The sequence below is a fragment of the Phragmites australis genome, chromosome 20 (genome assembly GCF_958298935.1).
Source record: "Phragmites australis chromosome 20, lpPhrAust1.1, whole genome shotgun sequence".
Taxonomy (NCBI): domain Eukaryota; kingdom Viridiplantae; phylum Streptophyta; class Magnoliopsida; order Poales; family Poaceae; genus Phragmites; species Phragmites australis.
In genome coordinates this window covers 3,137,503-3,197,046 of record NC_084940.1, presented here as the reverse complement: position 1 = coordinate 3,197,046, position 59,544 = coordinate 3,137,503, and the positions used below count along the sequence as shown (strand labels likewise).

At 45.1% G+C, this 59,544-nt stretch overlaps 7 protein-coding genes across 10 annotated transcripts; 5 read left to right on the top strand and 2 right to left on the bottom strand.

Moving 5' to 3' along the window:
• Nucleotides 1-7,298: 7,298 nt before the first annotated feature.
• Nucleotides 7,299-15,247, top strand: LOC133902112 (lysM domain receptor-like kinase 10). Of its 2 annotated transcripts, XM_062343694.1 has the most exons (11): nt 7,299-8,005; nt 9,395-9,427; nt 9,656-9,808; nt 12,864-13,015; nt 13,177-13,266; nt 13,391-13,484; nt 13,575-13,726; nt 13,795-13,892; nt 14,029-14,167; nt 14,688-14,786; nt 14,945-15,247. In XM_062343694.1, the coding sequence occupies exons 1-11, from the start codon at nt 7,366-7,368 to the stop codon at nt 15,095-15,097; spliced, it is 1,803 nt and encodes a 600-aa protein (XP_062199678.1). In that variant the 5' UTR covers nt 7,299-7,365; the 3' UTR covers nt 15,098-15,247. The 2 variants fall into 2 exon arrangements, with proteins under 2 accessions (XP_062199678.1, XP_062199679.1); XM_062343695.1 differs by lacking the exons at nt 14,688-14,786; nt 14,945-15,247 and having other exon boundaries at nt 13,785-14,161.
• Nucleotides 15,248-19,906: 4,659 nt separating this feature from the next.
• Nucleotides 19,907-21,253, top strand: LOC133902341 (uncharacterized). The gene is made up of 2 exons (XM_062343933.1): nt 19,907-20,015; nt 20,473-21,253. The coding sequence occupies exons 1-2, from the start codon at nt 19,907-19,909 to the stop codon at nt 21,087-21,089; spliced, it is 726 nt and encodes a 241-aa protein (XP_062199917.1). The 3' UTR covers nt 21,090-21,253.
• Nucleotides 21,254-29,060: 7,807 nt separating this feature from the next.
• LOC133902273 (uncharacterized) lies at nt 29,061-29,857 on the top strand. The gene has a single exon (XM_062343883.1). The coding sequence runs from the start codon at nt 29,297-29,299 to the stop codon at nt 29,738-29,740; it is 444 nt and encodes a 147-aa protein (XP_062199867.1). The 5' UTR covers nt 29,061-29,296; the 3' UTR covers nt 29,741-29,857.
• Nucleotides 29,858-35,490: 5,633 nt separating this feature from the next.
• Nucleotides 35,491-41,249, bottom strand: LOC133901643 (beta-glucosidase 31). Of its 2 annotated transcripts, none has more exons than XM_062343075.1 (12): nt 40,828-41,249; nt 38,241-38,304; nt 38,087-38,145; nt 37,916-37,991; nt 37,714-37,785; nt 37,527-37,614; nt 37,170-37,425; nt 36,958-37,073; nt 36,664-36,884; nt 36,442-36,582; nt 36,223-36,325; nt 35,491-36,125 (listed from the first exon to the last, which is right to left on the bottom strand). In XM_062343075.1, exons 1-12 carry the CDS (start codon nt 40,957-40,959, stop codon nt 35,909-35,911), a joined length of 1,545 nt encoding a protein of 514 aa, XP_062199059.1. In that variant the 5' UTR covers nt 40,960-41,249; the 3' UTR covers nt 35,491-35,908. The 2 variants fall into 2 exon arrangements, with proteins under 2 accessions (XP_062199059.1, XP_062199060.1); XM_062343076.1 differs by having other exon boundaries at nt 38,241-38,340; nt 40,828-40,965.
• Nucleotides 41,250-42,228: 979 nt separating this feature from the next.
• LOC133901642 (beta-glucosidase 32-like) lies at nt 42,229-45,706 on the bottom strand. Its single transcript, XM_062343074.1, has 13 exons — nt 45,419-45,706; nt 44,827-44,890; nt 44,665-44,723; nt 44,507-44,582; nt 44,342-44,413; nt 44,157-44,244; nt 43,761-44,016; nt 43,530-43,645; nt 43,233-43,447; nt 43,086-43,108; nt 42,907-43,000; nt 42,666-42,768; nt 42,229-42,588 (listed from the first exon to the last, which is right to left on the bottom strand). Exons 1-13 carry the CDS (start codon nt 45,593-45,595, stop codon nt 42,372-42,374), a joined length of 1,560 nt encoding a protein of 519 aa, XP_062199058.1. The 5' UTR covers nt 45,596-45,706; the 3' UTR covers nt 42,229-42,371.
• Nucleotides 45,707-49,016: 3,310 nt separating this feature from the next.
• On the top strand, nt 49,017-52,869 carry LOC133902159 (hsp70 nucleotide exchange factor FES1-like). 2 transcript variants are annotated; one of them, XR_009906838.1, is made up of 9 exons: nt 49,017-49,402; nt 49,636-49,727; nt 50,349-50,499; nt 50,962-51,089; nt 51,559-51,717; nt 51,791-51,973; nt 52,131-52,331; nt 52,411-52,586; nt 52,732-52,869. XR_009906838.1 is itself a non-coding variant. In XM_062343759.1 (8 exons), the coding sequence occupies exons 1-8, from the start codon at nt 49,102-49,104 to the stop codon at nt 52,429-52,431; spliced, it is 1,236 nt and encodes a 411-aa protein (XP_062199743.1). In that variant the 5' UTR covers nt 49,017-49,101; the 3' UTR covers nt 52,432-52,725. The 2 variants fall into 2 exon arrangements, 1 of the variants encoding a protein (XP_062199743.1); XM_062343759.1 differs by lacking the exon at nt 52,732-52,869 and having other exon boundaries at nt 52,411-52,725.
• Nucleotides 52,870-54,868: 1,999 nt separating this feature from the next.
• LOC133902125 (DNA repair RAD52-like protein 2, chloroplastic) lies at nt 54,869-58,314 on the top strand. The gene is made up of 4 exons (XM_062343714.1): nt 54,869-55,304; nt 56,965-57,002; nt 57,487-57,578; nt 57,840-58,314. The coding sequence occupies exons 1-4, from the start codon at nt 55,012-55,014 to the stop codon at nt 58,005-58,007; spliced, it is 591 nt and encodes a 196-aa protein (XP_062199698.1). The 5' UTR covers nt 54,869-55,011; the 3' UTR covers nt 58,008-58,314.
• The last annotated feature ends 1,230 nt before the right edge of the window (nt 58,315-59,544 follow it).

The window sequence follows — 59,544 nt, the reverse complement described above, 5'->3', positions numbered from 1 at the left end:
CGGCGAGCTCGCCAAGTAACATTGGTTGAGCACAACAACCTGATCGTCGTTCTAGGAATCGGACTGCCCCTTGGACCAATCTAACCGCCAGGTATCAAACTAATGCACTTATCAGGAGTCTGATCGCCCTTCGCCACAGTTAGACCATCACTCCCAGCGATCCGACCACGGTCAACTCAGACAAAAACCGTTTTAGTGCAATTTACTATTTTGCTAAAATTTATAAAAATTCATAACAAATTCTTTATAGCTCCAAAAATTGTGAAACAAATTTTATTGGTTTCATAATAATGTACTATACCTTTAAAAATATCCACACCCATGAAATAATTAATTTTTGTTCTGAGATAAATTAATTATATTAAATCTTCATTAATTCACCATTAATTCATTACAAGTCTAAAATTGGTGAAACCAATTTTGCTAGTCTTCTTATGATATGTGATAACTAGGAAAAATATTTTTATGACATGTCGCATTGCATATTGTTCATGATCATGTATCATGAAGTTTACTTTATATCATTTTATCATGTTTATTGCGATGCATTTTTCTCTTTAAGTGATTGACGAACCGGAGAGTGACGGGTTTTCTTTAGAATGTTTTGTGGCTTATATTGATTTGAAGCAGAGCACCAATACAAATATCTATCATATTTCTCTCATATTTTTATGAATTGTTGATCAATCTGTTAGATATTGCTATTTATCGTATATGTATGTTTAGCTACTCGATGTCGAGAATTGGGTAGAAATGCATATATCCCTATCTTGTTATTGTTGATTGCAATTCTTGTAGCATGGGGATAAATATGTTAATGTCTAACTTAAAATTTATTTGAAATACTTAGCAATGCATTGTTTACTGGTAAAAGTCGAGCGGTAGAACATTTCATCGTTCGTGAGCTATAGGCTTAATTACTTTGACGATAATAATGATGTTGCGATGAAGAGTTAATGAAAATGAGATAAGATATGGACGGTACTAGAGTTAAGTCGGGAGAGAAATCTAGATGGCATAAACCGCTTGCATACTCGTACATGCGAACAAAGGTTCATGTGGGTACATAAGCGGTTGTCACTGCCTTATTTGCTAATCTTGAGTTCTGAATGGACTTTCACAGCTCAAGTAGACTGCCCGAGCTCACTGCCCGCTGACCGAGTACCAGAGAAACGGACGCGTATCTTTTGACTTTGTTTCACAAAGTCACTGGAATGCACAGTGACATGAGTCTGGGTGAACAGTACCTGATATTATTTGGTGTAGTAAAAATACTGTATAGATTCTACTGTTCATAGAGGTACTGTAGCAGTAATCTGGTACGCCGTTCTGAATCTAATGGTCAATATTATGGCACTGTTCATCCTGATCGATTCCCGGAAAAACCGACCTTCATCGTCCTATAAATAGGACCTGCTCAGCCTACAACGAGCTAAGTGACTCGTGATGCTGTAGGTGGCTTGTACCGCTGATATAAAAAGATACCATTAGCTGAGAAGAAGTGCTAGTCAGAGAAGTAGAAATACTGCTAAAAGAAAGCAGTAAAATGATTATTTGTTGGATCATGCTAATTAAGGCAAACGGCGTATATGTTGTTGGTATATTTACATTCTGCATGTATTTTATTTTGATATTATTATATCGTCTCTATAAGCAAGAGATATATACTATTAATATATTGATATTCGGGCTTTATGTTTTATATTCCAAATTGTTGCGTTGACTATATTCTGCGTAAGTTTAATATTTAAGGTTATGGTGTTACTTAAATTCCATATGTGTTATAACTAAAGTTAATTGTGTTTTCACATTCTGCATACAATTTATATCTTATATTGGTATGATGTTTGTACCGTTGTGATGTTTACATTCAGCGTGTATTTTATATCAGACCTCATTATGTTGTCTCTGTGTTGTCCTTATGAACTGGTGTTATGACGATAATTATATTTTACCAGTCAAAGTTTAAGTATGAGGCTATCTGAGTTTTTCAATGGGGATGGCTCTTGTTCAGAACGGGGTGTTTGGTGATGGATTCGTAAGAGTAACCAAGTACTAGTATGTCAAGAGATGTGATTCCCGTAGAGGCCCAAAGAGCTCTGCTTTTCTATAATATGCATGGACGCATGGTGTTCTAATAGAGACTGTTGACATCAAAGTACCCCTCTATAGAGTGTTAAAGTGTGAAATTTCACTCACGCGACTCTCGGATTGCGAAGCTTGCGGTCACGTGTGATACCAATTTAATTATTGTTTGCTTATATTATTGATTGACTTATAGTATTATTTTAGCCTCAGCGTGTTATTTTAGTTTTGCTAATGTTATGTACCCATTTGCTGAGCGTGATTTATTATACTTATTCTTGCTTGTTGCTATCTTTTTGCAGACTGTAAAATATGGACTAAGCTTGGCGAGATGGGAATGACTAGGCGTAGCAAAGGCACCAGCTTAATTTATTTTTCAATAATGTTAAATGTCATCTTGAATATTGTAAATATTTCTAAAATAATAAATAAAGAAGAAGAATAGTTATAATCCACTTATCGTCTCTATTTAATTATAGCCTTACACGGTTATAAGTTAATTCTTATAACTGTGTGACGACTGTCATGTCTAGTCCCTAATTGGGGGTGTGCCATATGTGGTGCGTTGGGAAGTGACTAGTGAAAATTTATGTCGAGGAGAGTATGTTCATATGTCAGTTATGGTTATGTTCTTATGGTTAGGCTAGGACAATCCAAGAGTTAGATATGTATGTACTCACATATTTAGGTTGTAAATTAAATTGTCTTCTGCATAATTTAATTTAACCTTGCGATCTATTTCTTGCTAATTAATCTAAATGCATTATTCTTGAAATCAGGGATATATATATACTCATATATGTAAGTTTTGCGAGTATCTCTGTACTCATTGTGCTTTATTGATTGTGTTTGCAGCTGAAGTTAGGTGTGATGACGAGTAGTCACTATACTACTACTAACTCTGGTCGGTTGGCTTGTAGACAAGTGGTATCATCGGTCTTTGTTTTCTTTTATATGTTAATTCCGCTGCGATTTATGTATAGCTACGCTAGATAATACTTACCTTTTTTTTAATTTATTAATATGTAATCTTTTAAGCTTCTATATAATCATGATATTGTGATATACATATTGATAAAAATATACATGAATAATAACTCTCTTAAAAATTATTAAACACAAGTATCCAGACTGTCCGGATTTGATTCAAATTAATTATTGATGGTTACAATTATTATGATAAGATATGGGTTAGTATATGACGTGTCAAAAAGATAGATATGTACTAACACTTACTTTATTAAATAATCATTTTAATTATTAATTTGAATATAATTTGAACGGGGCACCCCCGCTCTTGGCTGTACTGGAGAAGCCGGATGTCCGTTTCTCTGCAAGAGTCCCGGTGAGGTTCACGGCGGAGAAGCAACTGCGGAGGCTGGTTCTGGGAACTGATTCGTGGAAGACCACCGACCCTGTCCGTGCCACACAGTTAAAAGCTTCGTGTTGCATTTGCAAGAAATCGACAGGCAAGTAGTTTAATTGCCTCTTTAGGTGTTCTTGCAGTAGTTACCAGCGAAATTCAAGAAGTACTCGTATTACCATAAACTAAGTGCAGATAATTAATTAGTTATGATTGATTTTAAGAGTCAAAATCCGGTTAGATTAGAGTGCTTAGTTTTTTTTCCCACTATTGAATTTCGCTGGAAGGGATATGTACCTGCAACATTCCAACAGGCAACAGCTGTTTTTTTTTTTTTTTTTTTTGCTGTTGGTTTGTTTGCGAAAGCTGCAGCCTGCAGAGATGATGACTGTTGTTTTATCCATGAGCATAATTCTATTACGTGTCCTTAGAGGATGATTGTTGTCTTTAGGTGAAAATTACTTTCTTATTTTGCTAAGTACTCACATAGTTCTATTACTTTGCTAAGTGCTTCTAACTTTTTAGATGAAAATTACTTTGCTAATTGCATCCCTGCTGAAATCCTGAAACCAGTTGTGTGATCTGCAACCTTGGCTCGCGAGCCAAGCCGAGCCGACAACGAGCCCAAGCCAAGCTAATGCTCGGTCACCTAACTGGCTCGGCTCGCCCACGGGCGTGGAAGTGTGGAACGGGGACCTCCTATGCGTCCTGCCCGTCCGAAATTTGCTTCGGCGTTCAGATAATCCATCGCACGGCCCAACTCGCGGAAGGTCAGCCAGCACACAGAAGAACGTCGGCCCAGTTTCATTTTCTTTTCCTTTCATTTTTCATCTAATCCTAGCAATCACTCATTGAGTCAACGTTTATTATTACTTGCTTTTCAACAACTTGAAAAACTTGATTCAATATTTTGATAAACCCAATTCAACAATTTCGTAACACATGTTCAACATTCTTGTGCAAAATTTTTGAAATAGAAAATTCAACTTGTTTTTTTAAATACGAAAAATATATTCATATTAGATCCCATTTTGTTACATTAATTTTAAACAACACTATGTTTCAAATGAATTTGAAAATGGATGTACGATCAAGAGAAAAAATCATATGAAATTTCAAACACAAATCACTTCTCATCCCACCTCATCCAATCCCACCATGACACGCGTCCTGCAGAAGTTCCCACCTGCGCCCGCATCTCCGCTCCGCGCTGGTACCCACTCCACACGCGTGATCACAACTGTAGATTTCGAGTTGCACGAATCTCAAACATCACGCTACCTATAAGCTGAAAACGATCGTGCTACTTATAGGATTTCCGGCACCACCAAAGCCCATGAGTCCCCTTACAAAGGCCCCCGGGTCTTATTAAAGTAGGCCCACATGCAGTGTTCCTCGCTCTACAACCGTAGCACGCCAAAGCTGTTGTGTCTTCTTTAGGTCTGAGGTCTTCTTAATTCAAATTATTATTATCCTGGGAAAGTGATTCTATTAGAAAAATAATTATACCATTAAAAATAGTTTTAAAGAAGAAAATAATTATGGTCCTATTTATTTCTGTTTATCAGTAACTTCTGCTTCTTAAAAAAACTGATAAACTGAAACAAACGCTAAACTTATTGTTACTTTATGACTTTTTTTATAAGCTAGTTTCCGGTGAAATGAATTAAAAGTTGATAAGCTGGTTGAGATCAGCTTTTCTAAAAAGATGGTATGTTAAGAGTTTAAAAATTAAACCCATAAGCTAACTATTTTTCTCGAGCAGTTTTGAAAAAACTCATACTCCCTCTGGTTACAAATGTAGATTATTTTAATCTCCTTAACTATTCTCTAAATATAAATCATTATCAAACTTCTATGTGTTTTTTCTCTTTTGTTCCCATCTTACCTTTGTTTAATAAATGCTACCACTCTCACAAATAAATGGGTTATCTTTTCCAATGCAGAATAAATGAAGGACAATAAGATCATTTGATCTACTTTCTTAATCCTTGTACACAAATCTAAAATGACCTATATTTGCAATCGAATGGAGTAAATTTTATCTATACCAAATAAAACCTCTATAGACAAAATAAATAAATAAACCAGTTTTTCAGCCCTTAGAATCCAATTCATTGAATCCGTCTGTGAGCTAAAAAGTGAGCTCCCTCGATTCCACTTTAGGCCACACCCAATAGCTTCCCTTCGTGGGCGAGATTTTTGTCGTGAAGGGATTCTCGTTCCCTTCAGCGTTCTAACGGTTTTCCTTTACGGTTCCCTTCACAACAAGATTTCTAGGTCATTGTCGGAGGATTAACTCCTATCGCAGGGATCCCGAGAGACCCATTTTTTAGAAATTCGGCCGGGGGATGATCCTGAATAAGTTCGTCGGAGAAGTAAATGAAAGTGGATGTAGATGCGACGGTCAGTGGTGGGGGATGATTGACCTAGTGCAAAGAGGAATAAATGCACCGGAGTTTAGACAGGTTCGGGCCGCACGGGGGCGTAATACCCTACTCCTGTATGTATGAATTAACTGTCCTGAGGGAGATCCCCCGAGGATGTATCTGGTTACAAGAATATCGTGTCTAACTAAAAGCTTGAGGCTCTTTGTTTCTCGGCAGAAACTCTACTCAGGCTAGCTCACAATGTCTTCGTTTGTTGGCTTGGTTCGTTGTGGGGTTCGTCTTCTCTGTTTTTCCTCTTCTCCGCCCTCCTCCTTGTCCCTCCGGTGTGTCGACTCTTTTATGCATTCGCCGGCTACGACATACCCCGAACGGGAAGGAATGGGCACAAGTTCCAAGACGCCACGACTGAGAAAGGCGTCATCATTTCCTCTGGGCGAAGTGATAGGGGCGGTGGAAAAAAGCGCGGCGCGCGTCTGGTCACTCGTCACTGTGGACGCCCTGTCAACGGGCGCCGTTGAGAGGGTCCACCGGGCAGCAACAGAGGCACCCGGCGTGCCCGTCCTGTCTTGTTCATCTGCCACGGCAAGGCGGTAGGCGGAACACCTTGATCTTGACAATGCTATCTCAGGACCCAACGGGAGATACGGGACGGGACCCGCGCAATTAATAGCCCCACGCCCCTCCGCCAAAGCATGGCAGGAGCTGACGCTGCGGCGGGAGCAGTTGGATATGTCAGGCCACGCGTGCCCATTTAATGCGGCCTTGGACTTCTGACGGGCAGACACTTCATCGGTGGGCCCCTCGGGGACCTCCCTGGATCGTCGGAGAACCGAGTGCTCGGGGGTACCGTTGACCTCCCCGAGCAATCTCTCCCGAGCACTCCCGCACTTACCTTAGGGGAACCGAGTGCTCGGGGGCTGCCACGTGCAACCCCGAGCACTCTCTCCCGAGCACTTTTGCACTGACCCTTCGGGGAACCGAGTGCTCGGGGGCTGCCACGTGCAGCCCCGAGCACTCTCTCCCGGAATCTAGCTCTTCTGATCGTCGGGGGACTAGGGTGCTCGGGGGCGACCGGGCACCTCCCCGAGCACTTTCTCCCCGGTACTTGGACTCTGCGGGTCATCGGGGAACTGGGGTGCTCGGAGACCAGAGGCTGTAGCCCCGAGCACCTTCTCCCGGAACTCAGATTTTCCTCATCCCGCAGGAGGGACCTCGCGGGATGGTGACGCGTGACGGACGGCTGGCCTGGTCTCGGGACTCAGGGACCCTCGGTTCCTGATACATCGACAGTCATTCTCTTCGGGATAGAATTTTCTCTCTTTTACTTTCACGATTCTTTTTAAAATAAAGTTGTTGGAGATAAGAGAAAATAAAAAGAATAAAAATGAGAATAGAAATTATGAAGGAAACGAAATGAGAGGAATATAGTTGAGAGGGCCTTAGAGCTTATTTGGGAGCTCCACGAAATACACCCCCCGTCTTCCCCGGTCTCCGCCTCCTGTCTCCCGCACGGGCACACCACCACCGATGCTCCCTCTCCTACTCCTCGTCGCCGGCGCCGCCTCGACAGCGGCGGCTTCTGGGGACGGTTGCCGCGTAGGCTGCCCACTGGCCCTCGCCGCGTACTACTTCTCGGCGGATTCCAACCTCACCTTCATCGCCTCCCTCTTTGGCTTCGACTACACAGCGCTGCTCCCCTACAACCCCGCCATCACAGACTCGAACTACATTGTCACCGGAGTCCGCGTCAGCGTCCCTTTCCGCTGCTCCTGCCTCGCGCTCCTCGCCGCGCCCGGCTCCACCACTTACCTCGCGGGTTCCCTCCCCCCTTACGCCGTCTCCCGCGGCGAGACCTACGACGACGTCGCCTCGGAATTCGCCAACCTCACTACCTCCGCGTGGCTGAAGGCCACCAACGCGGGCCCGTCAGATAAGGTACCCGGCGCTGGGACGGTCAATGTCACCGTGAACTGCTCGTGCGGCGACGAGAGGGTGTCGCCGCGGTACGGGCTGTTCATCACCTACCCTCTCTGGGACGGGGAGACTCTCGCCTCGGCGGCGGAGCTGTACGGGTTCTCGTCGCCGGCACAGATGGAGCTGCTCAGAAGGTATAACCCCGGGATGGACGGGGTCTCCGGGAAGGGGATTGTGTTTATCCCGGTGAAAGGTGAGGGCTGGATTCCGACTCTAGTTTTTTTTAATGGATTCCTAGTCCAATTGCTCCTGTGAAACTATGAATTGCAAAGGAGTTTGGGACTTTGGGTATCAAACAATTGGTTGTTGTAAGTAGTTGGGTTTCTGCTTGAACGTTATTTTGGTGGTATGGTCGTATGGTCTTTAATTTTATTTTGGATTAAAATGTAGCTAGCTAGCGTGTGTGCATGCGTCCAATTTATCTTGATTGCAGTTATGCTCTGTCAATGAAATGACTGAACTTTGATAGTTTGAGTGCAGTCCCTGCATATTTTCTCACACCTCTTCTTGGTCAGTTGCAACGTATTCAGTTGACCGCCATTAACAGCGGCGCGTTTGATTCCGGTGGGATTTCTCCATGTCTGGGCTTAGAGAGAAGTCATAGGGCAGCAGGCTGGCCTGTGGTGGTGGCTGGCGCAGGGGCAAGGTGGCAAGGCGGTGGGGATGCTGCTGGCCCCGGGTGGAGGAGGACCATATTAGAGTTAATCTTGTTTTTTTGGTAGGATTATTTTTGGCATGCACGAGTCCATGCCAAAATCGAAGTGGTGTCCTAATAGGAATTTAATACATATAGCGTCAGAGTAGAAGTAAGAGTCTGGGTAGGAATCTGATTAGATCGGAGTAGGATTCAGAGTCTAGTATTCGGCCAATATATAATGAAGGATGAGGGCACCCCACAACGTGCTTCGTTCTTTTGTGTATTTGTGTTCTTCGTGATTGTTTGATCCTGTTGAAAAGGCAACAATTGGTATCAAAGATGATTCAATCTGAGAAGATTTAGAAATTGATGCTATCTGGAGATCGGTGCTACGTCAAGGAGCGATGACACTAGCAACATGGTGTCATCGTGGTCGATGGCGGGAGGCTGCGACAACATCGATGTTATCGAAAAGATGGTAGTTGTTGGCGTGGTGTTGTGTAGTGCGAGAGTGGCTGCGGCAGTGCGTGCAGTGTGGAGTATGCGGTGAAGATGGCGAGTCGACGACATGTCGTGGTGGCGTGCACGGAGTAGATATGCTATATACATCTGCGTGGGTATGTCATTGTAGCACTGCCCTTATTTTATTGATATAGAACTAGTTTTTAGCGTCCAGTAACTTCAGCTATCCTGATTGCTGTTTTTTGATGGCTAGTTCCTAGCTACCGGATATAGCAAATCAATAAATCGATATATGGAAAATGAACGAAAAATTTCTGGAGCTCATATGTTCTATGATGTTTGATAACCTTGTTTACCGTATCGGTTTTCTTTTCAATCAAAAGACATAGCTACTTTTAACTACTTAAACAGTAACTGTTAACTACTTAATTTTCTTGCATTGATCTAATCATGATTATATGATCTACAATTGTATTTTTGCAGATCCTAATGGCAGTTACCACCCTCTAGAATCAGGTTAAGTATTGTTTCATTATCTGGTGAAGTTACAGCTATTATTTCTGTTATATTTTATTATGTCCTGATATAAACTCCTCATCTTGTTCAGTGCAGACACTGACCTTCACTTTTGTGAGCTATTATACTTCATGTTATGGTTATCAAACATTATAACAATAGACTGGAGTATTTGTTCAACTAACTTAAATGGTAATGTTTTAACTCACGTTCTACTATGTGGAGCAGGAAATAACCTTTCTGGAGGAGCAGTGGCAGGAATTGTGATAGCCTGTATTGTTGTTTTTGTCATGGTCATCTGGTTGTTTGCCTTTTTTTATAGGCAGCACAAATTCAGACAGCCTGTACTGCTTCCATCTCCGGATGAGCCTGTCCAACTTGGTATTGTCAAGCAACTTCCTTACTCTTAAGTTATAACACTCCTCTAGACGAATTGCGGCAAAACATTGAATATATTACAAGAGCATTTCTAACTCTTTATCAATGTGACACTCGAACCTTTTGTTTTTCACGGATACATGTGCACACCTAGATGCTTGCACACAATCTTGCGCTGGGGCGAAGCTAGGGTGTGGGACCCTGGCGTACTGACACCAGGGTAAATCAAAATGTTAGTATTAATTGTCTTATTTTGATCATATATGCACTATGGTAAGTTGAGCTATAGGACCAATATTTACTTTGGATTGTTATTTGGCAGCCTTGAACTTTGCTATGGCCTATGACCTGATAATAGCTAACACCTTCTTTAGAAAGAGACAATCCTATTTAGTGACCTTTAGTAGTGGCCACCACTCTAGCCAGATTGATTTTGTCCTTGCAAGAAGAGAGGATAAACATGCTTGCTTAGATTGTAAGGTGATACCTGGAGAGTGTGTTGTCCCTTAACATAAGCTTGTGGTGGTTGACTTTTGCTTCCGCATACGTGTTCGATGGGACAAGGGCGCCAAACTCGCAAGAACGAAGTGGTGGAAGCTCAAAGGAGGGGTGACATGGAATTTTAAGGAGAGGGTTATTAACAAGGGCCCTTGGAAGGAAGCTGAGAATGCAAACGACATGTGGATGAAGATGGACAACTTGCATTAGGAAAGTGGCTTCAGAGGTGTTTGGGGTGACCAAATGAAGCACGTGCGACGAGGATGTTCAGAAGGCTATCAAGGAGAAGAAAGAATGTTTCAGATGCTTACATTTTGATAGGATTGCGGACGGTATAGAGAAGTACAAAGTGGCAAAGAAGGACGCAAAGCAAGCTATGAGCGAAGCAAGGGGTCGGGCTTATGAGGACTTTTATCAGCTGTTGGGCACAAAGGGAGGAGAAAATGACATCTATAAGATGGCCAAGATCCGTGAAAGGAAGACGAGTGACGTCAACCAAGTTAAATGTATCAAGGATGGGACCAGTCGACTTCTGATGAGGGATGGTGAGATCAAGACTTGATGGCGAGAGTACTTCGACAAACTGTTCAACGGGGAGAATGAGACCTCTACCATTGAGCTAGACGAATCTTTCGATGATACTAACAGACGATTTGCACGAAGGATTCATAAAGCTGAAATCAAGGAAGCTTTAAAAAGAATGAAAGGAGGCAAGACGATAGGCCCTGATAGTATCCCAATGGAGGTGTGGAGATGTTTTGGAGGCATAGTGATAGCATGACTAACTAAGCTCTTCAACCTAATTTTTCGTTCAACAAGATGCCCGAAGGAGGTAGGAGAAGTATATTAGTATCAATCTTTAAGAATAAGAGAGATTCAAACTGTACTAATTACCGTAGAATTAAGTTGACCAGCCATACAATGAAGCTATAGGAGAGTTATTGACCATTGCCTAAGACGAATGACAGGCATTACCAAAAACCAATTTGTTTCATGCCTGGGGTCGACCATGGAAATGATTTTCTTGACAAGTGAATGTGTCACCGATGATTTTCCGCTTAAAATAGGACTACATCCAGGATTAGCTTTGAGTTCTTATTTATTTGCTTTGGTGATAGATGAGGTCACAAGGGACATTCAGGGAGATATCATTTGGTGTATGCTCTTTGCTGACGATGCGGTGCTAGTTGACGAGAGTAGGATATGGGTTAATATGAAATTAGAGTTGTGGAGATATATTTTAGACCAAGCCCAAGGGAGTCCCTTCACGGGCAGATTCCCGTCGTGAAGGGATTCCCGTTCCCTTCAGCGTTCCCAATGGTTTCCCTTCATGGTTCCCTTCACGACGGGATTCCCAGGGTCATTCCCTTCAGGACGGGATTCTCTTTCCGTTCCCTTCGCGATTCCCCTCGAAGGGAAACTGTTGGAGATGAGAGAAAATAAAGGGAATGGGAACGGGGAAGGGAATCGGGAAGGGAACAAAATGAAGGGAATATGGTTGGGGATAGTCTTAGAAACGAAAGGTTTTAGACTTAGTAGGACCAAAACCGAGTATATAAAGTGTGATATCGGTACTACTAGGTATGAGGGAGAAGATGTTTGTCTCGGTAGAGAGGTGGTTCCCAAAAAAGATACCTTTTGATATTTGGGATCGATGCTACAGAGGGATGGTGATATCGATGAAGTTGTTAGTCACAGAATCAAAGTCGGATGGATGAAATGGCGTTAAGCTTCTGGCATCACCTGTGACAAGAGGGTGCTACAAAAGATGAAAGATAAGTTCTATAGGACGACGATTTGACCCGTGATGTTGTATGGCGCCAAATGTTTGCTAACTAAAAGGTGAAATGTCCAACAGTTAAGTATAACATAGATGCGTATGTTGCAATGGATTTGTGGCCATACAAGAAAAGATTGGATCCGAAATAATGATATACGTGATAGGGTAGGGGTAGCGCCAATTGAGAAAAACTTGTCTAACATCGGTTGAGATAGTTTGGACATATCCAATGAAGATCTCCAGAATCACCTGTGCATAGCAGGATACTAAGGCACGTTGATAATGTGAAGAGAGGCAGTGGTCGATCAAACCTAACATGAGAGGAGTTTGAAAGAGAGACTTAAAGGAATGAAATATCCCCAAAGAACTATCCACAGATAAAAGCACGTGGAAGTTAGCAATCTACATGTCAGAACCCTAACTTATGCATCAGTCTCCTTGTACCGTAATTATTATTTTTTACTATTACTAGTATCTTTATTATCATTATTATTTTCTCATCATCCTTTTAGTTGAATCTTGTGGGTTTCATCTCTAGCCTATCTCAACTTGCTTGAGACAAAGACTGTTGTAGTAGTAGTAGTTGTTGTTATTGTGTATTTGGCACCACCATCAATTAAATTCTAACTTCCCCCCTGATCATGCGCACTCATTGCTTTTCTATTAGTACCATTATGTGGATATGTAACTGCTGTTATTTTCTCTCACACAAATTGCATTATATCTCCACGAATACAATATTATATTGTTTTTATGCCTTTCATTTACATGTCTTTCCAGGTAATGCTTCGCAAGCTGAGGGCATTAAGGTTGATAGATCCATTGTGTTCTCATATAAAGAACTTTTCAATGCCACTCAGGGCTTTAATATGGATCATAAAATCGGTCAAGGTGGTTTTGGCGCTGTTTATTATGCTGAGCTTCAAGGCGAGGTTAGTTCAACCTTTTATGGGTGTGTGACATGAATAACCAATGTAGCAGTTGAATTTGACACATATGATGTTCTTGCACATAAAAAAGAAAAGGATACAAAAGATCCATATGCGATCTGCTCAATTTAAAATGACTTGCCCTTTCTCTCTTTTGTATCCAGAAAGCTGCCATAAAGAAAATGGATACACAGGCAACTCAAGAATTCCTTGCTGAACTGAAGGTTTTGACGCACGTCCATCACTTGAATCTGGTCTGTGATCTTTAGATCTTTCTGAGAAAGAGCATATTTCTGAGAAGATTACATGTCTTCCATATGTAACCATCAGATATTTGCTGTCAGAATATTGTTTTTAATTACGCTTTGGTATCTGCAGGTGCGCTTGATTGGTTATTGTGTTGAGAATTGCCTGTTCCTTGTTTATGAATTTATTGAGAACGGAAACCTTAGCCAGCATCTGTGTGGGACTGGTAAAATGTTGCTATTTGAATGTATTACGCTGCCTGCAGTGCTGTATAAACTCTTCCCCTAAAGTATTCGGCACATATATTTCTATGTAGGTTATGAACCTCTCTCGTGGGCCACTAGAGTGCGAATCGCCCTTGATTCAGCAAGAGGCCTCGAGTATATTCATGAACACACTGTTCCAGCGTATGTTCATCGAGATATCAAGTCTGCAAATATCCTGATAGACAAGGACTTCCGAGCAAAGGTTGAAACTACTCATGAAAACGTCCATGTTTTAGTCATCTTATGTGCAATATCAATAGTGCCTTGCAGGTTGCAGATTTTGGACTAACAAAGCTTGCAGAAATTGGAGGTACATCACAGCCTCTTCCTACACGAGTTGTTGGTACATTTGGTTACATGCCTCCAGAGTAAGTCCTCAGAGTCTCAAATATCTTTGGGTTCAGTTTTCACTTGCGTGCACACTATTGGCAGTACATCATAGACTGCAATTTGCAATCCCATCTGCAACTGCATTTCAGTACCAAAAGGTCATCTGAGTTACAGGTATGCCCGATATGGTGAGGTTTCTCCTAAGGTGGATGTCTTTGCTTTTGGTGTTGTCCTTTATGAACTTATTTCAGCCAAAGAAGCTATTGTGAGATCAAGTGAATCTATCAGCAGCGCAAAAAGCCTGGTTTATTTGGTAACTTTCCCTGCTATCACTTTTTTTCTAGCACTGCAGAACATAGGAAGCACTAACGTGCTTGGCGCTTCCCACTGTTGATCAGAATGCATGCTCCTATTTCTGAAGTAGTTAATGAATTTGTTAACATTATATGCTTTTACGCCATTTGGATTCGGGAGTCGTCAACTCCATACCTAATTTTTCAAAAGTTAATTTAAATTTCTTTAAGTCTGCTCATCGAAACTTTCATGGTCATTACATGTGACATCATTATCGTAGTTGAAAATCTAGCTTGTGTCATCATAAGTGCACTTGCAGTATATATGATTTTGTAACACCCATACTATGGATCACAGCGACCATACAGTTTCCATGATGCATTGTAGTAAGCACTGCGCAAAATGCTGTAAAGAAAAATTAGAGATACTTTTCAATACTTGGATGTGGATATAATGCAGAAGTGTAGAGCAAGACTATTTGTGCATGCGAGCGATGTGTGCTTTGTTTAGTTCTCCAATGTATTTGCTGATTTTCACAGTTTGAGGAGACTCTGAGCACGCCAGACCCCAAGGAAGCTCTTCAGGAACTGATTGATCCAAATCTAGGAGGGGACTATCCTATTGACTCGGTTGTCAAGGTCAGTAATGGAGGCAAACCCAGCTCGACCATCTGTTTTTGTTCACTTGTTCAGCAACCTAGACATGATGCGTCAGGATAAATTTTTATACTTGCTCAACGCGAAAGCCGTTGCACTACTGCGCATCCGTTTTAGCTGACCTGTGTCCTCTGCACCAGATCGCGTACCTAGCGAAGTCATGCACTCATGAGGAACCCAGGATGAGGCCTACAATGAGATCTGTCGTGGTTGCTCTCATGGCGCTCTCATCCGAGGACCAAGAGCTAAGTCTGGAGCAGGAACTCTTTCCCAGAGAACCGAGATCTGGTTAGCATGATAGCATGGTACCGTGGGGATACCTTGATCGTTACATGGCGAACGTGCTTGTACTTATGTACTATATTTGTATATAGTACATTATATTTAGACTTACTTCTTCATCTAAAAAAGTTAGACTTACTTTCCAGAGGAAGATAATAAAAGTGAGCGTGTAGATAGACACTAAAAGTCTGACATTGCACAGGGCTCGATTTCATTGGTATTCGGCCGCATGTTTCGCATTTCATTTGTGGTCGAAAACTGTTTGAATTTCATTGAATTTTTTTTCGATTTTATCAAATTTCAATAAAGTTAAAGAAAAACCATAAAATAGTTTAACATTGTAAAATGGATAACTAATTCATCTAAGTTTTAAATCAAGTGAAATAAATTTTTGTTGTATTCTTGTAACATAATCTACATGATAAAAGTATTTATAATTGTAAAAAAGTTGAATATTTTCTGTGAGAAAATATATTTGCTAAATCTAGTTAAATGCACAGTTAATTCTTTGCTAATTCAAAAACTATGAAGCTAATTTTGTTAGTCTTTTTATATGATTCTATGTCTTTTAAAAATACATGAACTCATGAAATAGTTATTATAACATGCAAGATTGTGTAAATGTATTGTAAATAGATTAATTTATAACTAACTCATCGCACCTCCAAAATTAGTGAAATCTCTTTTATCAATTTATTTATACTATGTTTTATATAGAAAAAATGATGGTAGATATGAAAATATTAATTACAGTGCTATTTCTTAACATGTTCACTTTATGCTCATGAACTTAGTAAAAATCATAGAGAAATTAATATAGCTCTAAATAAAGTGAAACTAATTTTATAGATCATCTTAAGGTACATACTACACACAAAAAATATGTATTTGGGTTTTAATATTTTTCTTAACATGAACCCTACTAAATGAGCTGCACATTTTTTCTTTTTCTTTTCTTCCAAACTTCCTCTTCATGAAATATGATACAAATGATATTATTTTTGAATTTTTTTTCAAAAGGTCTTAAAATTGTCTCTAGTATTTTTAGATTTTTTTTGTGATTTTTTTTATTTTTTGAATTCAAATTCAAAAACCGGTTAAATTCAAAATTTGGTGCGGACCGAATTATCCGGTTTTTATGAATATTGACCGGTTTTTGATGCATTGAACTCTTCCTAGTGTGATGCTTTCCCCTCTGTTGTCTTGATGGCATAAACGTTGACGGAAACGAAAATCCTGTCGTGAAGGGATTCTGGATCCTGAAGGAAAACCGTTAGAGATGGTCTAAGACCATCCTCAACCATATTTCCTTCATTTCATTCCCTTCTCGATTCACTTCCCCGTTTCTATTCCCTTTCTCTTTATTTTTTCTCATCTCCAACAGCTTCCCTTCGAGAGGAATCGCAAAGTGAAAAAATAGAGAATCCCGTTCTGAAGGGAATGACCCTGTGAATTCCGTCATAAAGGAAACCGTGAAGGAAAACCGTTGGAGCGCTGAAGGAAACGAAAATCCTTTCACGACGGGAATTTCGTCCGTAAGAGGAATCCCTTGGGCGTGGTATAAGGGAGAGGTTTGCTTTTGTGGTGTTTTTTCGATGGCTCTGAACCTAAGGTGTTGCTGTCTGATCTTGTTCCCAACAAAGACAACGTGCTGTTCATGTCTCGACCTTATTCATTTATATTTTATTATTGTAATCTATAAAAATAATAATATTTTTTACGTTAAAAATACTTATAAAAATTCTATATATATCATATTTACTACGACCAAAAATCACAAATACTTATATGTCAAAAATAATATACATTTAACACCTCAAGGATACTATCGATAATTTAAAAAAACTCTCATTTCTAGATCTGGAACCGTCCTACTAGCCAAACATCTCACTTACAATTTTAGCTTCATAACAAATTTGCTCCACCGTAAATTTTTAGAGCAGAACTAAAAAAACCTTTGTAACTATACCAAAACACGACCCTAGCACTGTCACCGGTTCCTGCCTGGCTGCATGCACCTCTCGAAATCTCGTGGCCGCGACTCACTGACTCGTGCCCGCCGCGCTTTTCGTTCGTTAGTTTGTCCACGGGCACCGTTTCAATGGTGATCGTCCAGGCGTCTAAACCAGCGCGCCACCTGATATCCACCACCACCACGACGGCACTCATTGGATCGCGCAGTCATTGTGCTCTATGGTCAACGCCGACGCACGTGGCCCTCAGTAAGGCTATGTTTGGTTGCTTGAACGGGATCATAAGCTTGTACAGTTTCAAAGGACGTGAGTGTTTAGTTGTTTTAACTGGACCAACTCATACGAGATGAGCTCGTTTAGATTCTTAAAATATACTTGATAGATGTTTAACGAATCTATCCTGAAAATCGATCTAACGAGATCGTTCAGGACCGAACAGTAAAAACGATGAACAGTATCCGAAATTTTCAAAAATCAAATCAGTGGTCTTATGTTGCTTAAAAAATTCTAAACTTATTTACGTGTTCCTTAATATGATGGAGTAATTTCTAAAATTAATTTTATCTCTAAGTTATATATTGAAAAAGTAAATTTCTTCATAATATTTTATTTATATGGTTTTTATTATTTCTCGTGATAATAACAATAAAAAAATTATTATTTCTATAAAATAATTAAGTTATACATAAATATAATACATAACTTTTAATAATTAAATACATTCTCGTACCATCTCATATCCAATCAAACACATTCCTATAACATCGGATATATCTAACCAAACAAACTAATACTCCCTCTGATTGCAAATGTAGGTCGTTTTAGTCTCCTCAACTATTATCTAAATATAAGTTATTCTCAAACTTCTATGTACTTTTTTCTCTTTTATTTCTTTCTTACCTTTTTTAATAAATGCTATCGCTCTCGCAAATGAATGAGTTATTTTTTCCAATACAGAATAAATAAAGGAAAATAAAGTTATTTGATCTACTTTCTTAATTTTTATATATAAATAAAAAACAATCGATATTTGCAATGGAAGAGAGTATATCAACTCAACTCATACTATCGCATCCAAAATCATCGCGGACCATCCATCCCGGACCGGCAGCCGGTCCCGGCCCGTCCGCCTCATCACGCAACCATCTCCGCGCGCTCACGCGCTGCTCGTCTGTTCCACCGTCAGCCTGTCTCGGCGCGCGTGGCCGTCTCGCGCCGCGGCCCGCGGAGGCATCACGCCCACGCACTCGGTCACCTGGTCTCGCCGGAGACAGTGGATCTCTTCCAGCGACAGGTGTCCACTCCACAGTCAGCAACTCCACAGTCAGCAACCGGGCGATTTCCCGGTGGAGGGTCGAACCCCAGGTTCAAAAGCTCGACCACCCAAGAAAGGTGAACGATCGCTCGTGTTTCCCGAAAGCTGCTACACTCTACAGCTGGAAATATCTTTCTGGCCTCACTTCTCCGTCTCTAATTGCAGCCGTGAAACGCATGCTTCACGCTGCATAATTTGCGACGGTCGCTTTAATCATATTCCAACCCATGTTTTCCCGGCAATAATTTAGTTCAGTTTTTTTCCTGAAAGAACGACATCAGTGATATCAATATTACTAAAAAAGAAGAGAGATAATTTAGTTTATGAGGAAAATTAGATTAAAAAATCTTAACAACGCACGGCAATAATGGAATTCAGTTTTGCATGGATTATTGTTTTCCGTTAATAATTCAGGCCCCATGATCGATGAAGTCACGAGCAAGAACGCGAACGGTGGGCATGTGCGATTCTAGAAAAATCCCACTGACCTGTCCACGTCAACACAAGTGGTAGAGATTAAAATTTTGTCGAAATTTCGGTAAAATTTTAAGAATTTTAAGGGAATGAAATATTTAATTCTAATTTTTTTTCACTGACATGTAGGACACGCAGATCAAAGGATAAAAAAGCTCAAGTTTTAATAAAATTTCATGAATTTTGATCTTTTTTGCCAGCAAACCAAAAAAATTAAAATAGAATTGAAATCCCTGAGTGCAAGGGCAAGAAGCTTTTTTCGTGTTGACGAGCAGCGAAGCGCGCACAAAGAGGCGCCTACAGACCACACTACCACACGGCACTGCAAAGCGTAAAGCAACAGAGAGAAAGGCAAGGGCACTGCAAGCCACGGGAACACACGATTGGGGCGTGCCGGAACTTTCAAGCCTTCAGCCTGCCCCATTGCGCATGAATTGAGTCACACGGAAGCGGCCATGGAAATGCGTCCCCGGCTGGCGCCTTTGTGCGTTTTGGTTGAGAGATCTCTTTGGCTAATGGTGGGGACAGCCATCACCGGCTACTAACGCATAATCAACGAAGATATTGGGATCCCAAGGAGCCAATCTTCACCCTGGGATAGGTGTACTTTTTTTACCTGATTGGAATACTTTCTCCATATCCTTCCTCTAGCTTTCCTCGTCATTGGCCTTTTGTTAGTTTGCTTCCACTCTCAACATTCTCAAATATGAGAAATATGATTTGTTTGTCGACAGATTTCTTGACAAAAAATATGTTGAATTTCTTACCTTCTGGTTTGCTTGGAGATTCGTGCACGCCCTTCTTCTCCGGTGAGCCTCTTATCATCTTCGGCGAGGAATTCTTCTTAGGCGAGCTCCCTTCGGGTTACGGGGCGGCGAGGAGGCAGGGGCACCGCCGGCCGCGGGTGGCGGAGGACCAACGGTTGGGTGAGGATGGGGGTGGGCGTCGAGGTAGGAGGGGTTAGTGGTGGTGGCGGTCGAGGGTGGTGAATTCGGCGACGGGGGCATCGCTGGAGCCGAGCGGGGAGGCAGTGGCAGCGGGGGAGCACGGGGAGGAGAATGGGAAGCGAAGATGGACGGGCCGCGCTGGAGCCAAAGCCAGGCACGACGTCGGTGAGGCGGTGGGGAGCTGACACACGGGGCGGGTGCAGCGTGTGTAGCAGCAACGGTGGGAGTCGGGCAAGCGAGGTGGGGTGGAAGAGCGGATGAGACCAGGCGGAGTGGATAAGGCTCAGGAGGGAGGAGTTAAAGAGCATAGGATGGCTCGGACGTCCAATCTAGATCTAACTGTCCACAATTTGATAGATTTTATCTTCTAAGATCTGTCAACAGATAAATAGACACTCCTCTCAAATATATAGTGTTTACTCCACATGTCTATTGTTTTCTTCAAATGTTTCTTTCATGCTTTGAGCTACCAAAAGATTTTCATTATTTTAAACAAAAGCTACCAAAAGTTTGATCTTGACACAAGCAAAGTTGCAACTTGCACAGTTCAGTGCTAAGTTGCTAACCTAGCTACTGGCTATAAATACCCTCATGGGGCTTCAAGACAAGGCCCATGCTCCTCTCAAACCTACAATCTAGCTTAGCTCACTGACCTACTCGCTAATGCCAAGCTTGAGGCACAAGCGACTCCTTAATAATCGTCCTTGACGAGCAGCTTCATCAACTGTCCACATCAAAGATGAAGCTCAGCAAGGCCCCCGAGCTCCTGAAGAAGGCGGTGACGGCGTTCAAGAGCAAGACCGACGCTCTGCGCACGAAGCTCATCATCCTGGCCTCTTTGCGCCGCAGGATGGCGATGGTCGGCGCGATGTCTCGCAGGATCCACGCGCTTGTGTCGTCGGACCAGGAGAAGCAGGCCAGGGTGGAGTACAGCGACAAGGCTCTCGTGCTGCGCAAGGCGATGGCGGCTAGCAAGGAGCCAGCTGGTGATCATGATGGAAAGATTGATCTTAATCTCTTTAAGGTGGCAATGTTTGACGAAGATGATCATGGCTACCCGGACTGGACTCGTTCCCTCTTTGACGACGACAATTGCTACAACGAGGATGACGAGGTGGACGATCATGAAAATCACGATGTTCTTGATGCCGCGCTCGACGAGCCCTCGGTCATCGAGATCATCAGGAGCAACCGGGAGGTTGAAGGTTTGGAGTTCAACATGGACGATGAGATTGACGAGGCTTGTGATATGTTCATAAGGAGATTCCGCAACCGGATGAACCGGAGCTTTTAGCTGTCTCGTTTTGTTTACGTGAATGATGTAATGATGCAGAGAGTAGTACTGATAAATTAAGTAACAATATGTACTTGAGAGTTGAGATATAGTAGTGATTAACTAGGGACGACAGGAAACGGAATGAACTTGTTTTGATGAATGAATAAGCATAACTTTTTGTCTGTTTTGTTGTTATTTCCCCTAGTTTTGAAACCACAGAGTTTCTCAACGCAACGAAAAATTTATCGATAACAAATATTTATCGGATGTTAATGATAAACAGAATTATCGGATTTATCGATAACAAAAATTTATCGGTGATAGATAAAAATATTTTAGACAAAATTTGAAAAAATCTTAATTTATCTAGAAAATCATATAGATTGAATCCAAATCATTTGACATAAAAAATAACAAATAAATAAAGTATGATTAGAGGGGGTGGTCTGTCGGCCTGCGGCTTGCGGGCCTACGTTTTGTTACTCCACGTGTTGGATACGAGAATCAAAAGACGCCAAATTCAAAAATTATCAAAAAATTTCGCCGATAAGTAAATTTACCGGCCCCATCGATAAACAGGATTATCGGATTTATCAATTTTTTTTAGGACGATAATTTTTTCAGTCTCAACGTCACCGGCCATCGCCGGCGCCAGTTCCTGCCGAGCTGCACCTGCGCTGCCCCTCTCGTCACTGTCGTCTGGCTGGCCCTGGCTGCCGGTTTCCAAGCCGTCGCATTGCCGAACACCGGGCCGCTACTCACCGACTCCTGCCACCGCGCCGCTCGTCTGACACCTCCGTTCCATCCAACCCGGCGCGCCAACCAACCTCCACGCCGCGGCCGCGTGTCCCACCACCATGCATCGCGACCATGCCGCCGTTCATTGCTCCGTGGCCAATTGGCTAAGCGCCCAGTCGGCGCGCCCTGCCTGCGCCCATGCACCGCGCGTGACACACATGCCGGCCTTCGCCGCGCGGGAGGCCGTCGTACGCGTCACACTAACCGGCGGCCTCGGTCTGACTGCCCGCGTCATCACACTTCACACCACCCTCTCCGTGCGCGCGTTCGAGCGCATCCACCGCTCGAGGGCTCACGATCTTCTCGTCTGCTCCACACACTTCCACCCCCGCACGCACGGCGGCGCGTGCAGCCGCTCGCGCTGCGCGCACTAGGTCACCTGATCTTGCCGGAAGGGGAACCAGATCCTTTGACTTGAAGGGAAGTCACCGTGAACAGTATTTTCTGTGAGGTGTGAACAGTGCTATGACTTACCGTAGCAGATATATTGCACATGAAAATACTGTAGCGATTGTCACATAGCACGATACTGTATCAGAACTGAATCTCGTTCCTTTATTTCCGATCCGACGGTTCACAAGGTAAAATTATAGATACTGTTCATCCGTGACTTCCTCAGGTCAGAGTATCTCGGTCCACCGGAAGCAGCCGATCTCTTGGTGTGACAGTACAACAGAAAAGAAAAAACAAAAGCAACAATGCGTCCTTGGCAGAAAAAAAAAAGAGGAAAGGATGACCTAACAAAAATCTTCTCCATTTTTACAGCCGTGGAACACCTATTCTACTGCAGATGTACGAATCTTCCGATAAATTATTAACGCGCACCAATTTAAGTTTGTATGCGCATTTCTCGTGAAAAACATGCTTCACACTCCATCGGTGATCGACGGCCGACTTACGACTTAATTACTATATCTTAACCCCTTCTTTCCCGCCAATAATGGAGTTCTCGACCAGTGATTATTTTCGTTCGCCAGACAGGCAGGCTATGATTGTTCACTAACAACGACTCCCAAAGCCTCTACATTGCAATTTGCAAATGCAAGGGCAGGACCGCAGGAAGCAACGACGTGACGACGCCCAGGCCCAGCTGCAAGCCATGGAAAGACGAAAAAGCTCCCATGCATCTCCCACGCGATTCGATTATCTTTTCGTGTTGACGAGCAGCAAAGCTCGCGCACACAGAGAAGCACCCACAGACCACGATAGTATACTGTAAAGCAGCAGAAAGCTAAGGGCGCTTGGGGCCTGCCGCTTTGGGCATGAATCACACGGAAGCGCTCAAGAAAAGCGGCCCCGGGCTCGGCGCCTTCGGAGCGTTTCGGTGAATGGTGGGAACGGCCATCACCGGCCGGCTACTAGCGCATAATCAACTAGGGGTGTGTTATCTGTGCGGTGGCTCGTATAGCTGCATGTATATTCTGTATGAGGGAAAGCAGGTCGAAAGGAGCTGTATTTTAGAAAAGAAAAATGTTTGGTTGGTTGGATCTACGGATATAGGTTAAATTTGAGTTTGTATTTGGTAGGTTGAATCTGAGACTGTATGAGGGATTCACTGTTGCTGACAAGTGGGCCTAGCCCATCCTTCGTTGCATCCCGCCAGCCTGCACAAGAGCTACGGCCGATTTGGGTGCATGAGCCGATGCAGTGTCTGAGCGTCTTCGTGCACGAGCGGATGCAAGCTGGAACCAATGGTCACGGCAACCAAACGCCCATCTACTTGAGGGTATACGCGGATGCAAGCACCAGCTGATGCAGCGATCCAAAAAGACTCTAAGGATTTGGAACTCGGGATCCGGGGGAGCCAATCTTCACCCTCTCGGGAAGGTGCCCTTTATTGCCTGATTGGGATTTTCTTCAGAGAAATTACCTAACTGGAGTACTTTCGCCATATCCTTTTCCAGCTTTTCTTGCCATGCATGAGCCTTTTCATTTACTTCCACTCTCAAGATTTTGTTCTTTATTGTAGTGCCTACTCTGTTAGATAATCTTGTTGTTTTAGTTTATTTACCCGTTTTTCCTTTCTATTACTGAGTCTGTAATCCTAGGCGGAGCTCTCGGCGAGTTTGTTAGAGCCGTGACCGAGCTCCTGGTTGAGCATGCCTCCACGCTGCATCGTGCGAGCGACATGTGCGTGGCGGACGTCGTGCGCGGACCCCCCGCTGGTGCCACGGAATGGCCGGGCCATGACTCGTTCGTAGAAGAATAAAAGGAAGAGGAATAGATCAGAAAAGGCTGCTGGTTCTTTTGGGCAGCACCAAAAACTTCGTGTGTTCTTGAGTGCGTGCGTGAGTCCTAGCCAACATTTGGTATTCAGAGCGGAGGTTCGACCGAGGGAGAAGCAATGGCGTCACAAACGCCGCCTCGCCACGGCAGCGCGCCCCCAAGCCGACGACGGTCGCCGTCACCATCGTCGCGGCGCGGGCGCGGGCGTGGACACGGGCGTGCACAATGGGAGCCTTCCATCGTCGTTCACCGCACGGTGAAAGAAACATCGGGGTCCGTCCAGTACCCCCTGCTCACCAAGACCAACTACCCGGAGTGGGTGGTGATGATGAGGATCAATCTGCAGGCCCAAAACCTCTGGGCAGCCGTTGATCCGGGCGGCGTCGAGTACAGCGACGATCGGCTTGCACTGGCGGCGATCGCGCGCTCGGTTCCGCAGGACATGATCAACATGATCGGAAGGAAGGAGACTGCGAGGGAGGCTTGGGAGGCGATCAAGGTGATGCGCATGGGCGTCGAGCGCGTGCGCGTGTCGAACGCCCAGAAGCTCCGGCGCGACTTCAACAACATCGCCTTCAAGGAAGGCGAGGGCGTCGACGACTTCTCCATGCGCATCTCCAACCTCGCCAACAACCTGCGGCTCCTCGGCGACGAAATCGACGACACGGAGGTCGTGGAGAAGATGCTCCAAGTTGTTCCTGATCGTTTCATGCAGGTGGCGATTTCGATTGAAACGCTACTCGACATCGGCGACCTGTCCGTGGAAGAGGTCACGGGGCGGCTCCGGGCTGTGGAGCAGCGCCTTGAGGCGCGCGCACTGGCTGCGGAAGTAGGATCACGCCTCCTTCTCTCGACGAAGGAGGAGGATCTCATCCGGCGTCTCCGCAAGCAAGGCAAGGAAAGCGGACGCGGCGGCACCTCGAGCGGCAGCGGCACGAGCGCTGGCTCGGCTCCATCACGCCGCGGCACAAAGCCGCCCAAGCGCGGCAACGGCGACGCCAAGCCCATCGACAAGAACAAGTGCAAATACTGCGGCAAGGACGGCCACTGGGCGCGGGAGTGCCGCAAGCGTCAGCAGGACATGGCGGCCAATGCGGCGCTACTGGCGGAAGAAGCGGGAGATGACGACAACGATCCATCCCTGCTCATGGCGCGCGTCGTCTCGGCCTCACCGACACCTGAGGTGATCTCACGCCGCGTCGCACCAGTACACGTCGGCGGCCAAGTCTTCCTCAACGAAGAACGTGCCACGGTGCACCTAGGCGACTCGGGCGTCAACTGCGACGACCACGACTCCGGCGTCTGGTACCTTGACACGGGCGCCTCGAACCACATGACGGGCGATAGCGCAGTCTTCTCCGAGCTAGACCGTGACATCACCGGCACTGTCAAGTTCGGCGATGGGTCAGTCGTCGAGATTGTCGGCCGCGGCTCCATCATCTTCGCGGCGCGGGAAGGGCGTCATCGCGTTCTGACGGATGTGTACTACATCCCTCGACTCCGTAGTAACATCATCAGCCTCGGCCAACTCGACGAGTTCGGTTGCCAAGTGCTGATTGAGGATGGCGTGCTGCGGGTACGTGATCCTCAGAGGGAGCTTCTCGCCAAGGTACGCAGGTCACCTAATCGCCTGTACAAGATCGTGCTCACCATCGCGCAGCCCGTCTCACTGCTGGCGAACTCCGGGGACGATGCATGGCGCTGGCACGAGCGGTTCGGCCACCTCGGCTTCGACGGGCTGAAGAAGCTGGCGCGTGGCGGGATGGCACGCGGGCTGCCGCAGCTGGACCACGCCGACCAGCTGTGCGACGCGTGCCTCGTCGGCAAGCAACGGCGAGCCCCGTTCCCCCAGGAGGCCAAGCATCGTGCAAAGGGTCGCCTTGACCTGGTGCATGGCGATCTGTGCGGACCTGTCTCACCCGCGACGCACGGCGGCCGGCGCTACTTCCTACTGCTCGTCGACGATGCCAGCCGCTACATGTGGCTGGTGCTGCTGTCAACCAAGGACGAGGCGGCCGGAGCGATCAGGAAGTTCCAGGCCGGCGTCGAGGTGGAGACCGGCAGAAAGCTGCGCGCACTCCGCACCGATCGCGGCGGCGAGTTCACGTCGGTGACGTTCGGCGAGTACTGCGCCGAGAAGGGAGTTCATCGACAGCTCACGGCGCCGTATTCTCCGCAGCAAAACGGCGTTGTGGAACGCCGGAACCAGACCATCATGGCCATGGCCCGGTGCCTTCTCAAGGCAAAGGGAATGCCAAGCACGTTCTGGGGGGAGGCGGTGTCCACTGCCGTCTACGTACTCAACCGCTCGCCGACGAAGAGCGTCCCCGACATGACTCCCTATGAAGCTTGGCATGGTGAGAAACCCACTGTGCATTACCTTCGCACCTTCGGATGCATCGCGCACGCCAAGATCACGCGTCCTCACGCCAGCAAGCTCGACGATCGGAGCGTGAAGACGGTGTTCGTGGGCTACGAACCTGGGTCAAAAGCGTATCGGGTCTATGACCCGGTGCGGAAGCGCCTGCACATCACCAGGGACGTGGTGTTCGACGAGGCTGCTGGGTGGAATTGGGCGGAGATCGGCGGCGACGCGGCTGCTCCTGAGACGTTCACCGTCGAATACATGGTGGACGTGCTCTCGGGTGGCAGCGAGCCGAGCGCGCCTGTATTCCCAGCGGCCCCAACGCAGACACCTCAAGCTCAGGCCGCGGAGGAGCCCAGAACACCGGTGGCAGCTGCGGGCAGCCAGAGCAGCGCAGACGTCGAGTTTGCGGCTCCACCGACGAACATCCCATCCGACATCGACCTGGACGCCGAGGGCGCGCCACGCCGGTACCGCATGGTGGATGACTGCATCAACGCAGCAGCACCCAGGGAGCTAGATCTCGATGACCTTCTTCTTGCTGCATCCGAGGAGCCCACTTCATTTGCTGAGGCAAATCTTGATCCGGCGTGGCGAGCAGCCATGGAGGAGGAGATGAACGCCATCATCGAGAACGGCACTTGGGAAGCCGTCGACCTGCCGGCCGGACACCGTCCCATCGGACTCAAGTGGGTGTTTAAGCTCAAGAAGGATGCGCAGGGCAAGGTGATCCGCCACAAAGCTCGTCTCGTGGCAAAGGGATACGTGCAGCGCGCCGGCGTGGACTTCGACGAGGTGTTCGCGCCGGTGGCTCGTCTCGACTCGGTGCGCGCTCTCCTGGCCGTCGCTGCTCACGAGGGGTGGTCTGTGCATCACCTAGATGTGAAGTCAGCGTTTCTCAACGGCGAGCTCTCAAAGGAAGTCTACGTCGCGCAACCTCCGGGCTTCGCCATCGCCGGCCGGGAACGCCAAGTGCTCAAGCTGCACAAGGCCCTCTACGGACTCCGTCAAGCTCCTCGTGCGTGGAACGCCAAGCTCGATTGCACACTTGCCACGCTCGGGTTCACGCGCTGCTCCGAGGAACATGGAGTGTACACGCGCGGCACGGGGCGAGAACGTCTACTCTTGGGCGTGTACGTGGACGACTTGATCATCACCGGCGCCGACCTAGGTGAGATCGAGACGTTCAAGAAGGAGATGAAGAGCTCATTCAAGATGAGCGACCTCGGCTGCCTCAGCTACTACTTGGGCATCGAGGTGAAGCAGGAACGCGGGCGCATCACGATGAGTCAAGCAGCGTATGCGACGAAGCTACTCGAGAAGGCAGGGATGAGCGACTGCAACAGTGCGCTCGTGCCCATGGAGACACGCCTGAAACTGAGTAAGAACAGCTCTAATCCGCCCGTCAATCCTACTTTATATCGGAGTATTGTTGGGAGTTTGCGCTACTTGGTGCACACTCGGCCGGACATCAGTTTCGCGGTCGGGTATGTGAGCCGTTTTATGGCGAGTCCGACGACGGAGCACATGAGCGCCGTCAAGCACCTTCTACGCTACGTCGCGGGCACACTGCATCATGGACTCATTTACACCAAGGATGGCAGCGACCTCAAGCTCCAAGGCTTCAGCGATGCGGACATGGCGGGAGACGTGGACGATCGCAAGAGCACCACCGGCGTGCTGTTCTGTCTTGGCCGAGCTCCAGTGACTTGGCAATCACAGAAGCAGTCCGTGGTGGCCCTCTCGTCGTGTGAGGCCGAGTACATCGCGGCCTCAACCGCGGCGTGCCAGGGCATCTGGCTCGGGCGCCTGCTGGGGAGCTTCTACGGGCGAGAAGCGAGCGGCGCCACTATCTTCGTCGACAACCAGTCGGCGATTCAACTCTGCAAGAACCCGGTTTTTCATGGCCGGAGCAAGCACATCGAGACGCGCTTCCACTTCATCAGGGAGTGCGTCGAGGGTGGCCATGTCGCCATCCAGAAGATCCACACCGACGATCAGCTGGCAGACATATTGACCAAACCACTTGGCCGGGTGCGATTCCTGCACTTGCGCTCGAAGATCGGCGTCGTCGACATCAGCAACAACTAGATTAGGGGGAGTTTGTTAGATAATCTTGTTGTTTTAGTTTATTTACCCGTTTTTCCTTTCTATTACTGAGTCTGTAATCCTAGGCGGAGCTCTCGGCGAGTTTGTTAGAGCCGTGACCGAGCTCCTGGTTGAGCATGCCTCCACGCTGCATCGTGCGAGCGACATGTGCGTGGCGGACGTCGTGCGCGGACCCCCCGCTGGTGCCACGGAATGGCCGGGCCATGACTCGTTCGTAGAAGAATAAAAGGAAGAGGAATAGATCAGAAAAGGCTGCTGGTTCTTTTGGGCAGCACCAAAAACTTCGTGTGTTCTTGAGTGCGTGCGTGAGTCCTAGCCAACATACTCCACATGCCCATTGTTTTGTTCAAGTGTTTCTTTCGTGCTTTAAGGTGCCAAAAGCTTGATCTTGACATGAGCCAAGTTGCACAGTTCGATTCTCGGTGCACACCTAGCTCCTGGCTATAAATACCCCCATGGGCCCATGCCACTGATGCCTGCTGTCTCATACTCTAATCTCTGCAGCTAGCTCACTGATCTACCTACACATGCCAAGCTTGAGCCACTGTAACTCCTTAGTATTATTAACGGTCCTTGATAAGCAGCTGCACCATCATCAGCTCTCTGCCATCTCCAATATGAGGATTTGCAGGGCCCCGAGCTGCCGAAGAAGGCGGTGACGGCGTTCAAGAGCAAGACCGACGATCTGCGCACTAAGCTCGCCATCCTCGCCTCGCTCCGCCGAAGGATGGCGATGATCGGTGCGATGTCTCGCAGGATCCACGCGCTCGTGTCGTCGGACCGGGAGAAGCAGGCCAGGTTGGAGTACGGCGATAAGGCTCTCGTACTGCACGAGGCGATGGCGGCGAGCCAGGAGCCAGCTGCTGCGGATCATGGACGTGATGGCATGGTTGATCTCTCTGAGGTGGCTATATTCGATGAAGATGACCATGGCTACCCTGGCTGGACTCACTCGCTGTTCGGCGACGACAATTGTTACAACTACGAGGATGATCATGACGAACATGATGATCACGGTCTTCTTGATGCGCTCGATGAGCCCTCGGTCATCGAGATCATCAGGAGCAACCGGGAGGTTGAAGGTTTGGAGTTCAACATGGATGATGAGATTGATCAGGCTTGTGACATGTTCATAAGGAGGTTCCGGAAGCGGATGAACAGTAGATTGTAGTGATCTTGTGTTTAATGCTCGATGTAAGGATGAAAGAGAGTGCTAAGTACTGACAACTTGAGTGACTATATAAAGTGGGTGAGATGTATACTAAAATATAGTAACACCTTGGGATGAGAGAACACGAACTTGTTTTGATGAATGCATATAAGCATCACCGTGTGGTGTGACAGTGTTTTTCTCTAATGACATTATAATATACATGCTTCTTCCATTGAAATTTATGCTTTCTACACTTGTACTACCTGAAATCCTTTTTTTCGTACCTGGAACAAGGTACTACCTGATATAAAACGCATAAACTGAATTAATTGAGCTGTTCAAGTCTCCTACCTGACTTGACTTTCTGCCTGACGTACCACTTGGAACCAGAAAAAAAATATATATGCAGACAAATGCGACCATTTCATAATTATAGTTATATTCTTCATTAAGGACTAAGGATGTATTTTAGTCTACATAACGATGTGCAGTCCATCTACCTTCCTTCTTCAGTGAGCATTGCTTCAATATTTTACAATGCCATGAAATCTGCAGCGATGTATTTTCTTCAGTTCTTTGATGTTCCATATCTGTGGATTACCCACAGGATCAGCTCTTTGTGCATCAATTTGGCAAGGACGACACTTAAACCCGACAGGCGCAAGACCTTAGTCAAATCTATGCTCACATCACAGCTCATTTATTTCTTGACTGCGTTGAAGGCCCCGGCAAAAGTCCTCGAAAATGGTCTAGCACTAACAGGATCGCAGGAGGAAAATGCAAAGTTAATTGGAGACGAGTTTGCCGCCCTACAAATCTTGGGGGGCTTGGCATCCTAAACCTGAGAAATTTCGCAAGAGCGCTCCGTCTTCGTTGGCTTTGGTACGAATGGACGGCAGATAACAGACCATGGATTGGGTTACCTACACCTTGTACTGACACAGACCGGGCTCTCTTTGTGGCGGCTACCACGATCTTCATCGGAAATGGGGAAAAGGCAAGCTTCTGACACTCGGTATGGATCCAAGGGGAATCTCCGAAGATGATAGCGCCGAACATCTTTGCGATTTCCAAAAGGACAAATTAGAAGGTGAGGGAAGCTATGCACAACAACTCTTAGGTGCAGCACACTAACTTCACTGCTATCTCTTCCGCCCAGACCCTAGTCGAATTTGTCCTCTTATGGACACACCTTCAGCGGATCCAACTAAATTAAAATGCCCCTGATATGATCACTTGGAACCTCACCCCTCATGGAGAGTATACTGCCGCCTCAACTTACTAAGCACAATTTTTAGGATCTACATCCTCGGATATGGAGTGACTGATCTGGGTTGTTTGGGTTTCACCAAAGTACAAGTTTTTCTCGTGGCTTGCATTCCATAATCGAATTTGGACTGCGGACATGCTCATAACGAGGGGATGGCTGAGCCAGAAGACTTGTCCTCTATGCAGAATTGCAGATGAGTCGGCGATCCATATTTTCGCACACTGCAGATTCTCCAGACGCGTATGAAGGACCATATACACTTGGTGTCTAGGAGGGTCAACTGCACAATGACATGGTATATCTTTGACACAGTAAAAAATGGTGTACTACAATAAGGTCTCTGCAAGGTGTACCATCTAAGAGTATTAGATCTCTCATCATCCTTACAATATGGAAGCTATGAAGCGAGAGAAATAAGTGTATCTTCTAGCAACGCGAGAATACGACGATCGCCCTGGTGGCGAAATTAAAGGAAGAGGCTCGGGCATGGTGCTTTGTGGGAGCTAAGAGCCTAGCATCTTTTATTTCGCATCTCTAGTTGATTATCTTTTTTCTTTTTAATCTCTTAAAGACTCTGTCTTTTCTCCTCCTTTATCAATATAGAATTGGCATAACTCCTACTGATTTTTTCCAAAAAAAAGGTAAACTAGCTTAGGCAAGAAAATAAGTCTTATGGGATAATTTTACTTTCAGCCGTCCGACATAATTCTGCGTGTACTTTTTCTGTCCGAAACGTATGGTTTTTTCCTACAGGTTCTTGAAAACTAATGTAAGTTCTTTTACTTGTACTTTAAAAGACTAATTTGACTACTTGGCCAGCTTTAGACTTCCTCAGTGACCCATGATGCTACTGCAGAGCTGCTGCAGAGTGCAGATCAGCCCCCAAGTAGGAAGTGCTTCACACATTACTTGTGTAGTGATAGGTAAGTTGCTCCAATCATTCACTTATTAAGTGCAAAAGGCTTATAAAGTCTGATAGTGAAGCAATACAGCATTACACCGACGATTAGTACTAAAAATAGGACCGAAAGTTATTCAACTGAGAGATCTAGGAGAAATTCAGGGGACCATGACGCAACGTCCCTCAAATACCCGTCAAAATCACAAATAAATCAAACAAATAGCTTTCGAATTTTCCAGATGCATTTTTGGAGATTTCATTATTTTGTCGCAATTCATCTTTGGGTCGGTCGACATCCAAAATTTAAATCATAGTAGAAAGGAGCCGGCATGTGAGTGCTCAGACCAAATCCTAGCAGTTCCTTGTGCCATCGAAATAGCCTATTTTTCGCAAGAAAATCTCAGTGTATGTTGTCAAAGAAAGTTTTATCGGACAAAAGAAGCAGCTGTCAAAGGATGTAGAAAATTTGTCGCTACTTCTCTAGTACCCAGTAGCAAGTTCCTCAGCTTAGCAGCTATACTGCACCGAAAGAACAGTGTGCCATCAGCCTTTTGTGCTATATAATTCAGGAATTAAAGCCCACTGTCATGCAGGATGAATGTCATACACATCCATAGTTCCAAACATCAAACTCAATCTGTTAGCTGTTCACTTTACGGTGGCTAGTTGCGCATGGCTTTGAGATACACTCACTGACTGCCACTGGCCGGATTTCCAATCTTCCAAGTTGCGATGCTATCGACATCAAAGTTCCACACGATCAGTCCATTGCGTTGCATGAATGCCACCTCAGAATTTCAGAAACTGCCAAGAGTGGAACCAACGAGTAGTACTCGGCAATGAAGTGCTAAGCACTAGAGCACCGGCGACCAGGTTCACTTTACCGGCTAAAAATCGACGGTAAATCCGATTTACCGGTTTTATCAGTGGGTATAGTAAAAAACAAACCGATTAAAAAAATTTGAATTAATTTGAGTTTAAAATATATAATAGTGAAGTCATAGAAGATTACATAAATTAACATCTAACATATTGGTAGAGTGCATCACTTATTTCCACAAGGTCCTAGTTCGAATCCCTCCATCCTCTTTTGGTTTTCTTCTTTTTTTTAATCTTAAGGTTGTAAATCTAAAATTTGAATTTAAAGCTATATCTCATGAACGTCTCTACATTCTAAAAAGATTAGACCACAGTAAAAAAATCACTTATCAGTAATATTTGAATTTTGTTTATTTAAATTTTATTTAAATTTGTTTGAATTTATCCGTAAAACTCTGGTAAATCCGATATCTGACTCCGATAAATTTTATTTATCGGTAAGATTTTTCCTACCGGCGACGCGAGGTCACTAGCGACAGAGAGCGCGAAAGCGGCCGTATCGAGGCCTCCTTCCTACCTCATGTACTACGACTACCAGTTGCAAAGATGCATTCCTTCCGGCCGGCCGCGGCCCGCCGGTTGGGATTTGGGAGGCGCGCGTGACGCCGTGACGCCCGCGCGCCGGCGGCAGGCCTGCAGCTGCGTGGGCATGCGCCGCGTGCGTATACATGGTAGCCTACGTACCCGCGTTTGTGCGTAGCGCGCGCTTGCAGGCCACCGCATCCACGGCGTGGTGGTGTCCATGTAGCACCGGCGTACGGTTGCAGTGGTGAGCGTGCATGGCGCGGCCGTGGTGGCGGAATGCATGCCCTGGCCAGCGCGACACGCGTTGGCAGTGCACTGGAGTACTGGACCATGACATGGTGCATGTAGGAATAGCTGGCTTCACCGTTTCACGTTCTGTTAGCCGAGTCCTATTCTTCCGCAGCCTCCCTGATCTCTAGTGCACGATAACTAGCATGTAGGGTTTCGGTTGCTCACATTGAGCTGCTGTAAACTTGTATAAATACCGTCTGAGATGATCAGTGCAATTTGCGTTGCATCTCAAACTCTTTCAGTGCATGCCCAAGTCTTGCGTGCCTAGCCTTGGCCGAAACCCAAGTTAGGTGTTCTCTCTGTTCTCAGTCTCCATTGATAGGCAGTCTCTGTTCTGTCTGTCACACTTTTACCATGGAGATTCCTGAGGCAGGAGATGACCACCTGCTTACAACATCAGCAGTTCAGCACCTAGCTTTCCCTTCCCTTCCCTTCTGTTGTTGTGCTGCTGCACTGCACATCCTGACCACACCAAATCGCCTCCCTGCGATCCAATAACCACCAAAAAATTCTGCCAAGAACCGTAGAGACGGGGATTACTGTGCCGCACCACCCTGCAAAATTTAAAACTCAAATGAATTCGGGAGAGGGAGGATAGAAAAACAGAAATGCCCAGGGGGTCGTCGTTGTTTGAAATACCGGCCACCCCCTCCCTGGTTCCAAACCTCTTCCCTACGGCTACGACCTCAAATTCTACAAATTTTTTGCTACAAAGCGGTATTAAAGTCTCGAAGAGCCACACAGAATTTCAGATGCAAATGAATTCAGTAGAGGGAAACAATTCAACATCTCATTCTCGGTTGTGTGTACAGTCGGGAAGTCTAGTTTTATCTTCTGAGACCGGCAAACCTCCATCGTTTCACTCCGTGCGCCGATATGGAGCTTGTGGATTGGTGGCTCCTGAATCGCAAGCGCCGCCTTAAGGAAACTAGGCATGGATTTGACTCACTCGTCATTCTTGGCAGCTGGTGCATCTGGAAGGAGTGAAATCGACGAGTCTTGAACCAAACGGCAACCTTGCCGGGTGCCTTATGCAGGTTGATTATGGACAAGGGCCATTGCTAGGCGCGCGCCGGCAATAGACATCTGTTGGAGCTCCTACAGTCTTAGTCTCGTTTTCTGTTGGTCATGCTTCTTGCTTCATGTAATTGCCAAGTGTTTCTATCGGCCACGCCGGATGGCTTGTCCGCCGCTCTGTTGTACCTTATACTCGGTCTCGTTCTAGCTTTCCTCTTAATGAAATAACGTGCTAAGGCGTGTTCTAAAAAAAAATCGGTAGAGGGAGGACAAGAAAGACAAAGTTTATTGGGGGTGGTCGTTATTTGAAATACGGACCACCCCTGACTCTATTGCGCTTCAAATAACGATCCAAATGTCCACCACAAATCCTAAAAAGATAGTTAGAGACGGGGATTAAGATTCCAAGTTATCATGCAAAATCTAAAGATCAAATAAAATGAGCGAAGGGAGAATTTAAAAAGAGAAATGCTCATGTGGGGTGATCATCATATGAAACACCGACCACCCCACTATGTCCTCGCTCTGAAAGGATACCTCCATTCCTATGAATACTATTATTTCACTATTGTGTAGGTCTGTGAAACTCTTTCCTCTATAATGAGAAGGCAGAACCACTACCATTTTCCCTCATAGATGAATATGAATTCTATGTTCCATCAAAATCAACCGTCTGTGCGAATCCTGGCCGGAGGAGGGGACGTCAGAGAGAGGAAACTGGCGTCGGACATTGTCGACGGTTAGATGGCTCTAATGCCACTTGTTGGAGCTGCACCGTGCCGATCCACTACTCGCCTCACGCGTTTCTGCTGAAGCCTGACGAAAATCAACAGAGTTTCAGGCGATGAACAGTAGAATCAGCGAGTTCAGAACTTTGCGCTGGGATTTTTCGAGGGGTCATAAACTGATCCCCTCTTTTTGGATTTTTTTTCTATTTATTAAGCACTTTGTCTTGTCCACTAATCACACGATTACACAAACGTGAACCGAATTCACCGGCCACAACGCACGCCATCTCCTCCTCTCTCGGTCTGCACAACTGAACTTCAGCTTTCCCTGCCTGCTGGAGCTCACCCACATGACCGAGATTGTCGGACACACGCACACATACTCAGCCACGAAGCCACGTACATGATCACACACACGCACAAATACACACCCGAGGGCATGGCTACACAACAAAACTATCCATGCTTACTCGTGATCTGTTTTTGTTGACCTGAAGTGTGCTGATCACTGGGAATTCTTCTCGAGTTGGAGCGTGCTGATCACTGGGAATTCTTCTCGAGCTGGAGCGTGCTGATCATTGCGAGTACGCCCTGTCAGGCAGAGCCATCGGCCTGAGCTCGCCACCCCGGAGGAAGCTGGAGTACCACTGCGCCGAGTGCCTCTGGTACCTCGTCCTCGCCGGCGAGCCGAACTCGACGCCGTAGATGCCGAACCGGAGGCGGTAGCCGAACAGGTACTCGAACACGTCCAAGAACGACCACACGAAGTAGCCCTGCACGTTTGATCCGTTCCTGCGTGCACAAAGAAGGTCAGATTTCAGAACAGATATTGCACCAGTTTCAAAGGCTTTCACTGTCTCTTTCAGTGCCATAAGCTGCAGTATGGTACCTGATGGACTGAAGCGTGGCGTCGATGTAATCCTGCAAGAACTGCGACCTGAACTCGTCGTCGTCGGTGTTCGCGCCCGATGGATCAGCCTGGCCAGCAGCTCCTGATGTGAACACAATGAACGTGACGAATGAGTATACTACAGAATGGTAAGCATTTGCAGTAAAACGTCGCATATTCTTGGGACAGTATTTCAGGGTAGCATTATTGCCAAGTTACCGTTCTCATGGATCATCACTGCAGGGTTCTTGTATTTCACTCGGAGATGCTTCAGCAATTTCTTCAGAGCCCAGGGGGTCGACGACATAAAATCGTTTGTCAACCCAAATGGGAACTGGTTACTTGACTTCAGGAATGGCACTGAAAAATTGAATTTAGGTTATCCATTGTTCCTACTGTACTTTGAAACATTATAGAAGTATATGCTCTTAGGGCTCTTACTGTCGTATTTCACAGCTGCATCACCCATGTAATCTCTCAGTTTCTGATCCAACCGGCTAAGATCAGCTTTCACATAGATGGCAATGTAGTGGTTAAATCCGACAAAATCAAATGACCCTTTTACTTTTTTTTTCTCTTCATCAGTGAAAGATGGTAGCCTGGACCCAACATTCTTCCGCATCACTGGAGGGTAGTCTCCATACACCATAGGATGCATGAACCTGTTATGAACACATGTTTTAGATGTAGTCACACAAGATGGTTGTTTGTATGAGACTTAAGTGTGGAACAAACCATCCAATGTGAAAATCATTCATCCTTGCAGCTGCTGCTATATCTTCAGGAGTCTGTGTCGCTGGCTCGTACCACCAACCGAGTAACGTGAGTCCAATTCGTCCTCCTTGCTCGGCCTGATCAGTGAGAAACAAAACAAAATATGGTATCTGCGAAAATATTCATCCTGAAATGGCAGTTCTTCTCTGGAAAGAGATGACAATAGCTCAAACCTGGTACTTCTCTCTATAGAGGGACACTGCCGAGGCATGCGCAAGCAGGAGGTGGTGTGCTACTATGTATGGCTCTGTGGTGGAGTTGCCTCCGTCACAAGCTAAGCCGAAGGGGAATGAGCATCGCCGAGGCGGTAGAATTCCTTGGTCGTATCCGCCAATCGGTTCGATGTTGGGCTCATTAACAGTGCTCCAGTATTTCACTCTGTCGCCAAAGTTCTTGAAGCATACATCTGCATACGCTGTGAAGTCCTCTCTGCATCAAGGCACAAGATGCAACAGCCAGTGACCAGTGTTACTTCATCTCTTATGGTTGTGCTTGCAAAGGGTAAGGGTTAGGAGGCAATGAGAAAGTACATGACTCTAGGACTAAGCAGTCCGTTGTATTCATCTTTAAGAGCCTGAGGAAAATCGAAATGATAGATCGTTACGTGAGGTTGTATTCCTACATAAATAGACAAAAATGCATCAATACATACTTGCACAGCTGTACGTTTAAAGCACAAAGCATATTGACATAATATTCGCAGAAAAGATTAAATACCGTAGCTCAGGAGTTCATCTATCAGATTATTGTAGTACTCCAATCCCTTCTGATTCACAGCTCCCCGGCCATCTAAATAGAGTAATAATGTTATACAAAGAGCCAAAGCGGTCAAACCATAGGCCAAATTTCTGAAACACACTAGCATATGTGTGCTTCAGTGGTTTTGTAACTTCTTTTGATACTGTATGTAAGGCCTTACCAGGAATAAGTCGGGGCCAGGCAATCGACAATCTGTATGCATCGACACCCATATCATGCAAAAGCTTTACATCCTCCTGTTATTAAATGTAAAATAATCTATTTCTGTAAGTTTGAGGCCATGATCTTGATCTGAAAAGTCTTTTAGCAGCACTGTTGCTCAAAAACTTACCTTGTACTTATGATACTGATCTGCAGTTATATCACCTGTCGCATTGTCAATAGAATAGCCTGTGAAATTCAACAAGTTCCTGTTAGAACTAAGAGATGAATTGCATTGTAGATATAGAATTACTGACAACCAAGGGCCCATGGACCAAACTAACCTTCATGTGTGAACGTGTCCCAGATGCTGGGCTTTCTGCCATCCTCTGCAACTGCACCTTCAACCTGCTCAAGTCAGCAGATGCTCGTCTCAGTAAAAAACTAGTTTTTTCAGGCAAAATAAAATAGTTCATTAGAAATTTTGTATGAGGTGACAATTGATTTTTGTGTCCTGATCATACTACTCTTCCAACCCTTGACATACCATGTACTCTAATAACCAAAGTTGTAACACAATCAGTAGTCTTCCCTCATAAAATAGAAGCACACGTCTCAAGAACAACACAATTGTAACAGAAAATATGAAAAAAATTCCCAACACCTTATTTAACTGCAAAATTGTGACTGGTGAGAAGTGAGAACCGCAAACGGCATAACTTTACTGCAGCGCACTCGGATTCAGACAGTTCAACAAAACTGACAAGGAGAATTTAGGAGTAGCCACAAGACTAACCACCAACCAATGTCATCTAGCTGAAAAAAGGAAGGAGAAAACAAGGGGAGAAAATGACATGGTCCGCAAAGTCCATGGACAAACATGCCCTTATTTCTCGATACACTCCAAAAACGTTTCTGCAGATGGAAAAGAAGATTCCCTATTGGAAGAGTAGCGATCACCAAGAGCCGTGGGCACTGTTTCTTGTGGGAGCACGGTTCTAGTGGCTAACTGCTGCTAGATGACAGAAGGAGTGCTGGTACCACCAACGTTGAGCAGAACAAAACATGTCATGGTCAGAAATTCAGAACGCAGATTCTAAATCTACGCTTCTAGAAGGAGCAAGGTCTTCTTGTTACACAGGAAGCACAAGTTGCAGTCGGCGCAGTTTATTAAGAGATGGAGTAAAAGAACTTGTGCTGCCGTACACAGAAATTCTGCTCTTCTCCATCTCTTAATAAACTGTGCTCTGATCTCTGGAAGCGAAGTGGTGCTTAACTAGCTAAGAGAAGAGCAGAATTTCTGTGGTTCACAGGTTCAGAGTGTCGTACTGGTTCAGAACACAAGTCATATTCGGGGTGCCCAGTTCAGGTCCACCACATGAGTGGAGATCAAGAAACTTCAGGTCCATGAAGATAACGACTTGTGAAATTCTGGCTTGTGAAATTTCCTTCTAAGGAAATTTCACTACGAACATACTAGTATGCTAGTTGTATCCTATAATGCGTAGACTTGATCCTTGTCTCCTTGATCTTTCTGAATTCTTCAACCACTACTTTATACGAAAGTATTTAGATTTGTCGCATGAGAGTGATTTTAGTTGTCACAGGTTCATAGTTTTATTACACCTTTTATACGCGCTAAGAAGCAAAAAAAAAAAAGGTCTAGGGTAAAGGGTGTGCATCAGCGACTCTATCCATGTCCTAAACGACATATAAATCTTACTGGAGTTAGTATATGGTTCAAATTATAAGTCCTAAACGACATATAAATCCATGTCCTAAACAACTTAAGAAGGAAGAATTTTCACATTGAAAGAAATGATTACAGTTGTGTCTTTTGTTCGCAGAATATTGATGAGACGACTTTTCACCTCTTTTTTGAATGTGCTTTTACCACAAGATGTTGACAATACCTTTAGGTGGTCTGAGATCACCCAAGCAAAGCAAGAATCTCATTTATCTTTTTTCATGGAGGCTTTCATAAGAACGGCTTGGGAAATAAAAGCAGAGAAATGGGCAAATCTTTTGGCATGAGTTGCCTTCATTTGTTAGGTGCAAGACCTATTTTAAAGATACTATCATGTTACATGTCTATAGAATGAGCCCGGTTATGAGTCTAGCTGTCTTCACTCCCTCTCCTAACGTCTGTTGTTGTTTCTCTTATACGGATTCGTTCTTTTCATTTTGTCATCTTTAATATATTAAAGTGATAGAGGATTCTTCTACTTTAAAAAGAGAATTTTTATGGTGCTCTATACCACCTGTAAGCAGGAGATAGTATGAACTTAATCTTACCGTCTATGTGATTGGACATTTTAATAATCATCATAATATTATTGATATTTACTCACCATGTCATTGAAGGGCACTATAGTTTTTTTACGTAATCCACGAAATACTCGGTTCCTTCATTCACACGAGAGCTGCGGCGACGCTCGTGAGAGCAGACTGTGGCACGCGCGAGGCAGCAGAGGCGCGCACGAGCTGCACAGAAGCACGCGAGCGGCAGGGGCGACGACAAGCTGGTATGCGCAGATGCTGTTCAACAAGAACCTCAAGCTTGGGCGGGCTTCCGAGCGCAACTACGGTTTATTCATACCCTTTTTTTCCAAAATACCTTTATATTTTCTATACTACTCACGTATACTCCATATACTACCTTTAAACAATGAGAAGTATTATAACCGATCTGTAACATTCGATCTAAAAAATAAATAACTCAAATTACTCTAAAACCACTGTAAAATTTCTCTTAAAAAAATTATACAACGGTATTATAATGTTAACAAGTAACTATCTGCAGAATTTCGGTTCACGCGCTCCAATCAATGGACTACGGAATCCTCACTGGATAACCTTATCCCAGATCGGGTGACACACGCATCCGCCATGGAAACTCTACGAGTACTTGGTCATCGGAGCCGCACGTACCTGGTAGGCAGAGGAGCCGACGCCGAAGACGAACCCCGGGGGGAAGTCAGCCCGGGTGACCGGCGACGCGAGCGCGGCCGGCTCGACGGCCAGGAGGAGGAGGACAACACAGCACGCGAGCGCCTTCTCCATCGTGCCAGAGCAAGTGCGTTCGCTCCGGCCTCCGCGGGTTTAACGACTCGGCCGGCCGTCTCGTTCAACTCCGCACGGTCGGCCGGCCGGCCCGCGCGCGGGGGTCTTTTATACGCGTGGGGGCGAGGCCGTTCTCGCCTTCTCGGTGGCAAATTGGCCAGCTCCCCCCGTGCCCGCGCGGCGCGGACGTCGTCGGTGACGTGCGGCGGAGAAGCTTCCGAGGCGCACTGCTCCGAGCCGAGCTGCCGTGCTCGGGTTCCCCCACGGGCGCGGCACGTGGCGCCAAGCGGCGTCGGCGCGTGGCCGTCGTCTCGTACTCTCTTGTGTGCGCGACCGGTGCTTGGCGCTCCGTGTCGCTTGTGGTGCGGCGTGGCAGGACGACAGGTCAGGGAGTGGTTGGCGCGGTGCGGCTTGCCGGCACGCTTGGATCATTAGTTCCGAGTGATTAGTGATACAAGAGGTATCTAATGAGTAGTTTTATGTTATTATTTAATTTTTTATTAACTTGGCTAGTTGGGAGCGGATCTTTAATTTTTTTAATTTTAGATCAACTGAATGACTTAAAAAATACAAAACTTGCATCTTTGATTGTGATGTCCAGTAGAAAAGAAAAAGGAAACATTGTATGAAGACGTGCATGATCTTAGATGGATGCTTAGATGATCTGTCATAATGTCTTTACCTAAGCACATTATTAAACAATTCTTACATCTGATGTGTTGAGAACGGGAAACATCTAGGGCATTTGCTTCTGAAGTTGAAGCCTGAAAATAAACCAATGGAGACAAACAAATCACTCTGAAGGTGACTAGGTCACTAGGTCACTAGGTCCAAGTCGGCCTAACTGACCGTGATCGAGTTCAGTATATATTTGAGCGCACCCTGCGTGTCCAGTCCACAAGTGTACAGGAACTGGGCGTGTGCAGCTGGCTGTCTCTTACAGAGAAAGTGAACTCAAATCGGTAACCATATCCGGCTCCTCTCTGTCGTGTTCGAGACTTCTACATCGTTACATGATCTTTCACCTAGAAGGTGGAGCGCAAATTTTCTTCGGTTCCTACGAGAATGTCCCGCCACTTGGGCTGCCAGCTCAGCATCACCTCACTAGTTAACGCACAAAAGCAACAACACATCGACTTCCAGTTCTTTATTTATTCGTTACATGATCTTTCACGTAGAAGGTGGAGCGCAAATTTTCTTCGGTTCCTACGAGGATGTCCCACCACTTGGGCTGCCAGCTCAGCATCACCTCACTAGTCAACACACAAAAGCAACAACACATCGACTCCCAGTTCTTTATTTTTTCGAAACAAAATTATGGTTGCGTGGTTACATTGAGCACTAAGGCGTATTACGCGATCTTATTTTCTTGAATATTCTCTCGATCTCTGTGTGTAATATTTTTCTACTCCTCACACGACGTATGGTCTGTCGGAATGAACCGGAGGCCGGAGCTCGCCGCCGTGGAGGAAGCTGGAGTACCACCGCGCCGAGCTCCGCACGTACCGCGTCCTCCCGTCGGCGTTCATGTCGACGCCGCACAGTCCGAAGCGCAGCTTGTAGCCGAACAGGAACTCGAACACGTCCAGGAACGACCACACGAAGTACCCCCGCGTGTTCGACCCGTTCCTGCACCCACCACCACGTGATCACATGAGCTCGTCTGAATTCACCACGAAATGAAGATGGCGACTGAGAGCACGCACCGTATGGACAGGTAGAGAACCTCCAGGTAATCCTGCAGGAACTCGGACCGGTACTCGTCGTCGTACTCGATCGCGCTCGGCGTGTCGGGGGCGTCTCCGTCTCCTGAATCAGTGACACAAGAACACGAACAGCTCGTGCAGTTACATACCCTCATGCTCTCAGACTGACAGAGGTAGTACTAGCAGGGTGCTTATCTTCAGAACATAATTCAGATGACTCTGTGCCTAGCTGCATGCCTACCATTTTCATGGATGATGACTGGAGGGTTCTCGTAGTTGAGCTTCAGGTGGTCCAGTAGCTTCCCCAGTGCCCATGGAGGAGACTCAATCTGGCCCTGCACATGTTAGCGCCACTGCGGCATCAAGAAACCTGTCACAACTCACAATTGATGTGCTATACCTGCACTGCTAAATATGTACCTCCGCGATGGATTGAAGTGGATCTGCAATATCATTAGAACAAAATGGTTCAGCAACGCAATGCATCAAGTTTCTCTTTGACAGAACCAAGAGCAGATGTTGCTTCACTGATACTACTGCATGCGTTCAAGGTTCCGGGTTCGTTACTTTGAACGGCCGCATCGACGTAGTAGTCCCCCAGTTTCTGTGCGGAATCTATCTCCGCAGATTGTACGCGCAAGATGAGGTAATGATTGAAGCCGACGAAGTCGAACGATCCACGCACTTTTGCCGACTCCTCCTCAGCCAAACGCGGCAGCCGATCACCCACTCTGATCCTCATCACCGGAGGGTAGTCTCCGTAGACCAAAGGATGCATGAACCTGTTTCAGATGAGCAATCACTGTGATTAAGCAGCCTGATGCTAACAGGAGTAGATAATGACAACAGTTCAGTGCTGCTGACCATCCGATATGGAAGTCGTTCATCCTCGTTGCAGCAGCTGCATCCTGCGATGTGTTGGTGGCAGGCTCGTGCCACCATCCCAAGAGAGTGATCCCTATCTGGCCTCCTTGAGTTGCCTGCAGAGTGATCAATTCTATGTTCAGGTATGAACACTGCAGAGTAAGAGTGTTCGATTCTTGATTTCTTTGTGTGTCTCGGAAATCAGAGAGTGAAGAGTGTGTGTGAAGAGACCTTGTACTTGTCTCTGTACAAGGACACTGCAGAGGCGTGTGCGAGCAGGAGGTGGTGTGCTGCGATGTACGGCTCCGCCGAGGAGTTCCCACCGGTGCAGTTTTCGCCAAAGGGGTAGGAACAGCGCCGCGGGGGTTCACTTCCTATATCGTAGCCGCCGATGGTCTCAATGTTTGGCTCGTTGACTGTGACCCAGTGCATCACCCTATCCCCGAAGTTCTTGAAGCAGACGTCGGCGAAAGCAGTGTAATCTTCGCTGCAGCGCATGCTATAACTATCAGCTTAATTCTTCAGAATGAATTGCCTGAAGTTTTTTGTTTTGATGATCAGGATTGATTTACAGATGCCGATGTTAGACTTGTAACATTGAGCTGAAGTAGGATTTGGGTCACTTACATGAATCTGGGGCTGAGGAGTCCACCGTATTCATCCTGAAGGACCTGAGGAAGATCAAAATGGTAGATGGTGGCGTGAGGCTGTATGCCTACCAAACATGACAGGAAATGCAGCAGGATTAGTCAAGACTGAGATGTTGCATCATCATGTCAATTTCTCAGTGAAAAAAAAGAGAGAAACTATACCATGAAGGATCAGTTCATCGATCAGATTATTGTAGTATTCCAAGCCCTTTGGATTGATCTCTCCTCTCCCATCTATGCGATTTCATATCAAAAAAAATTCAGGAGTATATATACTATACTACTGAATTTCAAGAAGATATTTACTACTTTATTTTTTGCACCTACCTGGAATAAGCCTGGGCCAAGCAATGGAGAATCTGTACGCGTCTAAACCCATCTCATGCATAAGCTTTACATCTTCCTGGCATCAAAACAGAATTTATGCTTGCTTTCTCAAAGCTTCACTGTATCTCAATAATTTACTGTACATGCAGAATAGGTACCTTGTAATGGTGATACTGATCCGCTGAAACATCTGCAGTGGATCCATCATTCAAGTAACCTATCATCATGGACATATTTCAGAACCCTTCAATGATTCAATTACTGTACATGTGCAATTGATTTTTCAGAGTGAATTATCTGAACAAATCATCTGGATGTACCTTCATGGGTGAAGGTGTCCCAAATGCTTGGCTTCCTTCCATCTTCTGCAGCCGCCCCTTCCACCTAATGTGTTCAAAATTTAGCTGTTGAACACCAAAGTCTAGTAAAAAAATTGCGGTATGCGTACTGATTGTTAAAGCCGATCCTACAAGGAGAATATCAGTACTCTGGATTATTAGGACCTGATTGGTTTATAGCACAGATCAGAGTTAGGCAAGTTCAACCGATTTAGACGTCGTATTAGTTTGTTGCTACAACTTTCGCAACATCACTTCTCTTCCACCTAGCTCCAGCACATCGGTGACTCCAAAAAAGAGTACGACAAACTTCTCGTTTGCTAGCCAAACAGTACCGATGTTCGATGACCTAACCTTAGGAAAGTTGAGCTAAACTCCGTATATGAGCTCTGGCAAGTCTGTAGCACCACAAAAATGCCCAAATTCAGAAACAGTACTGCAACTTCTTCGAACCCGACGCAACAGAAGCCTTTGACATCAGAAACGCGGACATGAAGTCTGAAGATAAAGGGTTGATTCCGCAGAAGGAGCAAACAATGCGCAAGAACTGTTACAGGCGGCGCCGCGGCGGTACCTGGAAAGCTGAGGACCCTGCGCCGAAGACGAACCCCTCGGGGAAGTCACGCCTGGTGAGCGCGGACGCATCCCTTGGCGCAACAGCAAAGACGACGACGAGCAAGAAGAAGGGCAGTCGCGCCATGTGCGCTCGAATCCAGAGCTCACCGGAGCTGACGAGCTTGAGCGGCGCCATGTCCTCTGCTCTGCAGAGCCAGGTCAGCTCGGCTGCTCCTCCCTTCGACGGAGCAGCACAGTGGTGATGACGCGATGAGTGGGTGGAGTGGGTGGTGTTATAAAATATGACTTATGTGGAAGGAGGATGTACTTGTTTAGTTACCCATTGTTAGTAAAGGGTGAGAGACTAATTAAAAATAAGTTCTCATATACCCTTAGCTTATGAAGATTACAAGAATATACGCACTTGCTCACGTGTTGGATCGTGATCGGGTCGAAGGGCGCGGGCACACGATATATTCAGTTTGTTGAATCGGGTTCAGTTATTTGTGTATGTGTAGTTTTCTTTTATAGTTTTATTTTTCTTCTGTGTGAGAAAATAATCAAAACGATTATATATATATACATATAAACTAATTGTGTCACGTTATCTCTATTGTGTCGTCACATGTAAACTACTGTATCGGTATGCACCAGTGATTAAGAGAGTAGATCTTTAAAACCTATCGTTTTTGAGATCCTATACTAGAAGAGGTGAATAAATTTTTTGGAAAACGGCATGCGATTGCTCATGATCTATTTCTTATTCTTCGTCATCTTCTACATCATCATCACGATAGCTTCGACATCTCTCACCATCAATGGGATATTTGAAAGAATTAATCTTATTTTAATCATGCTAAGCAGTATTCTGACTTTTATATTATTGGTATATTAGAGATATGTAGATCCATTATATATCTATCTAGTTTATACTTTTATTGCATAATAATGAATGATGGTAATATTAGTTGTGGTTCATAATTTTTTAGGAATTAAATTATACTTAAAAGTGCGTTTTTTCCCAAAAGGTGTGGGTTGAGGACCTCGGCGATCTGCCTCCATAAATTTTTCTTTTAAGAGGAAATGACACCGTACAAAGATGCGTACAAGAACAGGCACCTCCTACAAGGGTACAGAAGGACCAGCTGTCCCAGCCAAAACGCACGGAGATCCCAGATAGAAAGAAAATTACAAAAAGGTCTCTAGAGACTGATGTGCATCCTAAAAACGCCGAAATGCACCGCCCTTCACCGCCACCGACGACGCTGGAGCTGAGGGAAGATGGCCGACGCTCCAAATGGACCTGGAAGAGCACTACAAAGGCTTTGATAGGAGCCGCAAAAGACTCCCGCCCCAAAGAACGAGAAGAAACACCTAGTATTATCTATCAGTTTAGGACATGCCACTTGTCTTCCAGACCTTGGATGTGGCCATGCTGCTGGAAAGAAGCAGCATAGGAAAAAGCTAGGTCCGTTCGCCACATCGTCGTAGCACCCACGGCCGACAATCAAACCCCAAAAAACATAGCCCTCGCCTTCGCCTCCTATGGCCAAGACGACGGGTGGAGCAAAGCTCTTGAACAAGGCCGCACCCCGCACCAAAGTCAGCGCCAAGACCCAAAACTTGAGAAGCCGCAACTGCCAACGGCCAGCAACCCCCGACCGGGCATCTTTTGAACAAAGAAAGAATATTGGGAGCCTTGACATCGAGCTCTGCCAGTAAGATGTCAATCCGACGCCACCAACCGCAGGATCATCAGAGTTGGAGGCGCAGGAAACTTCACCGGTGCCGCCAAGCGAAGAGCCGATGACCCGGAAGCAAAAAAAGAGCACGGGAAACGCATATGCACCTAGAGAACAAACACCATATATCTCCCATGACCACAAAAGCCGACGAGGCCAATGACCACGCCAGAGACAGCCGGATATCTGAAATCGCTTTTTTTGGCCGCCTCTGAGACTGTAGCTGGGGAACACTCGCGAACTTCACGTAACCGCCTCCACGAATCTTTGGTCTGCTGCTAATTCTCCGGCTCGTCGGTTGTCGCTGTCATCTTGCCGACGCTGACAACGCGCGCAGGGCACTCGGGAGGCTTCTAGCAAACGAACAAAACCGTCGCTTCCTCACCGCGGTCACGCACGACGTGTCTACAGAAGGTGGCGTGATGGGTCGGAAAAGGCTGGTTCCCTACGTCCCGAGTTTTTTTCAATATTTTCTAACGTTAATATTTAAATAAATATGTTTAAAAGATATATAAGAATAGATGTCTAACCCTCTCTCACGAGATGATTAGTCATTTATCACATCTTAAGAGGACGGTAAATACTCGTGCTACCGTGACAGGACCTGTAGCGTCTGTACGCCACCCGTGTTAATATTACATCGCAACTTTTAGTGTTTACAACTCTTCTTTATACAAAACAATGGTCTTCTGTTGCTCAAAAATCTTAGAATTTTTTTACTTGGTTTACAATCCATGTGCAGCCTATTTTGATTGGATTCATAAAAAATTTATGTAGAATTTAAACTAAAATTCTAAAAAAATACTTTTGTAACTTTTAACAATTATTAGTGCCTCAAATAAATTTTCAAAAATCTGGTAAAATTCACTAATATTTTTTTTATGTGATGGACTAATTCTAAAATTATTTTTAACCTCAAGTTATATGGTGAAAAAGTGAGTTCATTTGTAATACTCTATTTATATGCATTTTTACTATTTCATGTGATATTTTTCTTTTTATTCAATTTGAATTCAAACATATGCACCTCTTGACTGTGCCAGAAGTAGAGCATTATAAAGTCTTTTTAGTGAATCCAATCAAAATAGGTTACACATGGATTATGAAATACGTATAAAAATTCTAAGATTTTTAGCAACAGAAGGCCACTGTTTTATATAGAAAATATGAGAGAGAAAAATAGAGCTATAAATAGTAAAAGTGGCACTGTACTATTAACACGGTGAGTCGGTAAGGGGCTAACCGCCTCATCACAGGGTGATAAGACGTTGTACCGACACTGTACGACTCTATCATGATAGCACGAGTGCTTATTGCTCTCTCAGAGGGCGTAAGACCTTAATCACTGTATGAGAGGATGATAGATGTGTATTCTTATACATATCAGGTCTATTTATTTAAATATTAATATTAAAAAATATAAAAATAAAAAACTCGTACGTCCCTGCATGGATTCCGAGCCGGGCTAAGCCATTGTGTTGGGGCGGGCTCGAGGTTCAGTTTTGTACATAGCCTGGATCAGCCTAGCCTTCAGAGTTGGGCCGGTCCGAAACTACTGGCCGGGCGTCCCAACGATGCTCATCTTGTCCGTCCAGTCACAAGCGAACGGTTTAGATCTCCCAAGCTGTGTCACGATCAGAGGAGAGACTGCTCCGTGATGTCACCTGACCAATGGGAGTCGCCCGAACACCGAATAGCCGGGGGGCTACCTGACATAACCTATCTATGTTCTCCCTACTAAACTTTAAATTTACATACAGGTCCCTTTTGACGCAACAATCAGTGCTCAATTCAAATACCCCAAACTCTACGTACTCAAGCAAAATTATGCGATCCCCGGAGGCCCGAACCATATAATCCAGGAAGCACCCCATAGATTTCGAAAATTTCATCGCCAACTCGCTTTCCCTCCCCACTTCGCTGCTGCTCTTCTCGAAGTCTCGATCTCTCTCGCGTAGCCATGGCGAAGGCAAGGGCGCACTCGAAGCGACCCGACGACCACCACCTCCTAGGAGTTGTCCTCTCCTCCGTTGTTCTTCTCCCGCTTCTCATGCCGGCGGCCACCGCCGCGGCGGCGGCGGTGGTCGCGGAGGGGGACGGGGAGAACAAGTCGGCGCTGGGGGCGGCGAGGCAGTGGGCGACCGGGAAGGACGAGGGGGAGCTGGTTGCGGGCGGGGAAGCGGGTGGCAGTGCGTCGGTGGTGGAGGACGAGTTTGAGGGCGGATTCGGCTCCCTTGACAGCATGCTGCAGTGGGCGATCGGTATGGGAAGCCCAAACCCCAAGTTTCTATTATTCAATCTTGCGATTTTCTTTGGTAAATTCAAAATTCGAACAGAAAAGGGTTGCGGGTGTCAGTGGATCCTGCAATTCGTTGTGTAGTACTAGGATCGCTACGAGTTTATGTTGCAATTGCATTGTAAGATTTTGGTTGGCTTTGGGCCTTTGAAGATTTGTCTGTATTTTGCTTAATTCTATCTGGTATTGTTGAGACAGGAAATTCTGATCCGGAGAAACTGAAAGAGAAGGCAGCTGATGTGGAGAAGTTATCTGCGGATGAGCTACTCAAGCGGCGTCAGGAGATCAAGGTGAGAAATACTGCTTCAGTGTTTATCTTCTGGTAATTTATTGTCAGCTTTGTGATGCATAAGTGCATTGTCTTATTTGTTTTGCTAGTCAGTTGTCTTGTTTGTCCTACATAGTTTACATGAGACTTTGGCATGTCTGCTTCTATTCAGAGGAGAAATTTACTGGTGCTTTTTTCTGGAGTGCTCTGCTGTATTGTACATATACCTCTATTGGACGAATAGGGTTTTATGGCTGCAGCTGGGGACATTCTTTTGTGCTTGCTCTGTTATTTGGACTACCGCCGCATTTTCTCTAATGCCAATCGGACAAACTTTATCTCTCATCGATTGTTCTATTGCTCATTTTGTCGAGATTCTTATTCTTGGAGTACCCCCAAGTCACTAACATATTCTTGTTAGAATTCGTAAGGTTTGCGTTTTGGTCCATGCCTTTCATTTTAATTTTTATTGATCAAATAAAAGATAAAGCATATGTTTCTAGTTCTTATGTTGTCTAGATAGGTTGGCCATGGGGGTCCGAGTTCTACCAGTGGTCAAGCAGCTGGCCCTTCTCTATAAAGATGGAAGGAAAAGCTTAAACATGGTTGCACAATATGCTGAACCTTGTCAATTTTCTTGCAGGACTTGGTGGAGAAGTTAAAAATGCCATCAGATGCTGACTTAATGAAAATTGCAATTGCTGACTTAAATAATTCTTCCATTTCACTGGAAGATCGCCAGCGTGCATTGCAGGAACTTTTAGTTCTTGTTGAGCCCATTGACAATGCTAATGGTAAGTCTGTTTTTTTTTTCTCAGTCCATCTGTATACTAGCTGCTCACTGCTCTGTGTATCAACCAAAATATCTGCTTATATCTACCGAAAACTGTGGCATCTAACTTCTGGCCTTTAGAGTCTAGGCCACTGAAACAATGTAGCCATTGTTTTAGACTTGTATTGATTTTAATATTTTCTAATTGAGATGCTCCATTCTTGAAGTGTCTGTACAATTTACTAGTTTTCATAAATACCAAAGCCAATCTTTGAAATGGCTCACTTGCGTTTCTAAAAACCTGGCAGCATATCACTGTATAACAATGCAATTATAACTTGCTAATATGTCTTCCCGAAAAGGAACAAGGGCATGTCAGTTTGTGAATTCTTGTGTACTATTTGATCCAATAATGGCTTATATTTGTGGACATAACTTTTTGTAAGATTTTCTGAAACTCTACGCCGTTCTTGCATATGCTCAGACCTTGACAAACTTGGGGGCCTCCTTCCTGTGATTCGAGAGCTTAATAATGCAAATGAAGACATACGGACCACCTCTGCGTGGGTCCTTGGTACAGCAAGTCAGAATAACGCACCTGTCCAAAACCAGGTAATGCCATTCACCATTCAAGAATAAGCATTCTGATTCCCTCACTGTACCTTCTGTCTTCACAGAATGTGCGCCATTATTCATTATTCTCCGCAAGTTCTATGAGCACATTATTTTCTAGTTAACCAAATTTACAGATCCTGTTTTGTTTAAATGCCAGAACAAATGTTACTGTTTTTTTAGCCAGTTTAACTTAATTACATGTGATTGAAAATGATGTTTACCCTGTTTGATATTTTTCCCTTGCTGTTGTGAATTATTTCTTCTTCTTTTTTGCATGTTTTTATTGCTAATGTAATCAGTGTATAGCTTTTTATTAACAATTGATTCCCTCTTGTGTTTTTGCTCAGAGCACGATGGTGTCTTTAAAAGTACTTTTGAATTTTGATCATCACGTTCTACTCTAGTTATGCAGTATGCTGAGTCTATATTTAGCAGTGCTGCTACTGACTGCTTCATCCTTGGCTAGATCCTCGGTTATGGAGCTTTGGCAAGATTAGTGGAGATGGGATATTCCACTTCTACAGAAGAAGCTGCAAAGGCATTATACGCTATAGCTGCTTTGATCAGAAACAATGTAAATGGGCAGGAGACGTTCCACTCCGAAAATGGAAGTGTCATGTTGCAGGTAGTGAAAACCCTGTCTTTAGGAATATAGACACAAAATTGGTTCAGTTCTGACAGTTCTGCCGGTTTTGCAGCACATTTTGGTAAGCAACAATATTGATGTTCGGCTTCAGAAGAAGGCAGTGTTTTTAGTAACAGATCTGGCAGACTTTCAGCTAAATTCTGGAAACTCAGGACTTCCTTTCTTAAGTGACCGCCTTTTTCTGAAGTCAATAGTTGATATGTTATCAAGGTTTGACCTTGATCTTCAGGAAAAGGTATGACTGGAACTGCTTCCAGTTCGCACTATTCTGTAGTCTATGCATCCATCTGGTTACCATTGTTTAGCAGTCATAGTCAGCATTTTTAATGGCAGCTTTTGCTTGTATGATCTACCTAGTGAATAGATCTGATCCTCCTCTGATTTCTCTGCAGGTTTTGTTGGCCATCAAGAGTCTTCTGAAGCTTTCACCAACTGTTGCGTTAGATTTTGAGTTCTATAACCTCGAGAGTGTGCTGCACAGATTGGGGGTACAGTTGGAGGACTTGACACCAGAGGATCAAAATGAGTACGCTGGGGAGGTTGATGCCCTGCGGAGAGAAGTCCAAGCACTCTTCCAACAGAAGCTGAAGAAGGTAAACAAGTGACGTTGTACCTTAAACTGAGGTGCAGCAATTTGCTGAGCTAACTTGCATTTCTTCTACTTATGACCAGGGTACAGCGACCGCGATATGATATTTGCGTGAACCCCAGAAAAAGATCCCCCTTGTGGATTCAGTAGGATCCCTTATTTTTGTCAGAGGGTATAATTAGATGGCTGGTTTGGGCTTTTCTTGCAGTGACCAAAATCATCAGATGGAATAGTGTTGTAACATTTGATGGAATTATAGGTTAGGCACTTGATTATGACTTAATTTTTTCCATGGAACACATTATGACTTCATTTTTGCAAACTAATTATATAATTGTTCCCCTGTTCTGTAACATAACTATATAAACATTGTAATGAAGCAAATTTTCCTTCTGCTATTGCAGCTGCATCCCTCCTGAGAACATGTGACTGGATTTGATACTGAGAAGTGAGAACATGTGATTGGATTTGATGCTGATCATATCGGTTGCGACTAAATTAACTTGAGATTTGCGTAATCTTCTCTTATATAATATAAAACACAATTTGATTCTCGTGTCACATTTTCCCATACTCTTCTCACATTTAATAAAAACTTCTAAAATTTAAATAATTTATCTATTTTTATCGTCTATCCTATCCTCCTACCCTACGCTTCATTAACGGCTACGGATACGAGGCATAGCGATTTAGCATAATCTTCTTCTTTTTTAGATTTATTAGAAATCAAATTACAATATTACTCTTAATGTATTCGTTCGACGATGTTTATATGTCGCATCTACATATCTATATATTAAGTTTGTACTTAATATTACTAAATCTAATATTTTTGTTTTTCGTTACAATATAACGTACGTGCACTTAGCTAGTCCTACCTTAGAACGGAAGAAGGGTTAACTTGTTTGTTAACTTCAGTTTGCTCTCGCCCATGTTGGTAACTTCGTTGCCGAAAGTGCTGGAGCAAAACGGCGACGCGATCATTTTGCGAAGTTTCGAGCCGGATGCCTACTCGCTTTGGGCCGTGTCATAAAACTGAGTACTCGCTGGTAATGTTCACACGTGCGACGAATAGTACGTGTGGGATGTAGTGTGTTCATACGTGTTCGTAAGGGAGCCATTTCTCATGCATTGCACGCGCGCTTGCAGACTGCGTACCGTCGTGTTTTGACTTGCTGGGATTTTGCAGATTGGATACATCTCTTAGTCTTCCCAAATATCAATGCTTTGGCTATGGAGCTGAGATGGCAAAATGGTGAAAGCCGGTATGGCAAAGTAAAAGCTAGAATATTACCAAGCAACTTTACATAGCAGCCGTTTTCAATTTGTCTTGACTAGCCAAACTGATAGTTAATCTAGTGGTACGGCAAGCGTGTCTTGTGGCTAACGGTTAGAGTCCCACTAATCAAAAGCTGGATTTGATCTCCTGATTGCCCAATTGTGGAGCACTTGAATTCCGTAACCAAGTCAGCAAGAAAATGTTTGGTCTAGCAATCGTACTTAGTACTTAATGCTAAGATTCTATTTATTTCAGTTTATAGATTATGATAAATCTGTAAGTTAAAATAAACAGGTTATCTGTAACAATTTAGCCTCTAGTTTATAATAATTCAGAAATCTGTCTTCCATCAATTTATATAGATGATATAATTCAACTTTTATGATCTAACTTCTTACAATCTATAATTTTATAAATTATTTTTTACAATCTTCAACTAAAACCAGAACAAATAGGACTTAAGTAGCTCGATTGGAAATACTCGCTCCTCGAGTAAACAGCTGCTGTGTGTCTATCCGCATGTCTCTCTTTGGCAAAGTAAACAAGGCCCCACCACTCCACCAGCGTACAGCTTTAGCATCTTTCTATGATCCTCTCCACGCACAAGCGAGTCCCGCGGTCAACCAACCCGCCTACGTCATCAAAACCTTGGACAGATCAGACGGCCTTATCACCTTCACCGTACCCGTCCGCGCGCGCCACATCTCGCGGTAGCCCGTGGAGGCGTGGACCATGACCGGCGACCGTGGTTTCCACCGTAGATCAGGCAGATAAACATCGGCGAACTCCGCCAAATTCCCAGCCCAACCCACGCACCGCATTCCACCCCAGGTCGCAGCCCCTTCCGTGCTCACCAACCCCGGCGCCGCCCACGCCCGCACCGCGCGCCGTTGGTAGTTTGGCTGTGCTGCGCACGGCACGACCCACTCACGCGCCTGTCCGAGTGGCCGTCCGTTCCCCCATCGCAAACCCCCCCCCCCAAAACTCGGACGTTTTCCGCTCCGCGCACGGCGAACTCACGCGCCCCGCACCGCAGCGGCCACGCGAGCCAGCCACCTACTACCGCTCCGCTCCGCACGCACATACCTCGAAAGTAACACAAAATATTCTTACGAAACTATGATTCATACTATCCTTTTCTAATTTAATAATAGATATATACAACTGAGAGTAAGGCAAAAAACATATAATCTATACAAGATTTTTTTTTAAATAAAACCAGACCAATTTCCTTAAAAAAACCGGATCCTTTTTCTACGGCTCCGTCCTTCCGCTCCTCACCCCACCCACCTCCCGGAACCAAACTCCCCTCCCTCCCTGGGCAGCGCCCTGCGCCAACGCATTCCCAAGTCAAACCGAACCGAGCCACCACCAACACCAACCAACCGATCGAGGCACCGAGCGCATGGAGGCCGCGGCGACCGCGCCCCCTTTCGCGGCGGCAGCGCCCGCGAGGAGTACAGCGCGGGTGGCGGTGGGGTGCGCCGCGCGCCCTCGGCTACGGCGGGGGCGGGGGCGGGGGGCGTCCGTGGTGGCGAAGCTGGAGGGCGGGCTGGGGAAGGGGGTGCCCACCACCAACTACGTGGTGCCGCTCGACAAGGCCACCGGGATGACGAGGCCGCTCGTGGAGATCCTGCGCGACCTCAACAAGCGCGTCCCCGACAAGATCATCGACCCCGACACCAACACCGTCCCCTGGTGAGTGCTGGTGGCTGCGACTGCGCGGCGGCCCCGTCTCGTATGCTGATTGCTCGTTTTGATCTGTCTCGCGTTGAATTCTGTTGTCCACCTGGTCACCAGTTGTTGGTTTTAGAGCAGAATGCGTGATCCGTTGCTCTCTGGGAAAATTCGTCTCAGGGAATAGCAGGATGGGCTGAAAGGAGAGTTTGAGTGCATTAGTGGTTGCAGCTGGGAAACTTGAGCTGGTATCTTTCTGTGTGTTTTGTAATGATTTAGTAGCTACTCTCTCAACTTCTATGTAGCTGTTTAAACTGTAAATTGAATTGGTGGGATCGGGCTCTCGATAAATATAAAATGCCCCTGAGCCAACACATTTGATGGGATGGAACAGCTTCGTATTGAATAGATACGGTGATATATCACGGGGTTCCAACTGTGGCATTAATTCGATTGGCTAACCTCCTTAGCCATTACAAGGTACTGTTATTATTCGTTATACCTTCTTACTAAGAGCACATTTGATCAGGTAGATAGATGGTTTTGATTGCTGAATGTCTGCAATCTTGATGGCTGTTGATTGTTGATAGGTTTGGGACATCCATTACACTGGATGATCAGAAAGTTTCTTGGGTAACTTGTTCTCACGTTAAGCTTTCTTTAGAAAGCATAGATAAAGTCAATGGCCAGTTGTTTCGTATGTTGATTGAGTTCTGCATTTCAGTCAATGGCGACTGTTGTTTAGTCTAAGAGGGGATAGTTCTGACCTTGGAATGTGTAAAATGGATAAAGCTATATAGTTTCATGTAGGCATGTATGGCCTGTCACATCACCGTTTTGGAACCAACATACCTCAAATAAAGCTGGAGCTTTGGTTTAGTCTTAAAAAGTCAGGCCTTCGTGGGGCCTAACTTTATGCATACATAATAAATTAACTGATTTTTGTATCTTATTTACATTGGAGTTGACTTGCAATCTTAACAACTTCAATTTCCTTTTTCTCCTTTTCTTTGAAGAAAGAATAATATGGTGGTGTATAAGCCTAATACTTATGCCGTAATAAAAAATCAGCTTGATATAAACTATCCTAGTCGGCACAAAAATAATCTATAATTGGTGGGTGGAGCGCCACAGCTCACAGGCGTTAGTCATGCACTTCTACCTCTTTATATTGGGAGTGAATGACTATGTCTGGCCATCTCAGATCTCTTGAGCCAAAAAATATGCCTTTACTTTCTTCCATTTGATGACACAGGGAATAATATGTTCCTATTTAGATCCCTCATTCTTCATGCTGGCCTTGTAGCCCTGTCTACGCGTGCACAATATTACATTATATTATCATTTTCTTCCGTCATGGGTGTGGATTTGTTGGGTGAACAATTACTTTGTTCATCAAAGTGAATAAATAGTGGAACTAATTAACAGTGCTTATAGTCTCTTGATAAGAAAGTCTGTAGGCATATATCCTGGGTTAAGCTGACTATGAATATTCAAATATAAAGTAACGCACAATGCGAATCGATCACACTAACAATGCTGCATGTGATTTCCTTATTTTAAAGGTGTGATAGAGAAATATATAGTTGTGCTTGTATCCAAACGTACTCTTTGTAAACTGCTGTGCAGAAATATGCCAAACTCAAATATATTGATATCGATTGTATGTTTGATTGTGCAGGTACCATGCCAATAGAATGCTTAGCTTTTACGCACCAGGTGAGTTATCTTTAGGATTAGAAACTGTTTTATGCTTTCTTCTCAATGATTAGAAGCTTGAGTTTACTGTAGTTTTGGTTAGGTACTTAGGTAGCAGCTTATTCTCGCAAAAATCATTACACAAACCTAGGAACGAGCTCACATTGTGTTCAACTTGAGTGGTTGTATCCGGAGGTGGTCACATCAGTTGTCTGTTATACAGAACCTAAAGATAGCTTGCCACACTTTGCTGACATGGTAGTTGTTTATAGGGACATGATTTACCTCATGACGGCTTTGTTTGTCTGAACTACTCTAAAAGGAAGATGCTAAATTTTCTTAGATGTTTTGGATATCTGAGCTGTTATGGCTGGAGCTTAACACCTGGAGATACCAAAATTAAAAAAGAAATTGCAATCTCAAAAAATTCTACTCGTGTACAACTAGGTGGTAGTGTACTTACCAGGCGGTGTAAAGAATGGTCACTGATGATTCCTCTTTTCAGGTTGGTGCGGAGAAGTTCGAGATGTTATTTATTCTGAAAATGGAACTGTAACTGTGGTCTATCGACTGATACTGAAAGGAACTGATGGAGAGGTATTTGTTCTTCCTTTTCTCCGCACTAATCATCCTCCATTGTGGTTCTGTTGTACTGATGCAAACTTAGATGTGGCACTTCTATAAAGTTATATATCAGAAAATTCAAATAAACTATATGATCTTTTATTATGGTTGATCATAATATTAACATACATGGTAACAACCATCTTCTTTTCCTTCGTTCTTTCTTTTTTCTCGGCTGCTCTTTCTTGTAGACCAGCTTAATTAAGTAGTATACATCTATCTGTTTGGGTGTAGGCATTCAGAGATGCCACGGGCACAGCACAAGTGCATGAGGGCCGCAGGGAAGACGCCGTTGCAGCTGCGGAGGAAGCAGCATTCTGCAAAGCTTGCGCACGGTTTGGTTTTGGCCTGTATCTGTACCACCAGGACGAGGCCCATAGAGACGACGACAGCTTCCACTGAGGCTCATTCCGCACCGGAGCTGATCTCAAGTCATTACGTGAGTTTGAAATGCCCGGGAGGACTTCATGTCGCGATAAATTTTTGCTCTTTGCGTAGTACCATACCACAGGCGTGCTTCCACCTGAATGTGAATGTAGATACAAAGAAGCCTGTAATCTAGTGGTACCAACTGAATTTTTGCTCTTTGATTATTGTATTCGTTCCTTCTTCCATGGTACCAACTGTCAAATTGTCTATGCTTACTTATCTCGTGGTGTACTTACTAGATCATCAATGTTTAATTAGATGTTCATTGACTTTGTGCTTTTCTCGTGGAGCAAGATTGGATATAGTCAATTGAATACATGATCAACTATCGCATGTACTCTTTGTTTCGTTTGCGTATTGTACAGTCAAATTATCGGAGATCACTTTCACTGGAGATATTCAAGGCCTACAGAGCGGTCCATTCCCTTCCACCGCATATGCACTCTATGCGTACTCATAAAGTGGTGGATACATTCATACATACACTATTAACATCCAAGACCTACAGAGCGGTACATTCCATTTCACTGAACACGAACGTGTATGTGTACTCATAAAAGTGGTGGACACATTCATACATACACTAATAACATCCAAGACCTACAGAGCGGTCCATTCCCTTTCACTGAACACGAACGTGTATGCGTACTGATAAAGTGGTGGATACATTCATACATACACTATTAACATCCAAGACCTATAGAGCGGTCCATTCCCTTTCACTGAACATGAACGTGTATGTGTACTCATAAAAGTGGTAGACACATACACTGTATCAGGAATTAATCAGAGACATACAAGACCTACGGAGCGGTCCATTCCCTTTCACTGAACACGCATGTACTCCTAAGAGTGGTGGACCGGTGGAATTTTTATTTCCCTTTTCGAATTTTTTTTTAGAAATGGATTCTCTAGGAAACATTGTTTAAAAATAGGCTCTTCGCACGGCACCATAACATTTGGCACTGTTGATCTAATACATACTACGTCATCCAATTCAAGGAGATAATTCAAAAATGAGATACCAATCCAATATTGTAACAAACCCTAGATTCTAGGTCTCCCTCCTAATCTCACCACATAGACTTTCTGGTGGACAAAATTAAGGGAAGGGAGGGGTATTACCTTGCCAAACCAAATCCACACAAAAAAATGCTTCAATCCCTATGAGTTTGATGGATTTGGAGGGAAGGAGAGGGAGGAGAGAGGAGAGATGTCTGCCCTTGCATCGGTTCTTGACTCTAGTGGAGAAAGTGAGAGGGATAGAAGGTAGGGAAAGAAGTGGACACGCTTTAAGGTCCCATAGCACGATGCTAAATGTCATGACCCCGTGCCATTGACCTATGTCACCATGTCTTTTGGCGTCGTGCTTTGATACGTCATCCAGCCGATCCAACCCACATCCTATGTGGCATATTACGATGCCATAACATTTGGCATCGTGCAATGGACCAATGTCACCAGAGGTGGTGGGTGCCCTGCAAAAAGTCTATTTTTGGACAAAGTTTCC

What these genes read in the sequence shown, in the direction of transcription:
- LOC133901642 (XM_062343074.1), bottom strand. Translation starts at nt 45,595, where the DNA reads ATGGCGCCGCTCAAGCTCGTCAGCTCCGGTGAGCTCTGGATTCGAGCG. An exon ending in ATCAGTATCACCATTACAAG is followed by an intron (nt 44,583 to 44,664) that starts GTACCTATTCTG and finishes TTTTGATGCCAG; the next exon opens with GAAGATGTAAAGCTTATGCA. An exon ending in CGTCGATGCGGCCGTTCAAA is followed by an intron (nt 43,109 to 43,232) that starts GTAACGAACCCG and finishes ATGATATTGCAG; the next exon opens with ATCCACTTCAATCCATCGCG.
- LOC133902273 (XM_062343883.1), top strand. Translation starts at nt 29,297, where the DNA reads ATGGCGATGATCGGTGCGATGTCTCGCAGGATCCACGCGCTCGTGTCG.
- LOC133902341 (XM_062343933.1), top strand. Translation starts at nt 19,907, where the DNA reads ATGGGAAGCGAAGATGGACGGGCCGCGCTGGAGCCAAAGCCAGGCACG. An exon ending in CAGCGTGTGTAGCAGCAACG is followed by an intron (nt 20,016 to 20,472) that starts GTGGGAGTCGGG and finishes GCCAAGCTTGAG; the next exon opens with GCACAAGCGACTCCTTAATA.
- LOC133902125 (XM_062343714.1), top strand. Translation starts at nt 55,012, where the DNA reads ATGGAGGCCGCGGCGACCGCGCCCCCTTTCGCGGCGGCAGCGCCCGCG. An exon ending in GACACCAACACCGTCCCCTG is followed by an intron (nt 55,305 to 56,964) that starts GTGAGTGCTGGT and finishes TTGATTGTGCAG; the next exon opens with GTACCATGCCAATAGAATGC. An exon ending in TGAAAGGAACTGATGGAGAG is followed by an intron (nt 57,579 to 57,839) that starts GTATTTGTTCTT and finishes GTTTGGGTGTAG; the next exon opens with GCATTCAGAGATGCCACGGG.
- LOC133902112 (XM_062343694.1), top strand. Translation starts at nt 7,366, where the DNA reads ATGCTCCCTCTCCTACTCCTCGTCGCCGGCGCCGCCTCGACAGCGGCG. An exon ending in ACAAGGACTTCCGAGCAAAG is followed by an intron (nt 13,727 to 13,794) that starts GTTGAAACTACT and finishes AGTGCCTTGCAG; the next exon opens with GTTGCAGATTTTGGACTAAC. An exon ending in CAAAAAGCCTGGTTTATTTG is followed by an intron (nt 14,168 to 14,687) that starts GTAACTTTCCCT and finishes TGATTTTCACAG; the next exon opens with TTTGAGGAGACTCTGAGCAC.
- LOC133901643 (XM_062343075.1), bottom strand. Translation starts at nt 40,959, where the DNA reads ATGGAGAAGGCGCTCGCGTGCTGTGTTGTCCTCCTCCTCCTGGCCGTC. An exon ending in TCTATAGAGAGAAGTACCAG is followed by an intron (nt 37,074 to 37,169) that starts GTTTGAGCTATT and finishes CTCACTGATCAG; the next exon opens with GCCGAGCAAGGAGGACGAAT. An exon ending in AATGATTTTCACATTGGATG is followed by an intron (nt 36,885 to 36,957) that starts GTTTGTTCCACA and finishes TGTTCATAACAG; the next exon opens with GTTCATGCATCCTATGGTGT.
- LOC133902159 (XM_062343759.1), top strand. Translation starts at nt 49,102, where the DNA reads ATGGCGAAGGCAAGGGCGCACTCGAAGCGACCCGACGACCACCACCTC. An exon ending in ACCTTGATCTTCAGGAAAAG is followed by an intron (nt 51,974 to 52,130) that starts GTATGACTGGAA and finishes ATTTCTCTGCAG; the next exon opens with GTTTTGTTGGCCATCAAGAG. An exon ending in TCCAACAGAAGCTGAAGAAG is followed by an intron (nt 52,332 to 52,410) that starts GTAAACAAGTGA and finishes ACTTATGACCAG; the next exon opens with GGTACAGCGACCGCGATATG.